Source organism: Gorilla gorilla, chromosome 3, assembly GCF_029281585.2.
Source record: "Gorilla gorilla gorilla isolate KB3781 chromosome 3, NHGRI_mGorGor1-v2.1_pri, whole genome shotgun sequence".
Taxonomy (NCBI): Eukaryota; Metazoa; Chordata; class Mammalia; order Primates; family Hominidae; genus Gorilla; species Gorilla gorilla.
In genome coordinates this window covers 90,419,462-90,491,550 of record NC_073227.2, presented here as the reverse complement: position 1 = coordinate 90,491,550, position 72,089 = coordinate 90,419,462, and the positions used below count along the sequence as shown (strand labels likewise).

Sequence of the window (72,089 nt, the reverse complement as noted above, 5' to 3'; positions counted from 1 at the left end):
CTCTAGCATTTTTTATTCCCTGCCTTTTGGATAAAAGCCATTTTAACTCGCGTGAAATGATATCTCACTGTAGTTTTGATTTGCATTTCTCTGATGATCCATGATGTTGATCCACTTTTCATATGCCTGTTTGCCATTTGTATCTCTTCTTTTGAGAAATGTCAATTAAAATCTTTTGCCCATTCTTTAATTGGATTATTAGATTTTTTCCTGTAGAGTTGTTTGAGCTCCTTAATATCCTGACTATTAATCTGTTGTCAGATGGATAACTTGCAAGTATTTTCTCCCAATCTATGGGTTGTCTCTTCACTTTATTGGTTGTTTCCATTGCTGTGCAGAAGTTTTTTAACTTAATGTGATCCCATTTGCCCAGTTTTGCTTTGGTTGCCTGTGCTTGTGGAGTATTGCTCAAGAAATTATTGCCCTGACCAATGTCCTGGAGATCTTCCCCAATGCTTTCTTGTAGTATTTTTGTGGTTTGAGGTCTTAGATTTAAGTTTTTAATCCATTTTGATTTGATTTTTGTATATGGTGAGCGATAGGGGTCTACTTTCTTTCTTTTTTTTTTTTTTTTGATACGCAGTATAGCTGTGTCACCAGGCTGGAGTGCAGTGGCACAATCTTGGCTCACTGCAACCTCCGCCTCTCAGGTTCAAGTGATTCTTCTGCCTCAGCCTCCCGAGTAGCTGGGACTACAGGTGCACACCACCACGCCCAGCTAATTTTTGTATTTTTTTTTTTTAACAGAGACAGGGTTTCACCATGTTGGCCAGATGGTCTCAATCCCTTGACCTAGCGATCCGCCCTCCCTGGCCTCACAGAGTGCTGGCATTACAGGCATGAGCCACCGCACCCAGCCAGGGGTCTACTTTCTTTCTTCTGCATATGAATATCCAGTTTTCCCAGCACCATTTATTGAAGAGACTGTCTTTTCCATGGTATGTGTTCTTGGCACCTTTGTCAAAAATGAGTTCACTGTAGGTGTGTGGATTTGTTTCTGCATTCTTTGTTCTATTCCATTGGTTTATGTGACTGTTTTTATGCCAGTATCATGCTGTTTTGGTTATTATAAATCTGTACTATAATTTGAAGTCAGGTAATGTGATTTCTCCAGTTTTGTTCTTTTGCTTAGGATAGTTTTGGCCATTCTACATTTTTTGTGGTTACATATAAATTTTAGGGCTTTTTTCTATTTCTGTGAAGAATATCATTGGTATTTTGATAGGGATTGCATTGAATCTGTAGATTGTTTTGGATAGGATGGGCATTTTCACAATATAGATTCTTCTAATCCATGAACATGAAATATCTTTACATTTTTTGGTGTCCTCTTCAAATTCTTTCAATAGTGTTTTATAGTTTTCATTATAAAGATCACTTCTTTGGTTAATTTCTAGGTATTTAACATTATGTGTGGTTATTGTAAATGGGATTAGCTTTAAATTTCTTTTTCCCACTTGTTCAATGTTGGCATATAGAAATGCTACTGATTTTATATGTTGATTTTGTATCATGCAAATTTACTGAATTTGTTTATCAGTTCTAATAATATTTTGGTAAAGTCGTTAGGTTTTCCAGAATATAAGATGGTATCATCTGCAAACAAAGATAATTTGACTTCTTCCATTCCAATTTGGATGCCCTTTTTATCCTTCTCCTGTCTGGTTGTTCTAGCTAGGACTACCAGTAGTATTTTGAGTAATACTTGTGAAAGTGGGCATCCTCGTTCTGTTCCAGATATTAGAAGAAAGGCTTTCAGTTTATCCCCATTCAGTATGATACTAGTTATGGGTCTGCCATATATGGCTTTTATTATGTTGACGTATGTTACTTCTATCTCCAGGTTTTTGATGGTTTTTATCATGAAGAAATGTTAAATTTTATCAAATGCTTTTCAGCATCAATTGAAATGATCATATGATCTTTATCTTTCATTCTCTTGATATGATGTATCACACCGATTTGTTGCTATTAAGAGACTTTGGTGTATTCTTCAGTATGTCAGTTGCATTTTTCAACTCTAGAATTTCTGCTAGAATCTTTTTAATTATTTCAATTTTTAAAAAAATTGATAGAATTCTGAATACCTTCTCTGTGTTATCTTGAATTTATTTGAGTTTCCTCAAAATGCCTATTTTGAATTATCCCTCTGAAATATAACATATCCCTTTCACCAGGATTTGTCCCTGGTGCCTTATTTAGTTCATTTGATGAGGCCATGTTTTCCTGAATGGTCTTGATGTTTGTAGATGTTTATCTGTTTCTGGCCATTGACGACTTAGGTATTTATTGTAATCTTTGCAATCTGGGCTTGTTTGTACCTGTCTTTCTTAGGAAAGCTTTCCAGGTTTTTGAAGGGACTTGGGCCCCACACCCAATTATGCTGTTGTTTTTGCAGATTCATAGAGGTACCACCTTGATGGTCTTGCATAAGATCCAGAAGAATTCTCTGGGTTACCAGACAGAGACTCTTGTTCTTTTCTCTTACTTTGTCCCAAAGAGACAGTCTCTCTCTTTGCTTTGAGCCCTCTGGAACTGGGGTGTGTTGATGCAAGCTCCCCTGTGGCCACTACTACTGGGACTTTGCTGGGTCAGACCTGAAGCCAGCATGGCACTTGTTCTTGCTGAAGGCCCACTGAAACTGCTACTTCACTACTACCTATGTTCACTCAAGGCCCTAGGGCTCTATGATCAGCAAGTGGAGAAGCCAGCCAGGTTTATGTTCTTCCTCCCTTTAGGGTGGCAAGTTATCCCAGATCTCAGGTGGGTCCAGAGATGCCATCCAGGAGCCAAGGACTGGAGTCAAAAACCTTGGAAATCTGTCTGGTACTCTATTCTATTTCAGTTAAGCTGGCACTCAAACCATGAGAAAAATCTTTGGTACTCTCCCTTCCTCTTTCCATAGGCACAGGAGCCTCTCACCTGTGGCTACCATCACCACAGGCCCACAAAGAATACTGCCAGGCCTTTACCAATGTTTACTTAAGACTCAAGGGCTCTTCAGTCTGCTTGTGCTGAATGCTGCCAGGCCTGGGACTCACCCTTTAGGACAGTGGGCTCCTCTCTGGCCTATGGCAGGTCCAGAAATGCTAAGAGCCTAGGCTTGGAACTAGGGACTTCAGGAGCCTGCTTGTTGTTCTACTCCTCTGTAGCCAAGCTGGTACCTAAGGTGCAAGACAAAGTTCCTTTTACTTTTACCTCTGCTTTTCTCAAACAGAAAGAGTCTCTCCCCATAGCCACCACAGCTAGAATCCAGCTAGGATCACACCTGAATCCAGCTAGGATCACACCTGAATCCAGCAAATCTCAGAGTGGGTACCCTTTTGGCTTAAGGCATGTCTAGAAATGCTGTCCACAAGCTAGGGCCTGAAATGGGGGTCTCCTTACTCTGCTCATTGCCTTGTCCTACTGTAGTTCAGCTGGTATCCAATTGCAAGACAAAGTTCTCTTTACTATTTTCTCCTCTTTCCTTAAGCAGAAGAAAGAAGCCACTTTCCTTGCTTTGAGCTGTACTGCCTGGGGTTGGGGGGAGGGGTGGGCACAAGCGCTTTCTAGTTGTCCCAACTGGCATCTCCCTAGGTCACATGCCTCCCTAGTCTGCTGGCTCTAAGCCCAGGCCAGCACTAGGAGTTGCCTAGGAATTGCAGTCCTTATGTCCTAGACTGTCTTTCAAGTTTATCTAGGACCCCAGAGCATAAAGTGACCTTATTGATTATTACTGTGGATATTTTCATCTTGGGAGTAATAAGACTTAATAAATTAATCAGAAATAAAACACAAATAATTATTAAAGAAATGATACTGACTTGTGGAAATAAGCTGATGGGTTGTAAAAAGAATGTGGGTCAATCTTATAGAATTTACTAAATAATTCTGGAAAATATTAAAATCTAATTTAGAGAAGTCAATTTTAATTGGTTGGTAAATTCAATTTTAATTGGTGACATTTTACCACTGTGACTATGGAATTTTGTAATTAATTTTTGGCTTTGCGTTGTGAATTGAATGTAAGATATTTATATATGATAGACTAAAGAGAGTAGTAAAAAGGTTATTATAAGAAGGCACCTAAGTCTATGAAACTCAGAGATAATGTTGTGGCTAAACTCTAATGTAATCAGAAGTAAATTGTTTAGAAGTCAATTCAAGATACTCAATTTTAACAAACTACAGAAAATATGTCTTACAATTTTATTGGGAGTCAAAGTCTCATGTAAGCCCTAGAATGTTGTGGTAATAATTCTCTATGAAATGAAGGAAGAAGAATGGAATGAAATTTGAAAAAACTGAGAGCGTCTGAATGAATTTGTGCAGATTGTCGAAAAGCAATTGAAACTGTAGAACATTATGAAAATGATGCTGTTTTACAAAAAAATTATATGATGCTTGTAAATCATGTATAATTAATCTGGAAGAGCATAAGAAAATTATTTAATGAGTCTTTCAAGAGATATTTAGGAAACCCACAACATAGTGTCTAAAATTAAGGGGCCCAGTCTTAGCAAAGCTAGTAACAATCTGGTTATATAATATGAGTTTCTGAATAGTCCAGTCTATGAATTAACTGTATATTTGATGTTTGAGTGGAAAAACTGCTTATTGCTCTTTCTTTTTAAGACAGAATCATAGGCTCAATTAGCTGAAAGGAAACAAGTTTGAGACGTGAATCCCTCCTTATGTAGACTTCAGAGGACACCACCCACACATGCATTCGAGATGGGAGGATGTGGGGATGGTAAGGCAGCACAGGCTTTGTTAATAGCATCCACAAGTTTAATTGCAGTCCTCCCAACCTGCTTAGAAAGTGTCTCAAATCCTCTCCATGGTTTTGGTCCTGATTTTCCTTTGAACTCTCTTTTTGTCCTTGATTCTTGCTTTCAATACTTTTTATTTTTCTCTTCTAATCTGAGGAGATTATAGATAGACATATTCTTATGATTAAGAAAGATTTTTCTTTACTTCCACCTGGCTCTGTCCAGTTTGTAAAACCCCAGTGCCATATTCTCGCTCTAAAGTCTATATTTGTGTATGTATTTCTCAATATTGGGGAGTGATAGGCTTCCATTTAATGAAGTCTTCAGTGGGAAACAAGGGCATAATTTACTTCCTTGTTATTTGAGTAGAATTGAAATAATCAGTGTATGAAAATATTTAAGGAGAAAGCTGAAACCAAGATTATTCTAATTGCTTAAGATATATTAAAATATTTTTAAAAATAGCTTTATTTGGAAAAAATGTAGCTACATCTTTCTTGTCCAGTTTGAAATTAACTATCAGAATTATTTTATTTGCACCATTTTAGAGCTTTCTTTTCTTTCTTTTTTTTTTTTTTTTTTTTGAGGTGGAGTTTTGCTCTTGTTTCCCCGGCTGGAGTGCGATGGCACGACCTCGACTCATTGCAACCTCCACCTCCTGGGTTCAAGCAATTCTCCTGCCTCAGCCTCCCGAGTAGCTGGGATTGCAGGCATGTGCCACCACACCTGGCTAATTTTGTATTTTTAGTAGAGACAGGATTTCACCATGTTGGTCAGGCTGGTCTCGAGCTCCTGGCCTCAGGTGATCTGCCCACCTCGGCCTCCCGAAGTGCTGGGATTACAAGTGTGAGCCACCACACTTGGCCCATTTTAGAGCTTTCTGAGTGTATTCTGAGTTATGTGAAGCTTACTTTGCCTGGTTGTTATTTTATCATTTACTATTTTTAATATGTAAATCTATAATATATATATATATAATCACCAGTCAGGACATATGGTAAACATTCTGTGATCTGAAGAAATGTAAGTGTGAGAATTCATCAGTATATTTGAAAATTCATTGCAGTGATTATGGTAAGGTTTTTCTTACGTGATAAATTTAGTTGTCCTTAAAATTAGAACTATGTTTGAGTCCTAGCTGTCATTTAGTAGCTATCTGACTTTAGAGAGATTATTTAACCTCATCTTTATAAAATGGATAATATCTTCCCAATTCACAATACAAGATGTTGTCAAATTTATATGAGAACATTAGTAATGCATGAAATATATGGTAAATTCACTGGTAAGTCTGGTTAATAAGTTAAAATCTAACTCGTTTATATATTCAATTGAATGAACAACTGTTTACCTTAACTGATTTGTATATAAAAATATTGATTATAACTTAAATCTCACATTGAAAACATTTATTTTAATAAATCCCACGTACTAATTCACTCAAAAATATTAAATAAGTACTATTTGTGGGGCTCTGTATTCAGTGCTGAGGATGCATCAGTTAATAGTAATAATGGTGCTAATGAAAGGTCAAATGAAAAAGAATGGCCTTTTTTTTCCATGGGCATCTTTTGGTAGATCAAACACATCTCAACTGAACAATTCGTCTACTACAACATTTCTTTGCATCCACCTTTGATTCCAAGAGGCTCTTGAGTTGGATGCCTGCTGGATAATCAACAATGTGGTAAATGTGCCAGTAACAGAACAGTATATAATGCTGTCTTTTCATGAGATTTGAGGTCATCAGTTTCAAACCAGAAAGGCCACGTACATTTAGGACTGTTCCACTGATTTGACTCATAATGCAATTTGCTTTCTTTCGCATGTAAGTTTTCCATTTGCTTCAGAACAATAACTAGTACATACCCCTTCATGCAGTTTACAATTATTGTTCTATTGGCTAGATATTGGGACATAGCCAAGAGGGTTTTTTTGGGTGAGGGGATTCTTGTCCTGAGATACCAGCAACTATTAAGTTGCTGACTCACATCTCATTATTTATCCAATATTAGCTACTATTTTAATTATACAATATCTTTATTCTGAAAGCATTCTTTGAGCTCTATTAATAAAACCTGAGAAATGAACTAATTATTTGCATTGTTTCCCCAGTAAGATATTTCCTGATAAAATTGCACTAAATTTTAAATAAACCTTATTTACTGATTATGTCCTTATAAAAATGGAAAGATTATTGAAAACATAAGCTGATACTAAGATACGAATGTTTGTAGTTGGACACTGATATTGAGCTGCAATGCAGGGCAGTGGTCAGATACAAAGGCTACAGAGCCAGACATATATGAGTTTGATCATTAGTTTCTCTGCTTACTAGCAGTGTGACCTTGGACAAACGACTTACTTTCTTCATGCCTCAGTTTCCTCTGTAAAATGAGGATAATTATTCTTTTTATTTCATAGGGATGTTATAAGGATTCAATGAATTAGTACAAGTGAAATATTTACAAAAGCATCTAACCCATAGTAAGCACTACAGAGGTGTTATTATTGTTGTTGTTAGTAGTAACAGTAGCAGAAGCAGCAGCAGCAGTATATTCATATATTCTAGTATTAGGAATTTGGGATACAACAGAACCTTGAAATAATGGCCAAAAATGTACAAAAGTTTATTGGCAAATGAAGTTGAAGATTAATGTGGATTTTGTCAACTACTGTAAATTAGTATACACCTGAACTTCTTTTTCTTTTTCTTTTTTTTTTTTTTTTGAGACAGAGTCTTGCACTGTCACCAGGGCTGGAGTGCAATGGCGCAGTCTTGGCTCACTGCAACCCCCACATCCTTGGTTCAAGTGATTCTCCTGCCTCAGCCTTCCAAGTAGCTGGGATTACAAGCACCCACCACCATACTTGGCCAACTTTTTGTATTTTTAGTAGAGACGGAGTTTCATTTTGTTGGCCAGGCTGGTCTTGAACTCGTGACCTTGTGATCCGCCCCCCCCCCCCTCAGTCTCCCAAAGTGCCAGGATTACAGGTGTGAGTCGCTGTGCCCGGCTGCCACCTGAAGTTCTTTATAGTATCTCTTCATGTGATTCATCTATAAAGTGTCATCTTTAGTTTTGAAAGTATTACAGTGTATGGCAATAGAAAATCACAGTAAATTATTTTGTGTGACAGTAATCAATAGAGAATTTAAAATGACAGTTTATTTCCTAATTAATTGCTACAGTGCTACACACTTATTTCTCTAGCTTTGTCCTTAACACATTCTCTTGCATGCTTTTTTTCAAATTGTGATTGGAGAACTATCTACTGCATAGATTATATTCACACATAAGCATCTTTGGGATTGACATCATTTGGAGAAATAGCAATTGTTCCTTTTTCAAAGGTGGTGCCAGCTTTAAGGTCAGTGTCAAAATCCACATGATTGTCATCAACCTTAGTGCTGACTTACAAAGTTTTGGGGTAGTCCTGAATTTGCTAAGGCTCGCGTTAGTCAAAGAAGTTCCAGATGCAAATTTTTGTCCAGTCCCCAATTTACCTCTAGATGAGTTGTTGCTAAACTTAGCCTACATTTTGTTGGTTAATGCTGATGTTGTTATAGGCACCCATGTTTCTGAATAAGGAGATGTAGTGAGCACGTTTGGGAGCATGTTGATGACCATTCTTGCTAATGTGGTCCTTGTGGAAGTAGTAGGTTTGGGGGCTGTCTGGGGAGTGGTAAGAGCGTGGACCCTGAGGAAGTGGTGATATGTGGTAGATTATTGGAAAAAGCAGTGACAATAAGATTGTGCCTAGAGAAATGAAGGAAGTTAGCAGGGTGTGAGTAACAGAAGGTCAGGTACTGGTTATACCTGCAGAAAAGAGTTCATTTAAAAGTCTATGTAATTTGAACCCTCCCTCTCCTTTTTTAAATCTTATTTTCTCCTCCACTACCCTCTTCATAAACCATTTGCTCTGGATTATCTAAACCACATCCTATTTTCCTTAAAGGTCTGTTGCTTTTCTGATGCTCTTCACTCTTTCTGGAATGCTCCTAGACTTTTAAACTAGGGGTCTCAATGACCTTCATGTTCTTTCAGGCCCAAATAAAATATTCTCACTCTTGGGAGTCTTCTTATGTGCCCAACTCGAGTTATTTTTTTCCCGTCATCTGAAACCCAATGATTCTTTATATGTTTTTAATGAGATTTGCCACTTTTATTTTGGCATAAAACTTATGTGGCTAATATTCAAGAATGAATTCCTAAGTTCCTTGCAGTTGAGGTCCATATCTGCTTTATTTTCTTTTAGTATCATTTTAGTAGAAGTCAGGTGTTACATGTAATTTCCAATATACTTTTATTGAAATGAATTCATGAGAAATTTTATAGTAATGTACCTTATATTAGTGACACTAAGAATAAGAATATGGAAAGAATTTATTCTATTCTTTAACCTAAAGAAATATACAAATTATTTATTCCAAATTCCTTTTATTGGGTATTGATAAACATATATACAATTTTAATGTAGAAAGGCATATTTAGAAACATTGCAGTAGTTAAGCATGGAGCATTTGAAGAAAGAATGCCTGGATTTCACACCTACCTGTGTTTTATCTTTTCTTGCTTCATTTTCTTCATGATTGTAGAGTTGTTTAAGTATTACATGAATAAATCAATGTGAAGTGCTTACATTCACACTGCCTGGAACATAGGAAAGTACTAAATAAATGCTGTTTAATGATGATAATTAGATTAGGGCTTTTATTATAATGGATTGAGGAATATATTAAAGGTCTATTCAGAGTAACAACAATTAGATGATATTCAAGAGAAGCATTGCCATGCTGTGAAGCATTATCCTAATAGGATGATGATTTCCTAATCTAGTGTGTAAGACTTTCAGATGGCACTTTATGTAGAAAAAGTACCATAATTTAATCAGGTATCAGAATTCTAATGTTAGAGTCTTGAATGCATGCAATATATTTATGTAAAGTCATGTATTATTTCAAAAATCATACACTGGCACTATTTAAACATAGTGGCTTATTTCTCTCTTGAATGGCTACACAAAGCAGGTATTGTGAATGTGATATTTCTTACTACTTCTCATTACTATATCCTAGTCCCATGAAATTTCCTGCAAGCCTTTACAAAATTTGTAAACTTTGATTTTATATTTCTTTAACTAGAGTTTTAATTTTGTGATGGGAGACAGCATGCTTTATAATTTTCAATCCTGTTCTCTCAAAACATACACACACACACATACACACACTCACAATTCAATATAGCCACGTAGCCCCAGGCATAAGCTATAATTATACCTGTGTATTGAATAGGAATTGCAGCATTCTTGCTGGTATTAGAGAGAGCATCAATTATAGTAGTTTCTGTGGTGGTGTGGTAGTAGGATAGGTTTGAGTGGTTGTGAAGACAATAGCAATATGTTACTTAGTATTGGTATAAGGAGTTGGATTTTGGATAGACATGGTAACAATAGGGGTTAACAGAGAAGAAGTTGTTGATATTGCTTTAAGAATATGTTGTGAGTAAGGATTCCAATATGGTAGATTTGTAAGATACGTAGTGGGTGGAAACCAGTCATTCTAATATTTAGCTGTATCGGTAGATGTGCTGGGGCTATTCTTGATTGAAATTGAGTTTGCTGGTTTTCCTTAAATGGAGTTGAGCAATGATGAGCTTTGCCTAGTGGATTTGAAGAGTTTAGAGTTTGTGATGGGTGTGGTGGAGTTTGAATTGATGTAAACAGAGAAGGAAATAAAGTGTTTTCTGTAGTTTGAAAAGGTAATCATAGATCTTGTTAAATGATTGTGGTACAAATGAGTAGATGCCTGTGGATGAGATGAAGGCCAGTAGGGTACAACCCATGTAGGTCCAATCCATAATGAGGAGCTCAATTTGGTTGATCAGATATTTCTTGATACTTGGCAAATTAAAGGAAAAAAATTATTAAATTCGCTTGAAGTTCATTAAAATCAAACAAAGGTAATAAGCTTACCTTAGTGCTAACAGCAAATCAACCTTTACAGAGATTTTCCTATTCACTACTATAACTAAAATATATCAAAATAAACAAAAACATAAAAAGTAAAAAATAACTAAAAATTTAAGTTAAGATAAATAAGGAATTGTGCTGCTATTATAAAAAGAAAGCAACATATAAAAATAATCTGGTGCTTCATTCAGATTACCTATATGCAAAAGGAGATTATAATGGTATTCTCTTCATAAGGTCATTTTGATGATTAAAAATATATGTAAAGCATTTATAACATTGCAAGGTATATAATAAACTCAGTTTCATTTATTACTATCATTAGTGTTATTAATAAGAGTACAGCAAGAAAAATTATCCTATGTTACATGACAGAGGCAAGTTGACATAGTAGAAAGTGTGTGGGCTTTGGAATCAGAGAGATCTGAGTTCAAATCCAGATCAAGCACCTCTCAGCCTTGCGACCTCGAAAAGTTTCTTTGTATCTTTGCATTTTTCCATTTCTGTAACGGTAAAAATAATGAGTTATTGTAATGATCAGAAAAATACAATTTTTTAAAAAATTCTAAAATGTCAAACATTGTATGAGGAACCATTGACTAAATAACAGATTATGAGTATAAAGAAACAACCACTAATATAAAATAAATCTTCATTAATTATAGAACATTTAAGTTTCAGAAGTATTGAAATATAAAAATCTATCCGACTTAGAATTTAAAATTTTATAATATGTATAAAACGTTTAGACTCATATACAGAATGTGGGAGTTTTCACAAGGGATAGGCTACTTTACATTCATATTAAGAATGAATAATTAAGATCTAAATAAATAATTGAAACAAAATTGCAAAGTAAACTCAATTATTTTACCTTTTGTAAGAAAAGGGTTTTCAAGAACTATGAAAGCATTCACATATGTGGAATAATTTTCTGTAGCATCTCCTTTACATTATCAGCTATTTGCACTCTTAAAGTTATCTTTTTAAATCATTTGAAATTAGGCTCTGTGTGGTCAATGAATAGTCCATGACTGACAGTGGCTTTTCCAATAACTCTGAAAATGTCATGGGACTCATTCTGAACATAAGAAATATTCTCGTAGTTTATTTTTCTTCACTCATTGTCTCAACTTCAAGAATGAAAAGGAGTGTGATAGACTGTCTTTTCCAACTCTAGTTGACAATAATTGTATCGGGGTTATGAAAATAAATGAGATCAAATTTGTGAGCCTTTCCTTAAAACCTTCCCAATGTGAATTCTTTGTGGAGTTACCTATTTAGATGCTGTGATGTATATTTTTGAAAATAGTGATTTTGAACTTCTAATAACTAACCACAATAAGATTCCCGGAATGATTTTAAATGATTAATTTTTTTTCTAGAAAATCAGTTTGGTAGATCATATCTCATTGGGCAGTATTTTCTTTTTCACAGAACCTGGAGCTTCAAATTTATCTTAACGTTTCCCTTTTAAATTCTAATGAAGCTAAACAAATTATTAATTACATAATTTTTAATGTTTATAATGAATAATTTTGTATCAAATATTGATTCAATAATGTTATATTTTATGTGCTTTATAAATGTCTATGCCACAACTGGGATCTTTGCATAATCAATGTGTTTAGCAATCTTATTTTGATTTCTAAAAATTTTTGTTAAAAGTTATAGTCTCGAGATATTCTTATAAATGGTAAGGTACAGACCTCTGTAAGTAACCTGGACGTGTAGACAGAAAGATGCTGGAAGATTTTACATAATACAATTGTCATGTTTAACTTCATAGTCAACTTCTCATGGTTTTTGGATAACCCACAAATAATTACAATTTAGTTATTTTTCATAATTTTTGCCAGCCTGCTCAAGTGGAGCCTATCCAGACTGATCCCTTTGCTAGTTGCTGTTTTACCCCCAAAATGTAAAACATGGTTTATTGTTTCCAGGTTACTTCCATTTTTTTCTTTTCTCTCTTCCTCATCACAAATCTCATGTTTTCCCTTTTCTCATTGACAACATTTGCCTTCATTTGCATGCAAATAACTGCACGTCTCAAAGTTATCCTTTGACAATCTTTGTGTAACTTTTTGAGCTATATATTTATTGTTTTTTTTTTTGTTATATAAATTCACTGGTGCTGAGTTGCTTGTTGAAAGTATTAACTCACATGATTTTTCCTTTATAATGTAATCACCAGCTTCATAACATGGTTGCAAGATATGCTGTGGCTTACAGTTAAAAATAATTTATAAGCTCAACATGGTTTAAATGGTTTTTTTAGTTTACCAGATTTATAAAATAATTTCTTACTCATTAGAACAAGACCTTCTAAGCAACTCCCAGTTAATGTATTTATTGTAATTGGCAAAACATAATTAAAAAAATACAGGTGTTTTAAGTGTCAATTTTTACACATTTGAAAACCTACTTCTAGTTATTTTAAATTAATAATTTAATTAGTTAATAAATTTCAAGAAATATTAAATATCTTAAAGATTGATTCTCTGGTTTTCAAAGTAAACTCAAAGTAAAACTGGTAGAATTGGAAAACGCAAAAAACTGTAATAAAAATAAAAATAATTACTTATAATCTCATTACCTTGATAATTTTCTTAAAAAAATTGTAGTTTAGCTAATTATATTTGACTTTTAATAGTTGTGATTATGTAAAAATTATGTATTATATTTTTATTATGTATTATTTTAATATGTATTAAATTATGTATTATAGATTATATATACTATGTTTTTTATACCCCAAATATTATATAAGCATAGAATTCTATTGTAAACTTTCTATAAATATAAATTTAATGACTTACGGTCATCCCATGTGGATATTCCACAGGACAGATTCTAATCCATTCTTTAATTGATAGGTTGTTTTCAGTTTATCATTACTACAAATAATTTGCGATGAATATATTATTCATAAAGCTTTCTCTTATTTTCCTTACTTCCTTTATCTTTAAGTGCTAAATAAGTATATTTTTTATTTACTTATACGTAATTTTATTGCTATTCTTATTTATGATTATATTAGCTTATAATGTTACTATATTTTTTCTATTGTTTTTGTTTCTTTGCTGACTAAATTGTGCTGAAGTAACTGCATAAGCATAAGGTGAATTTCCACCACCCCAAAATTTAAAACCTTTGAGGTAATCTGAGAGCTTCAGAAACAAGCAGCCATCTTGTTTACGTTTATAATCACCTAAAGAGGGAGCTCTTGGTTTGATGATTTTTCTCATGTCTAGTGAAAGAGAAGCAAAGTATATTTAATATTTTAAAATGAGGATTTGAAATCTAACTTTTCTTACCTATTGCACTGAGGATATATGATTTCTGAGAGGACAGGAAAGAGCAAATGATGAGCCCACCTGTTAAATTTGAAGACAAGGATCACTAAGTTGGATAAAATCGTGCTCTAAACGTTTCTTATTATTCGTCCCTGCTGATAAAAAAATAAATTTATATATAAATTATGCACATGTATTATATAAGATATATTATATATACCTAAAATATAGCGAACGGAGGAGTTTAAAGTGTCGGATAAAAAGATATTTAAGGTTTAACGCTTTCTTTCTGTTCTGCATTTGTCCTCTTAAAGACAACTAAACAAGGCTATGTATAAGCTAGTGATATTACACTATCAGATCATATCTATTTCAAATGTTCACAATTGGTCCACAAAGAATTAGAAGATATTTTTCCTGTGAATCAGCAAAAATTCCTAGAACAACTCTAGGTTATATTTATATGCAAAACAATTTATACCACATATCTCCAGAGGAAAAATCTAGAACCCTAAAGGATAAACCTAACAAACATATAATGGAAAAAGAAGCATCAGAAGCCAAAAGCAAAACAAAAGTGATATAAGCACCTTTGCCCGTAGAATTAGGCATTTCAGGAAATGGTGGCAAAGCATTCAGCCGTCTTAAATTCTATAAAAACTATTGACTTTTTATAATAATTCAAGTGAAAGAGATTTTATGGAATGACTTGTTTGTTTTTATATATCAAGCGTGCCCATAAATGTTTGCATATATATGTGTGTATTTCCTTGTGTGTGAAAATACATATACATATACATATTTAGATATTCCAATAGCCACTCCTGATTCTACTCTGAGAGCATTTCTACAGAATCATGATTTGATATACAAACAATAAGGGGAAATATACTAAACTTACTAATACACACATAGTTGAGAACATAACTTACGTTGAGAAATTTTAAATAAACCTCAAGATAATCCTGAGTGCCCCCTCAGTTAAATTCTTGTTTTTTTAGAAGCAAATAGTATTTAATTTTAAATAACTATTCTGATGATAATCAAAGCTTAATTTTCATCAAGACAAGTTTTATACGATTTTTTTATACGATTTTGCCGATAAAAGTACAATTTCATTGAAGGTGCTGATTCAAAGGGGGGAAAATATCTTTAATTAAAGAGAATGCTTAATTTAAGAGATCATGATTATTTTATTCTTGAACCAAATTGAATATTATTTCTTAACTTTTCTTCACATACCTAGTTTATGCAATCAAAATGACTGGCTTTGTATCAAATACATATCACGATATTTTAATGCATGCCTGAAAGAGAAAAAAATCACGAACCTACTAAAATAAGACATTTCCAAAGACTCTGGCATTACCTACACAGATTAAGTGTCTGAGATCTTCAGATTCCTAGGAATGAATCAATGGTTTTTGATTTTACTGAGAATTACATACATTTATTTATTTATTTATTTATTTATTTATTTATTTATTTAGAGACGGGGTGGATTGCAGTGGCGCAATCATAGCTCACTGCAGCCTCGAACCCCCAGGCTTAAGGGATCCTCCCATCTCAGCCTCCCAAGTAGCTGAGACTCCTGGCATGCCACCAGGCCTGGCTAATTTTGTTTTGTTTTGTTTTGTTTTGTTTTTTGAGACGTAGTTTCGCTCTGTCGCCCAGGCTGGAGTGCGGTGGCATGATCTCGGCTCACTGCAAGCTCTGCCTCCTGAGTTCACCCCATTCTCCTGCCTCAGCATCCGGAGTAGCTGGGACTACAGGCGCCCGCTACCACGCCCAGCTAATTTTTTGTATTTTTAGTAGAGACGGGGGTTTCACCACGTTGGCCAGGATGGTCTCGATCTCTTGACCTCGTGATCCACCTGCCTGGGCTTCCCAAAGTGCTGGGATTACAGGTGTGAGCCACCGCGCTTGGCCAGGCCTGGCTAATTTTTGTATTTTGTAGAGATGGGGTTTCACTATGTTACCCAGGCTGGGCTCAAATTCCTGAGCTCAAGCTATCTGCCAGCCTCAGTCATCCAATTGCTGGGATTACAGGTGCGAGCCACTACGAGAATTTTTAGCTGAATCTTAATGAGACAATCAAGAACACGTTCTATTCTTCCTACTTTTATTTTCTTAGGAAAGAGGGGAAAAATGAACAATTATGTGATTACTTGTGTTTTAATTGTTAATATTTCTTGAAGGAAAAATAAAGTGACAGTTCTTTGATAAGCATTGGTTCTTCATATGTGAGTCTCTTAATGCCATTTTAACTTTAAAATTCCTTTTATTCTGTTAGAAATTTGATTTCTCTTGTTTCAATCATCCAGCTCTCTTAGAAGTTCATTAACTTGTCTAGAATAAACTTTGAAATTTGGTGTAAATAATTGAGGTGTATTTTAAGTCTATATAAAGGATTTTAAATAAAGTTTATTTCAAAGATATTTTCTACATTTTTTTGTGTTTTTTAGAAGCGGAAATCTTTAGTCTCTATATAGACTGTATATATGAGCTCTGGTTTTCAAAATCTGTATTCAAAATGCATGCTGACTATTGCCCAGTGTTCATATACAAGCATGATGTGCCTTTTCAGAATAATCCTATTGCATAAAAGAGATAAGTGGAGATCAATGAAAAATTATGATGTCATATATTTGTATGTTATTATTGTGACATTCAATCTTATTTTTTAGGTATATTTTTATAACCACAAAGATTTTTTCAAGGTATCTATTAATTATTAATGATAGTTTAATCCCTTTCCTTAAGTGTAACTCTGTACGTGTTTTACCTGTATGAATCTGAGATTTCCTAAGAAGCAGTAATATATTGTTTCAAAGGTAAAGTTGAGAGTACTGCAAAAATTCTTCTTTCTCAATTATAAATTGTAATTATAGGAATTCTCCTTTTCTTCACATTATTAGGGAAAAATACCTGTTGTATTTAAATTAATATATTTGTCTACTTCCCCTACTATTTTGGGAATCCATTTTATTAATTTCTGAGATGCATAAATAGAAGTATAACTTTTTGATATAGGAAGTATAACTTTTTGATATATCTACTCTAATGTCCCTATGATACTATAAATTAATACAGCACTTTACCTCTTCCTATGACTTTGACTGGGCCCCATGAGTTTGCATACGTAATCTTATTTTTAAAATCTCTTATTATTGCCTATTTTACTACAGTTTTGTTCCTTTGAAAAAGTAAACTTTTTACTATTTCATAGTTTTTAGATTTGTTGCAGTCTACCAGGAGAGGTCTCTGGTAATATAATTTCTCAGTTTTTCACATTTAGGGAGGTTATCTTTGTGACCTAATCTGTGATCCAGTTTTGTAATGTACCATGGGTATTTAAAATAATGATATGCTCTCAGTTTTTAACACAGAGGTTGGAATAGATGCAGCCCATCTCAAAGTAAATTCTTCCTTTTGCCTACAGACTGACTTATAAATCTTGTTTTGTATATCTTTTGTAAAAAAATTTTGTGAGTACATAGAAGATATATATATATATTTATCAGGTGCGTGAGATGTTTTGACACAGGCAAGCAATGTGAAATAAGTACATTATAGAGAATGGGCTATCCATTCCCTAAAGTATTTATCCTTTGAGTTACAAACAATCCAATTACCCTCTTTAAGTTATTTTAAAGTGTATAATTAATTATTATTGACTACAGTCACCCTAATGTGTTATCTAACAGTAGGTCTTATTCTACCTTTTTGTACCCCTTAACCATCCCCACATCCCCTCCCATCCACCCACTACCCTTCCCAGTCTCTGGTAACCATCTTTCTACTCTCTATGTTTGTGAGTTCAGTTGCTTTGATTTTTAGATCCCACAAATAAGTGAGAACATGTGATGTGTCTTTCTGTGCCTGGCTTATTTCAATTAACATAATGATCTCCACTTCCATCCATGTTGTTGCAAATGGCTGGATCTCATTCTTTTTTATGGCTGAACAGTACTCCTTTGTGTATATGTACTACATTTTCTTTATCCATTCATCTGTTCATGGACACTTAATTTGCTTCCAAATCTTAGGTATTGTGAAAAGTGCTGCAACAAACATAGGAGTGCAGCTATCTTTTTGATATACTGATTTCCTTTCTTTTGGGTGTATACCCAGAAGTAGGATGGCTGGATCATATGGTACTCAATTTTTCGTTTTTTTGAGGAACCTCCAAACTATTTTCCATAGTGGTTGTAGTAATTTACTTTCCCATGAACAGTGTACAAGGGTTCCTTTTTTCCACATCCTCACCAGCATCTGTTATTGCCTTTTGGATATAAGTCATTTTAACTGGGCTGAGGTGATATCTCATTGTAGTTTTGATTTGCATTTGAGCATCTTTTCATATACTTGTCTGCCATTCTGCCATTTGTATGTCTTCTCTTGAGAAATATCTATTCAAATCTTTTGCCTTTTTTTTTTTTTTTTTTTTGGAGACAGGGTCTCGCTTCATCACCCAGGCTGTAGAGCACGATCTTGGCTCATTGAAACTTTTGCCTCCCACTCCCAGGTGATTCTCCCACCTCAGCATCCTGAGTAGCTGGGACCAAAGGCGTATACCATACCTTGCATTTTACCCATTTTAAAACCCAGAACATTGATTTTTTCTATAGAGTTATATGAGCTCCTTATATATTTTAGTTATTAATCCCTTGTCAGATGGCTAGTTTGCAGATATTTTCTTCCATTCTAGGTGTCTCTTCAGTTTGTTGATTCTATCCTTTGCTGTGCAGAAGCTTTTTAACTTGATATGTTCCTATCTGTCCATTTTTTGGTTTGGCTGATGGTGCTTCTGGGTATTGCTCAAGAAATTATTGCCAATGTCCTAGAGACTTTTCCAGTGTTTTCTTGTAGTGGTTTCAGAGTTTGGGGTCTTCAATTTAAGTCTTTAATCCATTTTGGTTTGCTTTTTGTATATGCTGAGAGAAAGGAGCCTAGTTTCATTCGTCTGCATATGGATATCCAGTTTTCCCAGCACCATTTATTGAAGAGACTGTCTTTTCTGCAGTGTATGTTTCTGGCACCTTTGTTAAAAATGAATTCACTGCAGATGTGTGGATTTGTTTCTGGGTTCTCTATTTTGTTCCATTGGTTTGTTTGTCTGTTTTTATGCCAGTACCATGCTGTTTTGGTTATATAGCTCTGTAGTATAATTAGAAGTCAGGTAATGTGATTCCTCCAGTTTTGCTCTTTTTGCTCAGGATGGCTTTGGCTCTTACGGGTCTTCTGTGGTTCCATGTAAATTTTAGATTTTTTTTCTATTTCTGTGAAGAATGTCATTGGTATTTTGATAGGGATTGCATTGAATTGTAGATTGCTTTGGGTTGTATGGACATTTTAACAATACTGATTCTTCCAATCCATGAATATGGAATATTTTTCCATTTTTGGTATCTCTTCAATTTCTTTTATAAGTCTTTAATAGTTTTCATTATAGAGATATTTCACTTCTTCAGTTAATTCCCAGGTATTTAATTTTATGTGTGGCTATAGTAAATAGAATTACTTTTTTTTCCTTTTCAGATTGTTCACTGTTGGCATATAGAAATGCTACTTAGTTTTGTATATTGATTTTGTATCCTGCAACTTTGCTGAATTTGCTTATCAGTTCTAATAGTTTTCTTGTGGAGATATTATCTTGTAACCAGTTATCCAATTCAGAAAATAGCTTCTTCTTTAACACCATCTTATCCAATATACAAATTCTCAATTTTTACTGATATTTATTCCCTAATATATCTCAAAATTGTCCCCTCAATTTCACCATTAGGCCTTTACTAACTCTCACCTTCATCTTACATTAGCTAAAAGAATTTACCTTCTTTTACACAAGTCTTAAGTTATTTCATTGTTTATAGCAAGGATTACAAGCTTAAATGCCTAAATTTATGAGAAGCTACTCAGCAGTGAATGGGTGGAAACAGGTGAAATGAGGAGAGCATGCCTCAGTTATAAGAGCAGGGAGTAGCCGCTACTTAGTTCTAGTTCAGGTATACTCAAATTATTGGTCATGAATGAGATAAGGAGCTTGCACCAGAACACATTGCCTTTGTCAACAAGAAAGTCTTGCTACTGAATAAGTGAATGAGTAAATGAATGAATCAATAGTTAAAAAGAAGCTGAAATAAATAGTGTGTGTACGTAATGACAAAAAGTGATTTATGTCCTTCACTCATAACTGACCAGTAAACAGTTTATGGTCCAGCAGCCAGCTTGCAGCACACATCCACTCAAGTGCCATCTTTTCCATAACACTTTTTCTCTAAGAGACAGAATCTCACTTTGGAGTGCAGTGGCACAATCATAGCTTACTGCATCCTTGAATTCCTGGGCTGAAGCAATCCTGCCACTCAAATATCCCAAGTAGCTAGGACTGCAAGTGCACACCATCATAACACTTTTTTTTTCCTGATCACTGCCATGATCTCTCAGTCTGTAAGACACCTCCTTTTCTATTTTGAATTGTACCATCATTAGTTATATACATATGGTATGATTCCTCTTTTACTGTGAAGTCCATTAGTCCACAATAATTGTCTGGGCCTTTTTGTACTGTCTCATAGCACTTAGCAGAGGGACTTGCTATTAGGAGATGTTCAAAATATATTTTTAAGTGAACATGTTAAATGAATATACCCAATTACCTGAAATTACTTTTTTTAACAAAATAAGAGCCTTGGTCAATATTTTAGGTGTACAAATGTTTAAATGTATAAGAAAAATCAGAGCAGTTAGCAGAAAATTGTTAGACATTAACATGTGTGACACTACAGAGCAGATGAAAATTTATGCCTGTGCTTAGCAGATTCTTATCATATTCCTCATCTGCAGTTAAAGTATCTTCAATGGCTATACAAAGAAGAGAAACTTTGTCTACTAATTTGGTTTAGGCTTATAATATGAATCTAGATTATGAAAATATAATATGTACTCATGATACATACCAATTATTTATCATGGGTACATTGATTTTAAAATCTGTGGAATAGTCTTGATAATGAGTATTTTAAGATAAAAACTGATAAATCTAAAACTTGTGGCCTGAAAGGAAAAATATTTGTTTTTAATTCTTCTTTTAAAATACTAGATTATGATATATGCATCCTGTTGACTCCACATTGCAAAAGAGCAGAAGAAATTTGTGATGGGAAAAGTAAATTTATGGGTATGGCCCTTTTGGTGAGCTATAGAATGATAGCTCTCTCTCTCTCTCTCACCAACACCCCCAACACAAACACACGCCCTATAAAATTAGATCAACATCCCATGCTTATTTCTCAGAGGATGTAGGTGATTGAAGGAATAGTGATAGCTTGGAGAAAAGGACCAGGTGCAGGATTTCTCAGTCCAATTACCCTTGGGACCCGATGTATGCATTGGGACCTGATCTATGAGTATGTGATTACAGTGGTAGGGAGAAGTCCCAAAGCTGCCACTGACATCATTCATTCGAGACAGTCTTGTTGGATCTGAGAAGCTCATGTCTTGTTCTTTCAGTGCTTTATAACTCAGGAATGATTGAAAGAGGCTTTCTATACAAGGAGATATGTATAGATTTCTAGGACTCTTCTGGGCCAAATTTTCTTTCAGGCCAAGAAGAAATTTAGATTATCTGAATAAATCTCTGTCTCCTCTTTTATAGCATCCTAGAAATGTCATAGCCTACAATAAGTAATTCCTATTTTTCTATAGGTAACAACTTTAAGTGTTTGTTTCCTTTCATAAGAATGAAATTCACCAAGCCAATAAATTATCCCTTTAAACTTGAGACAAATTTTTGTTGAATAATTTAATCAAGGTCAGTGAATGAGGGATTTTAGTACTCAAGAGAGGGGAATTAAGAGGATTTAAGGATTGTTGCTCTCAGGACATCAAAGACACTTTAGAGTGAAATGAGAATACAAGACAAATTCCAATCATGTCAAGTGTTGAGAACTGCGAACTTTTTGAATCATCATTTAAAAATGCAATGACAATTCTCCTTGCGTTGCTTCAAATATATGATATGATATATTGGCATATAAGAAAAAAGACTTAAAAACCACATTATAGTATGCTTACAGCATTGCTATGTTTTCACTGCTAAACATTTTCAGTATTTTCTCAAAGACTTTTGATCGTTGGTTGGGGTATCCAGTCAACATTCAAGGGCTATATGGAGTAACTGTCACCTGTAGATTCTGAGCAGTGTTATCAGTTGTAGTTTCTCAGGCATTTTGTATAGGCACAGTGGCCCCTGGAGATGAAGGAATAACAGCACTTGTGGCATTAGATTCTGTAATTATGGTGGAACTTTCAGCAAGCTCTGGGTCATACTCATAGAAGCTGGATTATAATCTTCAATATCGTAGGTATACTCTTCAGGGACAGTGACATTTCTTTCAGGCTCAGTGTCAACAGTAGTATTGGTGGCACTGGTAGCATCATCCAGGGCAGTGGTGGAATTAGGGGCAGCAGTGGAAGTGTTATTGGTCCCAGGCAGAGTCGTGTCGAGGGTAGAAGTGGTCACTCTTAGAGTAGCTGTCATGGTTTCTAGAGCCTCCATAGTGATTTCAGTGTCAGTTGCACTGTTAAGTTCTATCTATAGTGGTTGTTGGTCATAGAAGCAGTTACAGCAGTCTCTTTAATAGTTGTGTCAGTTTTAGCATTAGTGGCTTCAACTTCAAACATGGTTTTACCTACTGCGGCAGTAGTAGTGTTAGTTACCACAACAGTGATGCTTTCAAACGCAGTGGTACCTTGCCTGGTGGTAGTGTAATCTGCAGAGTGGGTGATGATTGAGATACAGAGATAGTTGTAGTAGGTAAGAGGGTAGTAGAAAAGTCCTTTGAGGTAGGTGTAATTTGAGACATGCTAGTAGTGATATCATTATTATCTCCAATGGCTGCCGTGGTGATATCTGCAAGGATAGGAGCTGCCGCTCTGTGTGATGAAGTAGCTGCTTCTCCAGAATTCTGAGATGGATACTTTTTAGGTCGATGTGGACAAGGTATGGGCTTATGAGGTTTAGATTTGTGAGTTTGAAATTGGGATGGATGCATTTATATTGAACATGAGGATGGTGGATGAGGTTTGTGCACATGGTGCTTAGGGATATTTAGTAAAGTCAAGTAAGTTGGAGACGAGGACTTAAAGGGCCCATCTTCTCTGGTTTGTTTTTGGAAGCTGGACACTGGCTTCCAGCAGAATTGCATCTTTGAGACTTTTTGGCTGTGAACTTTGCAACTGTTTTTGAAGTAGAGCCATAGCCTGGGAAATTGTTTTGGTGGACCCCTCTTAGAAGAAACTCTTCTTGTTTTACCTGTGGAAACTTTAGATGTAGGAACTAGAGGCTCCTCACTGCACCCTGGAAAAATGATGTTTGCCAAAGTGCAGCTTTCGCAGCTGTGGCCTTTCTTTTTGCTCTCTTTATGAGTGATTTCTGTGTAGCATTGGCAACTGATGACCTTTTGTTTGTTCTGTGAGAAGATGATGTCCTCTTGGGTATAGATTTGGTAACTTTTGACTGTTTCTGTTTAGGCTTAGCAGCTGTCTTCCTTTTCATAGCAGTTTTGGTGAGAGATACCTGATTGGGCATAGACTTGTCAGGTAAAGTCACTTTGTGTGTAAACTTGTAGATTAATTTCTGTTGTTTTTTGAAGTTGTTCTGGTTGAGGCTGATTTTTTACAGTCTTTTTAGCTAGAAATTGCTTTTTGGTAGAGTTAGACTCCTTTGCTGGATTTTAAGATAATGAATGTTTGGATGTAGACTTGGATGTTGAAGATTTAAAAGAATTGGTTGTTAGAGGTTGGTTTGGTAAAACTGACACAGGTGATTTTGGTTGAGTCAAGTAAGTGACTTGAAATCATCAAGCCAGTAAGTGAAGCCTGGCTTGATGATTTCTTTGATGTCTGGATGTAGGCTTGTCTTAGTGCAGCCTGGATATGTGAGGTCTTTGTTTTTCTGGTTTTGAAAGATGAATTTAACCTTGATGACATTTGTCTCGACAGATCATGAGTTTTAAGACTCTCGCTTGTCTAAATTAAAAATACATGTTTAAGTAAATATGTGTGGCATCAAGCTACATTGGGTGTATTTTAAAAATTAATTGATAAAAATAGGAAATAGCCATTTTGATGTTATTCATATTTTGATTTTCATTTCTTTCTTTTTCTTAAAAACTTTTCAAAAGCAGTTTTAGGTTCACAGAAAAACTGAGTGTGAAGTACAGAGAGTTCCCATATACCCCTTATTTCAGCCCCCTATCCCAGCCTCCTTTATTATCAATATCCTGTACTAGAGTGGCACATTCATTACAGTGGATTAACTTACATCGACACATCATCATCACCCAAAGTTTATAGTTTATATTAAGGTTCATTTGTGGTATTTTACATTCTATGGGTTTTTACAAATGTATAATGACGTATATCCATCATAGCATCTTACAGAATAGTTTTCATTGCTGTAAAATCTTCTGTGTTCCACCTATTTATTCCTCCCTCTCATCAAATCCATGGCAATGACTGATCCTTTTACTGTCTCCATCGTTTTGCCTTGATTGGAATGTCATATAGTGGAATTACACAGTATGTAGCTGTTTTAGATTGGCTTCTTTCACTTGGTAATATTGACTTAGGGATCTTCCATGTCGTTTCATGGATGGATAGCTCATCTCTTTTTAATGATGAGTAATATTCCATTGTATGGATGTACCACAGTTTATTTATCCATTTACCTATTGTAGGACAGCTTGGTTGCTTCCACATTTTGGCAATTATGAATTAGAGTTGCTATAAACATCTGTGTGGTTTTAGTGTGGACATAAATTTCTGATTTTTTTTGTTGGCTACAAATATCATTGTATGAAAATATATACAAAGATATAATAAAGTTCAAGGTAAAAATTTTTAATACAACAAAGCATATATTATTTGGGTTGCAAACACAATGATGATTTAGTATAAGATGTTTTTGTGGCATATGATTGATGTGGGCACCTTTACCTTTTTCTAAATGACAACAAAATTACCCATTTAAGACAATTAAAAATTTACCAAGAAGAATATAATAATGTTCAAGATGATCATAGTCAAGATGAAGGCCTTCATTTTTTCTTCATGGAACTTAGCAAGACTTAAAAAAAAAGAATAAAGATAATCCATACTTAATAGTGTAGTGATGAATATGTTATTCAAATCCACCTTCATTTTAATCTGTTATGGAATTAAGACTTCTCAGGCAGCAATGCTATCACAAAATAATTTGCTGGTTACTAGAGAGCTTTCTGTGAACTTTATAAAGGTCTGATAATAGAAGAGTAATTTAGAGTAATTAGGGTTAGGAGCTAAGTGCTTCTTTAAATATAAGAATAAGCCCATTATTTAAATAAAATTTTATTTTACAGAAGTTTTTAGCTTTAAAAAGTAGCAACTCATGCTTTTAGGATCTCAGGACAATACTATAGTCAATGCTTCCACAGAGGTCTCAAAGTGTTGAGGCAGGTATTGAATTTAGTATCTACTTTAATACCAGGAAACGTCTTAGGCAGAGGTGAAGCATTTCTGGTATAGAATTTTTTCTGAACAAAGACAGGTTTGCTTTATGAGTTTTTAACTTAAATCCCATTTTACCAATGGTTGCTATACAGCAATAAAACTTGAATAATTCATAAGAATAAGCTTTAGCTGTAGAATTAGTGAAAGTGAGTGGGAATCTATCTTTTAGTGAGTATGTATTACCAGTTCCCACCAGTAATTAATAAAAGAGTGTTAAAAACAAGTTTAATTTGCCTAAATCAGCAGATTTAAATTCCAGTTATTGATTTATTTAGCTATTACTGTTTTGTCAAAATGGCGGAAATCCCAGATCCTAAAAGAAAACTCTATGTCCCAAATTCTTCCCTGAATAGATACCTTAGACAGGGGGTTTCTCCTCTATGTTCTGGTCAGATGTCTTCTTCTCTTAACCAAACTGGTTCTTCTACGATTGTCATTGTCTCCAAATGGAATGAGTTAGCACCATTTTAATAAAGGAACCCTTCATTCTTGATGTCCCTCCTACTTATTTCCTATTGGGGAGAGACTGAGAAAATTTTAATATGATTACTATTGGCAAGGGTTAATAATGATTAAAAGAAAGTCAAATTGGTTTACAAAATCAGTTGCTTGTGAAAATTTGTTTGTAAAAACAGTATGTTTCACTATTACATCTTAGGAAAAAGAAACAATAATTTTATTGCTTATAACATTTTTATTATTTGTATGATTACTTCAAATGTTAAATTTCAAATTTATTGCTTCCATAGCATGAAGTATGTCAAGATTTTATTATTTAAGGTCCTTGTCTTAGCCATCCCAACAATACTTGTAGATATTTTGTAATGAATGATTCAAAAGAATTATTTTTAATATGGAAAATAACTGTATTAATACAAAACATTTATTTTATGGGGAACATTTAAGAGTTTAATCTTACCTTCCAAAGTTTCTGGGATTTTTCAGTATATGCCAATAAAATACAGACATAAACATAATACACTTGATCTTTTAAATATAATTTTGCTCATTAGCCTTGACTATTAGCTTTATAATCTTTATCCCAATATCCTGGACATATGGCAACTACGACAGCACATTACACTAGGAAGATTAGGAAGAGGAGATTCTATCATCTTCTTCCAAATATTGAGCCAGAGTTAAGATAATATATAATATTGATACGGCAATTTGGTTATCATTCTGTTGACATTCAATTTTCTTTCCTTGCAAACTGAGATTAAATTATAAAAACATTCTCTCTTTACACTTTCAGATTTCTGTGATTGATAATATCATTTGAGTAATTTTCTTTTGTATTTAAAGTTGGCCTAACAATGCCTTTGATAGCTTTGATTCATCATCACTAGTAAACTGTTAAGGTCAACACTGTTTTTTCTTTCTGGATTTTGGTAAGAAAAGCCTAGGCTATTTAATCCAATTAAATCGGTATTTCTACTTTAGTCACCAACAATTCATTTTTCCTTTCCTTGTTTATTTGCTTAACAAATATTTATTTATCTCCTACACTGTGTTAGGCCTCACCTTGGAGAGACAGTGGTGAGCAGAATACAGTTTCTAGGGTTTATAGCCCCAGTGGGAGAGGTGGATAGGCCGGTTTCATCGAGTTTAAGGAGCATTAAGGGACAGAGGAGCTGGGAGGGCCAGCATACTGGGTGGTACGTTAATGGATCACTTGATTTTGGAAGTTCAGGAACTATTTCCTCAAGGACATAGGTCAGGGATTCATATTTTGATTAGATGCTATGAATTATCATGGTGATCTGAGCAGCTTCAGAAAAGTCCTGGAGGATGGTGATGGTATAGCTATAAAGCAGTGTCAGAAGTCTTTGAGTCACTGGGGTGAATGGTATGATGATCTAATGAAGAGAAATGAAGTGGGAAGGTAAATAATAGGACTATGAAAATTGACTTTATCTTAAGGACAGTGGATGTCCTTGGCAATGTCACTTAGGGAGTTAAGGGATAAATGAATGAACACTTATTGAATGACCAACTAATATAAGGTACTCTAATACCTTAAATACTCTAATCAGATTAAAGGTTATATGTTCTAGTGATATGGCAATGAGGGCTGGCGGATTGAATTGCTAGAGTTCAAAGCTAAGTTCTACTACTCAATATTTTCTTATCTTAGCCAAATTACTTAATCCCTCTGAGCCTGTTTCCTCATATCTGCATAAGTATAATAATAGTACCTCCCTAAGAGTGTGCAATATAAAATAAATACCTATAAAACCCTTGTTATAGAGCCTGACAGATATATCAATAAATCAATATATAGTACTTTCCATTATATTTATTGCCCAAAGTTACACAGCTAAGTAATATTGAGCTGAAACTTTGATCAAATTCTATGTAAATATGAACCCTATACATTTTCACACCATATGTTTGACCATTTTGGAGTTGTTTCCACATATGTAAAATGAGGATCAATAACAAATTACTTCAAGAGTTTATTGGTGAAGGTTAAAAGGTTGGCATGTGTAAAAGTGCTTTATACATTTTAAAGTGCTATATAAACAATTGTTACATAATGTAACACTGGATTCCGAGTACCTGGGAACTTTCAAATATGGCTGTTTTGCAGGATTGAGAAATAAAATGTTTTTCTAAATCTCATTAGACTATGACGTCCTAGAGGTGGGAGGGAAACATGCTGTATTTACAGTGGGCAATAGACTAGTAATCGACAGAAGTAAATGACTATGGGTGACCACCTCCAGATCAGATCTCTTCTATGCCAACAACCCAATTTCTCATGTGTAACAAACCACTTCTATCTGGATGAATCCTTGCATCTGAAGTAATTTATTCAAGTCAAAGATAAGCAACTCAACAATGTATTTTGTGAATATGTAAAAATAGTAGCTGAGGGATTAGGTACATACAATATTCCAGTTAGTTAATCCAATTGATACAAATATGGAGTAACATTATATCTGGGAGGTAAGTGTTTAACTTAAATCTTACTTTTGGCAACTTATTATTAATGTTATTTAATTAGACATAATCATGTTAATATGAGCCAATATTAAGAATGTTTTCCTTGTTGCAAAGTATTTTGCTTCACGTTTTATTTCACCTGCTGTATTGAAAACGATTTTATAGTAGTTTTTACATGATTAAGATAATAGAGTTTTATTTTTTATTTTATGTATTTAAGGTATACAACATAATTTTTTATATACATAGTGATATGGTTACTACAATCAAGGAAATTAACACTTTCATCATTTCACAATGTTACCATTTCTGTGTGTGTCAAGAGCATCAAAAATCTCTCTTAACAAAAACCTCAAATAAATACAATATTATTAACTGTAGTTCTCATGTTGTACATTAGATCTCTAGACTTATTCATCCTACATGCAACTCTGTATCCTTTGACCTACATCTTTCCAGTGTGGCCCACCCCCAGTAACTACCATTTTGTTCTCTGTTTTTGTGAATTTGACTGATTTTTTTTTTTTTTTTTTTTTTTTTAGATTCTACATGTAAGTGAAATTATTCAGTATTCTTTTTGTCTATATCTGGCTTGTTTCACTTAGCTTTCTGTCCTACAAGTTCAAAGTTTTTCCATGTTGTGGCAAGTAGCAGAATCTCTTTCTTTTAAGGCTGAATAATATCCCTGTGTGTGTGTGTGTGTGTGTGTGTGTGTGTGTGTATTTCAATGTATTTTATCCATATCCCTTGATATATACTTTAGTTGTTTCCACACTGGCTATTATGACTAATGCTGCAATGAACAAGAGAGTGCAGATATCGTTACAAAGGGTGATTTCATTTCCTTTGAGTAGATACCCAGAAAAGGGCCTTTTGGTTCATACAGTAATTCTATTTTTAATTCCTATAGGCACCTCCGTACTGTTTTTCACAGTGGCTGCACCTATCTACATTCCCACCAACAATGCACAAAGACTGCCTTTTGTCCACATCCTTGTCAACACTTATTATCCCTTGTCTTTTTGAAATAGTCATCCTAACAGGTGTGGTGTGATATCTTATTGTGGTTTTCATTTGTACTTTCTTGATAGTGATGCTGATCATCCTTTCATATACTTGTTCACCATTTTTTTGTTTTCTTTGGAGAAATGTCTATTTATGTCTTTTTCTTTTCTTTTTTTCTTTCTTTTTTTTTTTTTTGAGACGGAGTCTCGCTCTTTCGCCCAGGCTGGAGTGCAATGGCGCGATCTCGACTCACTGCAACCTCTGCCTCCCGGGTTCAAGCGATTCTCCTGCCTCACCTTCCCGAGTAGCTGAGACTACATGCACATGCCACCACGCCTGGCTAATTTTTGTATTTTTAGTAGAGACAGGGTTTCACCATGTTAGCCAGGATGGTCTCTATCTCCTCACCTGTGATCCGCCCGCCTTGGCCTCCCAAAGTGCTGGGATTACAGGCGTGAGCCACCGCACCAGGCCTGTCTTTTGCTCATTTTAAAAATCAGATTATTTGTTTTTCTGCTATTGAGTTTTGTGAGTTCTTTATATATTTTGGATATTAACCCCTTATTAGATAAATGGTTTGCAAATATTTTCTCCCAATTTATAGGCTGTCTTTTTATTTGGTTGATTATTTTCTTTGCTGTGCAGAAGCTTTTTAGTTTGATGTAGTCCATTTACCTATTTTTTAAAGGTTTATGCCATGTTTTATTGCAGAGATTCATAAAGATGGCATTTTTTCTTATAGGACTTTTTTTTTTATTATACTTTAAGTTTTAGGGTACATGTGCACACCATGCAGATTAGTTACATATGTATACATGTGCCATTTTGGTGTGCTGAACCCAATAACTCATCATTTAACGTTACGTATATCTCCAAATGCTATCCCTCCCCCCTCCCCCCACCCCACAACAGGCCCCGGTGTGTGATGTTCCCCTTCCTGTGTCCGTGTGTTCTCATTGTTCAATTCTCACCTATGAGTGAGAACATTTACTTATTTTTGATTTCGTAGCCAGAGCTTTTAGTGTGATATCCGAAACAATTTTTGCCAAGGCCAATGTCAAGGAGCTTTCTCCCTAGGTATTCTTCTAGTAATTTTAAAGTTTCAGGTCTTACATTGAGCTTTTACCCATTTTGAGTGGATTTTTGTGTATGGTGTAAGATATGGGTCCAATATTATTCTTTTGCTGTGATATCCAGTTTTCCCAGTACCATTTGTTAAAAAGAGTATAATTTTGCTATTGTGTCTTCTTTGTACCCTTGCTGAAAATTAGTTGACTGAATACATTCAGTTTTATTTATGTGTTCTTTATGCTGTTCCATTGGTCCATGTGTCAGTTTTTAAAGAGCATGGACTTTAAAGCAAGACTCTGAGTTCAAATCTCAGCCTCACATGGGGAAAATTACTTCATTTCTCTTTCACTTATAATAACAACAAGAATAAATATATGTAGTTCATGACTACATATTAAATGAGTAAATACATATAAACAAATAGAAGATTGACTGGCAAATAGTATGTACTTTATAACTGCTCGTTGCTTATTGTTATCAGCCATTAATATTGTTTGTATTATCACAATAATTCTTATAATACCTTGTGTATAATAGGTGGTAAGATTTTAAATTAATGATATATATTTTGCCTTTTCCACATATTTACTTTGTTTTTTAAGAAATTAATAATATCATTAATGATCATAACAAATAAGGTCTAGCCATGCCATATTCCTTCCATGTCTCTGTTCAAGACTCTCTATTTGAGTGAGAGAGCAGGTAAAACACTGTAAATCAATCCTAATAACAGCACATCTGTTGGGAGTCACAGCAGAAGATTAGATAGGTGACCAGTAAACATTTTGTAAGGGCTGAGTGAGTTTTATTTTTTCTGGCATGATGTGTTAAATATGGACCAAGCACAAAGGTGACCTGATTTTCCTTGCAATATTTGTTTAAGAAAACAACTATGTCCTATCCTTGGACCTTGAATATTCACGAGTTTTTCCAAACTGGAATACCTGAATTCCAGAAGCTTTCTGGTGTGTGATGTGTGTGTGTGTGTGTGTGTGTGTGTGTGTGGGTGTGGGGGTGTGTGTGTGTTTGAACAGATGTGAGACTGTGGAGTCCAGTGTGGGGAAATCTGGTCATGCATGTTTAGAGTCTCTGTCAACATCCATAATTTTGCATCATATCTGTGATTTTAGTTATGGACATTTGTAGTTTGCCTGTGCCCAGAATTTGCTCTCAGGAATAATCTAGACTAACGTTAGCAATACATTTGGTCACTTAAATTTAATGCTAACTCTAGAGTTCCCATGGCTCTCAAGAGTCACTCTGTGGTCCCCTGGATTGGAACACTATGGCTTGGCTTTTCTCTGGTCCCAGTGTCATCCTAGAGGAGAAATTCTTAGTGTCAGACCATGAACCACTTTGAGAACCTGATGAAACTATGAGCACTGCCTTTAGGTAAATTTGTATACTCTAACTCACACTAAATTTGTCATAGCATTTCAAAGTTTCAGAGATCCCTGAGGTACCTTTGCAAACTCCTCTCAAAGAATCAGTTGCAATCAGTTGGCTTTATTGTGCAAGAATCAAAATATTGAATGTGGCATGAATGTAAAATGTAAGGAGAGAAGAGCTGAATCTGTGAAAATCACATTTTCTGTTGACTGAAGGCAGACAAATGGCTGAAGGAGAGTGTGAAGTAGTCATTTGGTTTCAGCAAGTCCTATAAAAAATAATGATAGTTTAGAAATTTATTCATAGTGTGTTAACAGTTCTCATGATATATATTTATTTAGCTTCCACAATTTTCCTTTTATGTCTGTATCCAATAAGTCAATCAGATTACATATTTAAACTTAAATATTTAAAATAGGCATATAGTAAACTGAAAATAATAGACATTATGTAATATTTACAGAAAAAAACTGTCTTTTACATGCTTCTTTATGTTTTGCATCAGTAAAATATGTAACTACTTATTAAATAACTTGCTTTCATGTTGTCTTTATTAATTTTCTTATTTTGTTCTCCAAAATATAATAAGCCAGCTGTTTAACCAGCTCTTGTTCTCTTTTTCTTAACGGATATCCTGTTGAACAGCAACTAAACAACACAATTTACCCATATGCTAGTCTAAGGAAATCACAGTGTATTTTCCCTGTTTTTCAGCAAGTTAGACAGCCCATATAAAAATCAATGACATAGTAATTAAGCCCCACTATCTGAAATTAAACAGGTTTGGTTTGCCTCCCATTTGCACTTTCTAGCTGTGATAATTTACTTAATGTCCTCAGTCCTACTGGTTTTTATCCCTAAATTTGAGATAGGAATAATATCTGTTTCATATGGTTACTATGGGAATCAACAGACATAATTATGTACGGTTTTTATCATTTAGTGGAGACTTAGGATACTGGTATGAATTTTACTTTATCTTTTCCAATACATGACATTTTACAGATTGATCAGCTTTTAAAATCCTTTCACATGTGCATTCTCTCTTGAGTCTCATAGCAACCAGAATTATGAGAAAATAAAAGTTCAGAGAAAGTAATGACCAGCCTATGGTCATTAGGCAAGCAGATGAAAGAAGCAACCTTTTCTGGGCTAATGGTAGTCCCATGATATCAGAGACCATTGTCTGGTATTTTAGATCATAAAACATGTAGACATCTGATGGACTGAAAATATTTGTTTTAAAGAAACTCCACATTTTGCAACTTTCTCCCCAAATTATTTTACACTCTGGATATTTTCCACTTTATTAATCATTCTCTTTGTTTACATTCTTCTCATAAGTTTCAAATTATTTTAGATTCTGCCATTATCCATTGGTCCAAGTAATAAAGAGTAACACTTTGCATCACATTGTGTTCTGAAAGTATCCTTTTAATATTTGTGTGTTTTTCAAGTTAAGCATTATAATTCTTCCATGGATTTATCTTAGAATAGGAGACATTTGAGAGGCTTAACTTCATGAATCATTTTGGAAATGATGTCTGAAATAAAGAAATGCATGGAAGCATATCATTTCCTTTTACTCTGTTCATACTACAATGAGAGTGCAAGAGAATTGTTACAGAATTAAAATTTACTCAAACTCATATTCTATATAACTTCTTCTAAAAATTATTTTTGAAATATCATGAAAATGTTACTTGCTGTTTTACTCTACTGTCATAGTTTGTGTGTGAATAAGGATGAAATAAAACTATTACATTCTAAGAGTGTCCCAATTGTCAGAAAAAAGTTTGATAATAAAGTTGCCAATTATTTTCATTTTGTCAAATAAAATTATTTTAAATTTCTAGTTGGAACAGAATCTGGTGTATCAATGCTATGGGTTTACCATGGTAAAACTGTAAGTACCCTGTTTTGTCTGCTTCTGTAACACACTTAGTTTATCTATTTGTACTATTTTAGAATTTATGGTTGTATTCATAAATCCATGCTTCTTGTCGGAATTACTCATTTTATATATTGTTAATTTACCTGTGTTGTGTTATTTGATATTTCCTTGGTGTTTTTATGCCGTAGGTGGAGTAACTGAGACTGTGGTTGTCTCAGGGGTGCTCGTGATGATGGACTCTGAAAAAGCTTCTGGAGTGACTACACTGTCCACCCTTGGTTCAGTGGCAGGAGTTGGTGTAGGTTCAACAGTAGCAATGGTATTGATGGTAGGGATGATTATTTTATCCTGAATTTTCTTTGGGGGGATGGCAATAAATGATGGATGCAGGTTTGGGCGACGTACCACAGTGGGTGGGTGGCTATTTGGCAGGTATTGCCGCTGAGGAATTTGGGCATGTGGCCTAACTACAGCTGGGTTTGCATAATATGTGCGAGGCACATATGGATTATTAATTGCTATAGCTGGTCTACGTTGGTACAAATTGGTTCCATAATAAGGATAGCTATTTGGCACATAATACATTGGGACATATGGAGCTGTTTTCTGATAGAATGGTCTTTCATCATTCTCATGGCACTGCAAAAAAAAAATAAATTATACAGAATATTATTATTATAGACCCAAATGTGGAAATACCTTAAATCTGCATTTTTTGAAATAATATAGTATTTACCATTGAGTAAGATATTAGAAGTATGGAACCCAGGAGCAATATTATTTTATAAGATGTTGATTTGTACATTGCCTTTCCACTTTATGATTTTCAATATTATAAATATTATTTTGATAATATTAATATAATATTTGTTTCAAGAAATTAGATGAGTTTATTCATAATGTAAACCATATTGCCCAGAGATTGGCATATATGGAAAGTGATCTTATATGTTAGCTATTATAGGTACAACACAGAGAAAAATCTCATTGAGAACTTTGACATGTTATACACAAGCACAACATGCAGACACACAAAATGGCGCACACACACATATGTATTCTCACCACATATTTGTAATTGGTCTCAAATTTTATTCATTTAAAAATTAGCCCAAGAGCACATTTATTTTTTCCTAAACTATAGCAGAATAGTAACATAATGTGATGTGGAGAGATTCCTGGATTTAGATTTTGGATTTTTTTTTGGTTTAATTTTCTTCACAAAACATTAGATAAAGAATTGTCTATATCTATGTGCCTCTGTTTAAAAATTTGTCAGTAGACCTTTCCATATGAATAGAAATAAATTGACAAAATTATACTACAAAGCAAACATTTCTCCTAAAACGAGACATATTTAAATGTGTTCAAACATATTTGGGAAACGAAAGGGGAAGTAAATATAGACGTATGAGAAGTATTCAAAGATGGGTCAGAAAAGGATCTTCCCTTGTCTTAAAAAGTGGAAAGGGGAAATATTAAGCTTTACTTATATTTTCATTTTTTTCCAATATGAAATGTTGAAAGAGTTTTCTCATATTGCTAAATATACATGAAAACCAAAGATACGTGACTTGGGTTATATAAGAAAATAAAACTTTCGGATGAACATCAATGTTGATTCATATCACCTGTTGCTGAAATTATTTTCTTGCAAATATTATTAGATTGTTTTATGGAAATGAAATATTTAGGTTTTAGACAGAAGGCATCTATAATACGATTGACCTTTGCAGAATATATTTTGTAGTTCATGCCTCTAACAGAAGTAATTAAAATAGACTTACTGCTGGTTGTTTCTGGTTTTGAACCTCCGCAGCCTGAGGAGTTCCAGAAGAAGAAATAATGAGAAATAAGTTAAAAAGGAAAAAAAAAGTACTTAAATCAGTTAAAAAAATGTTTTGTGTTAAAGACAAAATATGTTTTCTTTTTATTTTTTAAAACATTTTTCATGAGTGATCTATGAGGCCTGTGGACTACTTAAGAAGCAACAGTAGTAGTCTAACTGATTAGTAATAATAAACTTCATGTTTATATTGTCTTTAAATATCACCACCTAGAATGAAAAAGTCACTGTGGGAAAAATCTAGTCATCTGACCCCCATGCCAACAAATATGCTTAAATGAAAAATATGAATAATTTCTATTTAGTTTTTATTAAACATACATTGTTGCATTATTAAAAATTAGAGGAGCATTGAGCCTTTTTTCCTTTCTCTGCTCTCATACTAAGATGATTCATAAGGTTTACTTAGAAGATTTAAAATATTGCCTCTTGCATAACCTTAACATATAAATAATAGTGTTTTTAATACCATCTTTCATTTGTTTTTATAGTGCTTTTCTTAGTTTTGGATTGTGACATATTTAGAGAATCGGGAGTGAGAAAACAATTTTTATAGACATGTATTTATAAAACTAAAAACTCCAAAGCTTTTAGAAACTTTTGAAAGGAGGTATAATATTAAATATTTGTAAATTGACAGTTCTCTTTTAGGACATTACACATGTATTCCTTGGGTATAAAATGACTCTAGAAACCTTTTGGAAGGTGTGAGTATAGAAAATCAGAAATTTGAGAAGGTAATAAAGTTTCCTTGCTTTGAGACAAAGACTTGCTTTTCTTTAAATATATTAAATCATTAGTTTAAAATGTAAAGAAGTAATATGAGGCTGGGCACATGTCTCACCCTGTAATCCCAGCACTTTGGGAGGCAGAGGTGGGTGGATCATCTGAGGTCAGGGGTTCAAGACCAGCCTGGCCAACATGGTGAAACCCTGCCTCTACTAAAAATACAAAAATTAGCTGGGCATGGTGGCGGGCACTTGTAGTCCCAGCTACTTGGGAGGCTGAGGCAGGAAAATCGCTTAAACCTGGGAAGCAGAGGTTGCAGTAAGCCAAGATTGTGCCACTGCACTCCAACCAGGGCGACCAAGCAAGACTCTGTCTCAAAAAAAAAAAAAAAGAAGTAATATGAATATTGTAGAAAGTATACTTTAAAAAATTCTGACAATCTAGATACCTTAATGCGATATCAACCTATATTATGTATTCCTGGTATATGCTTGTCTAAAAAGTATCCTGCATTTTTATAGGAAATGTGGTATCTCTTTTTTTTATTTATATCATAGGTTTCATAGTTACATTTTTATAGTTGATAACTAAGTGATCAATGATTATGTCATGAAATGTTTATTTCTTATTGTTATCTATTAAGATAAAATTTTAATTATAAACAGAGAGATGATTAACATCTGTATACCAGTGGCCTTTTTAATAATTTTCATTAATACCTTAAAATGATTTTTCACAAATGAGATTTGATTCTTTGATAGAAATTATGAAATTGTGGTATAGAAAAGTTGTGTCAAATTATAATGTCACCAATAGGCTATGTGTTTATGCAGTTTAGTGCATAGGTGCTAGTAAAATATTATCTAACTATTTTTATTTTGGGGGAAGGGATAAAATAGTACATATAACATGGTATCACATTGATGTTTTAATTTGTATAAATTTGACTACTCATAAGATTGAATGGTAAAATCAATAAACTTTAATTTTTTTTCTGTATATTTGTTCATGTCCCTGAGGCCTGAAGCCTTTGTGAAAATGGGAAGGAATGTTTGGAAGACAAATCCGGCTCAGGTAGCTCAGGAAGAGGTTGCTATGCAGCAGGGATTTGTAGATCATTTCATGACTTAAACTTTAAGCCCTATTACTCAAAGAGACAACCTAAGTTCCAAATGTTCAGGTGACCACAAAGTATTGAGTTGTAGAACTCAAAGTTTTAAAAGGTAATTTTGACTCCAAGAATTGACCTAATAGAATTAATAGACATGTTATACACAAGCACAACATGCAGATAATAGAATTAATTAATAGATGTTAACTTAAAAGCAAGTCTAAACTTAATAATAAATAAATATTACAGAGATTCACAGAACAAGGACTAGTGCTCCCCAAAATTTTACAATCTAGGAGGAGGACATATACCATTATTTATGCTTGCCTCCTTTGTCAGTGCCTAGAATCCCCAGATCAACAAGAAAATAAAAAGAGGCAATAGCCAAAACAGCAATAAAAACAAGTCAAAAAATTAAAAGAAAGAAACAGAACTTTTTCTAGGTCCAGAAGCCTTAAAACATTGCATATAATTCAAGATAATGCCTGCAAGCCTTCAAGCTGTTTATGGCCGTTGATCCCTGGAAAGGGGTCAGTCAATTGACATAATGGGGAAGAATATAACAAAAGTTAATGATTCGAATATTAAAGGCAGAAGTATCAAGGTCTTTGAAACTTGTGAAAAAGCTTAACCAAAGTTGACCTTTGAAGGATTTTGTTTCCATAAAGAGACTGGAGTCTGGGTGAGATAGGAACTTAATTAAAATAATTTCTGATTCCCAGACTATGATTTCTGTATTTATTCTTTCTGAATTATCCTTAATGCATTTACAATTTTAAAATGTTTTCAGTATTGTTTTTCCCCCGAATGTATTTTCTCTATAGCATGAGAATTTTAAAAGTTTCCTGTACATGATTAAGTGTGATATCTTAATTCACAGAACTAAATGGATATCCAAAAGAACATGACTTTGATTTTATAATAGAAATAAATATTAAAAAAATTAACCTTAAAAATGTAACAACTATGTAGATATTTTGTTCTATGAAGTATAATTGTATTTAGAAGTTTGCATAGTTAAAGCCCTTAAATAAAATTTTCTTAAAGTCAGTACAATCTGGTTAGATGAAATTAACTTACCAAAAAAGGCAGGGTTAATGCTAGGGCATTGACAACTAGAAGAAAACTCTTCATTATTGCACCTAAAGATAAATTTTTAAAAAATTAATTTAAAAGAATTTGTTACTAGAAATTTAGGAGTGACTTGAATACAATGTTTCCTTGATTAAGAAAAAAAGCCAGATTTACAGGTAGATTTAGCCGATGTGAAAAATTTATTTTAACAAAAGAATGTAAAAACTCAAACTTGGAGTAAAAATTTCTGAATTTAATTTTTGACAATATTAACGGAATTATCAAATTATCATTACTATGTCAAATGTTGAGATTATTAATGTAAATATGATACAGGCCTTGCCAATGAGTAGCATCAATTTTAGGAAGAGTGTTGAAACATATACTGAAAAACAACTGTAAGAGGGAAAAAAGTAGAAAATGCCACAAAAGTGGTTTTCTATTAATAAAAGTTTCAGTTAAGAGAAGCAGCAGTCTTTGTGTGGAAAAAATGACATACAGGTGAGGCTTGCCTATGCAGTATTTAATAGGGAGAGAAATATTTCAAGTAGAGGAGAAAGTCTTGAGAATCGCCATGAACATTTGATTGGAATCTTGTATGAGAAGGGAAATATAAGATTGGAAGGAAAGTTTAGAGCAGAAAAAGTAGACACCTTTAAGATAATGATGGGTTAAAAAGCTAGGCATGGCTTTATAAACAACAGAAAACAATTGAGTGTTTTTGGACTAGAAAGTGTATGACTATACATTTTTTGGAGGACTGAATTCTAGACCAGGCCTTATCTCTACCTCTGTAACTTTGATCAAGTGATTTCCCTTTCCTGGGCTTTACATTTTCTTACCTATAAAACCAGGGTTTGAACTTAGAGATTTCTAAAATTCTATAATTCCATGATCAATCCAACAGAAGTATGTAGGATGGAATGGGAAGTGGAGGGTTATGAGACTGTTTTCTTTATAACATACTTCTCCAGTAATCATAACTGATATGATTAACTTGATTGTTTTAATAAGAAGTATAGAGATGACAATTACAGTGGCTTTGACTAAAATATTTAAAGAAATAAATTAGCCTTATTTTTCTAAAAGAGTATATACAGTGTCATACTTGCTTATTTGATTTTAATAAATCATCTTTTTAGACTAATAATATATGATACCCCAAACTATTTATATTTAAGTATATATTATGTTTAGGAAGTAATTACTAACTTCATCTTGTTGCAGCTATTGTTATTGACATACTCATATAAACTTGAATCACTACAAAGTTGAACTTTACAAAAAAGATTCACAGAATTAAAGCCTCAGATAGGGGATGGAAAGCCAACTGGACTCCATTAGCGTCTGATTCTCAGGCAATAATGATTAGGAAGGCTGTCTACTAAAGTGACTTCAAAACTGCCCATACGATGTCATCAAATTTCCATTCGATGGAACTCATTTGGAATCAATTTGAGCAATCTAAGCAAACTCGTATTTCTTTAAGTGGGATGAAGCTCCTTATTAATGCTTCACTTGCTAGTGATCTTTTAGGATTATAGACTGAAAATGTTTTTATGATGAATCACAGACCCCTTATCAATTCACACAGTAAAATGATATGTAAACAAAAGAAAATATTCTATAAAATGATAGTAATTTCCTTTTGGCACAAACAAAAATCACAGAGATAAGACCATACTTTGCAAATCAGCTACATTTGCATTTGCCCTCATCACTTGGTAAGAAGAAATAATCCGTGAAATGGTAGAATTATCCAGCTTTCATGAATATTTGAAAAACATGTTTAAAAAAATAATTATTCCATAACAAGTAAAATTATGACTTTTATAGAAATAAAATTTGAAAGTAATTAAGGGGTTAATTGCGATTATTATCATGAGCCCAACTTCCTGTGGAGTTAACTCTCAACATTTGTCTGTAGGAATACGTTAAATGCCTTCTTGTTCGGAATTCACAATGGCTGCTATGATTTAGTTGGTATCAGAATTTGACTGGAACCCAAAGTAAAGTTAAAAATAAATTTGAACATAACACCATCCGGAACTTAGGTTTAGGTTAGAAATTAATTTTAAAGTGATGCTAGGTCATATTCAAACTTAACAATAACTAAAAGGAAGAAAATGTGATTCTGAAATAACTATGGTGATGTCCCAACTAACTACTGTGAAAAGGATCACTTTCTCCAAGTGTTTCAGCAGCATTACCTTTCCTCGTGCCAGTCAGGTCTTGGTTGGCAGTAGGTTGAGTTGGCCTGTCAGCTGTAGAGAAGACCCAAGAAAAATAACTGAAGACCAATTAAAGGGTATTAGTACCTTGAGTCGCGCTATTCTATCTCCCTCCTACTTTTTACCCAATAAGATGATGATAGCAGGGTCACCTTTGGGTCAGTCTTTTTAAATGAAATGCAGAGAAGGATGTAGAGTCATCCCTCATAAAGCTTGAAAAAAGTATTCATATCTTTTTAAATAATCTTTTCTTGTTTATAAAGAAATATAGAAGAATTTTAAAAAATATTAATTGTATTCTTATTCAACTTATCCTATCTATTTAAACTTAAAACTGCTGTTGAAATGAAAAATAGCCACAGTACTTTCACATTTTAATTGTTTCTTTTAGTTTAAGAACCTGGATTTCAAGTGATACTACATCTGGTATTGACTGTGGTTGGTCTTCTTCCTTCCAGAATTACAATTATTGATTTTTAAAAATTAAATAATTGGCCATCTCACACATACCCAAGAGCACCTCCTTATAAAAGTCAAACCCATATATGAAACATTTTAATCAGTATAAAGTGGGGAATCATTTGCGTTTGGGCTGCAGCACATTTTCTCCCATATGCATTGACTACATACTTAGTGATTTATTATCCTCTTATGAATAAACTTTTTTAAAGATTTTAAATTTCAATAATATAGGTGAACCATTTTGAAAAAAAATTATTAAATTATTGAATTGGAGATAATTGTTCTGTTTTAAGGAAAGTCATTTTGACTTAGAGCATAAATCACAAACCCACTGACATTGTGAATATTTTGGCAAAAAATAGCTAAACAAAATTTGCTTAGATAATTCAGGAAAGAATATTTTCTTTTACTTGCTTTTCTAAAGAAATAATGTTAATTGTGACTTTATTTTGGCTGTGAAGACCTGACCAGATTGAGGAACTTACAGGAATTAATGTAGGACTTCCAGAACACAAACAAGAAATAATATCAGCATTGTAGTTATGTCTATATTCCTGTCTGTTTCTTAGAAGTATTGCATGTCTTAGAAAGTTAGGAACAATATTCTAAACCCTAGAATACTTATTTGGATTAAACAGAGTAAAATAGTAATATGAAATTTTCTGTTTCTCAGAATAGTTGGTTTTTGTGGTTCAAAAAGAGATGACAGAATTTAAAATGGCTAAACCAAGTTGCTAAAGTAATAACACCAGCCATTCTATCTGAACTATTTAGTCACAGTGTTTTCCTTTGATTGTCAGAGTCCGTGGTTGAAAGATCATGATCCGGTCATTCCTCAAATTTTGAAGGTGTTCTATTTCACATAGTAATTTCTCAGCCATTTATTTAGAGTAATAAGAGTGATAATGATTTTCAGTTGAGTATTGAATTATTTAATTTACAAGTAGCAGAGACTCAGAACACTTCTGAAGACATTGTTTTCACAGGAAAATATATTTTAAGAACATCTGAGAGTGCTAGTAATCTTTTCTCCCACCAAGATAAAAACATGTTTACCATGGTGTCACCCATTCACTTCAAATATTAATGTAGCTTTTGTGGGGATTTGCAAAACTGGACATTATTATTTGAGCACATACAATATTTCAGGTACTGGACATTATTCTTTGAGTACATACCTTATTTCAGGTACTGTTTCAGGTAGTAGGGATAAATTAGTAACCAAAGCAGGTAAACATCTCTATTCTTGTGGAGCTCATAGTCTAAAATTTACTTGAGTACTGGTAACATTGGATATTTCCCATATCTACTGATCTAAGGCAACCTTAGTGAAAGTGTTTTGAGTGACTGGAGTAGACGAACTAGATGGATTTTATAATGGAGCTATGCAATGCTCTTGTGTTTTCCAAAGAAAAGCAAAAGGAGGATCAGAACTCACAGGCTCTGAAATCTCCAAGGAAGCTGCGATGGTGCTGAACAAGGCCTCCAAACTGAGAATGTTTATAATCTGGAACGAATCCACCAGTCTTTATCTACTTATGCATCCATCAACAGGGGCATGGCCTGATTCTGGAATGTCCCTGGATTGTGCGAAGAGAACCAGCAGGGCTTTTCAGTCCAGCTGCAACTTCCCTTTGTTTAGGTCCTGATAATCAGTGTATATTCATACCACCATTCACACACTGGGACTGGGTAAGAGGCTATTGTGGGTACATAAGTTCACATTTTAAGCATTGTAAACAAAAACATTTTGCAATAAGTGACATAATGATTATTGACTCATATACACTCTTTTTTAGTAACAACTTCTTGTTATTCTGTTAATGTTTCTTACTTTTGAAATGTACTTCATGTCTCTTTTATCTTCCCTTGATGGTATTTACATGCATGTAGTTTTATTTTTTCTGTCTCATTTTATTTCTCAGCCACTTCATTAGTACCAGGCTGACCTCAACACTCTATTTTGTTCTTGAAGTACAATAATGTTTGTAACAGTAGTTGCAATGTAAATGATGAACACAACTTTCCATAGGATTAGTAAGGCATTAGAAAATTGGTATTTTCTAAAAGCATACAAAAAAGAAATGTGTGTATGCTTCAAAAGTCTTTGCTATATGTAAAAACCATGGAAAAAATAGCATAAAATGCTCTTTAAAATGGTCAACAAACTAGAGCAAAGTGGAATATCAAAATTTTACTCTCCTGTAGCCACTTCTGTTAAACAAGCAATACACATACAAACTGTTTGTATTAGAAACAAAGTACTTTTGGGAGTATAGTAGACAGCCACAATCTCTGTTTGTAGAGATTATCTAAGGAGATAGTGCTTTCTCCTGAACACTTACAGAAAGACTATTTTCAGATTGTGAGGAGACATTTGATGTCATCTGGAGCCTAGAGTGAGTGTCATTGTGACTTTAGCATTAGCACACACATTAATTTATTCCTCAGTAAGTTTTAGGGTCCAAAGATTTCTGAAGTCATTAAAATATACAGATTTAAACATACAAGGAATAATCAATTTATGTAAAGTGTTATTTCTCCAACATGACCCCAAGACCCCATATAATCCTGTCCTATGTTTACTTCATTCTTGTCATTCTTGTTACCATTCAAAATAAACAGCCAGATCAACGATGATCTCTGTGTAGCCAAATCCAGTGGTAGCTGTTAGATATTCTTCCCACTCAATATTGTAGCAGCTCTTGGCATGGTGATTCATTTTTCTGACTGGTAAAACTTTTTGACTTTTCCTTCTTTTTTTTTTCCCCTCGAGTCACTTAAAGCTGCTCTTAATTTCCATTTTGGTTCCTCTTATTTTCCTCAAACTCTAAATTTAGGAGAACTTTTAAAAATTCTTTTTTTAAAAGCATCCACCACCACTCTATCTTTTCTCCCTCTATCTTTAATGTCTTTCTAGTTAATGTACTCAATTCCTATAACCTTAAGTATCATCAGTAGGCTATTGCCTTCACTGAACTGTAGATTCAAGTATCCAATAGCTGTTTTAAAATCTCTATTTGCATGTAAAATAGACATCTCCAAATTATCATGAACAAAACAGAATCTTCTATTTCCAAACATACCCTGTTTCACAACTAGTTCTCCACTAGTCTCTTTTTTCCTTTAGGAAACAGTACCATGATACTACTAGTGGCTCAGGGGACATCTGGTGACTCCTATAGGTCATCTTTTCTCTCCTCCCTGCAACAACCTGTTAGAAGAATTATTAATTCTATCTTAACAATATACCCCAAATCTGACACCACTTTCTAATCTGACCTTTGTTGCTTTAGTCCCAGCCACTGGCATGTTACACTTGAACCATCCTAATATTTCCATTTTTGGTCTCTTTACTTTCACTCTTATCGCCCTATACTCATTTCTTACACAGTTATAAAAATGTTATTTTTAACATATATCTAATATGATTATTCTTCTCTTAAATTCTCAATGGATTCCTATGCACTTACAATACATTCAAACTTTTTACCAGGGACTGTTTCTAAATAATTTGGTCTCTCTTTATCCATCTTACCTTAACTTCTACCACTTTTTCTCTCACTGTGTGCTGGTTTCAATGACATTTCTGTTCCCAGAATGTGCCAAACTCTCTCCTAAATCAGGAACTTCCACTTATATTCATGGCCCCTGGAATGTTCTTACCTCAATTCTCAGTAATGTTGCCTGTATTATTTGGGATTCGGCTCAAATGTCTTCATTTCAGAGAGGCTTTCCTTGGCACTTTGTCTAAATACTTCTTCAAACACTTTATTATTTTACCTTTTATTTTCCTCATAACATATTACAATATAAAATGTTTTTTTAACTTATATATGTTCATTTACTATTTCCTGTCCTTTTCCATTAGAAAATAATAGTCCCAGTCTCTAAACCTGTGCTTGGCATGTATTAGACAAATGCTTTTTGAGCAAATGATTAATTATCTGTATTACTTGTTCAAGTTGCAAATTCCTGCCTAACCCCAAAATACGGAGTCAAAATTTTCAGAGCAGGAATGTTCCTAGAAATCTGAAGAACAAATAAGAAACTAAATAATTTTTTATGCAGATCAATGTTTTGGAATTACTACTTTCCTCTGCATGAGGCCAGAACCTAGTCAAGAAGAACTTCTAAAGTGGGCAGTCATATTATCTGTTTTCCCCTTGAATTCTAACTTACTTCATAGAGGAGTTAGAACATGTGGATGAGGGATGGATTTTTCTGGGCTCTGTTCTCCTGTGAGTGTATTAGAACTGATCTTCTCCTGACTGTTGGGGAGACTGGTCTCTGGCTGGGCTCTCATTTAGAGTGACCGCAATTAGAATTCAGTGTGTCTCTCTGCTGTTATTTCATTCCCGTGCTAAAGTCTTGGATACTTGAGGGTAAGTAGAAGCTTCCTTAAGCGATTGTGGGGAGCATCCAATAGGTGGTCCATGCCTTGCTGTTCACCTTGCTGTATTGCTGTTAGTGTCCTTCAGCTACCTTGGTTTGATGCCCATGGCTTTGGCCAGAGTTTCAACTCTGCCTGGGCATTATTGAATTGACATAGAATTCTAAATAAATACTGTCTCCTAGATATATTAGCTACTTTCATAAGGAAATAACTCATCAGGTTATATTTACTCTGTATCTGCATGAAAAATTGATAGAAATGTTATTTAGTGAACAAGAATATTATTAAGATGTTTATCTTTTGTTTCTCAGGTTAGAGGTTGTTCCTAAGATTAATAGAACTTTATATATTTATTAGAAATATGTTTTAAAGTATTTCACTCCCATCTTTTGCTCTTTTGTCTTTGTCCAATGAAAATAAACATCGTTAAAAGTATCCGCTTTCAATAAAAAAAAAAAAAGAAAATAAAAGCAACAAGCAAAAATACCAATTTGAGTGTAGAGCTTATCTAGTAAATGTCTATTGAGCATCTAATTTGTGCCTGTTTCCCTGTCAGTAACCTATGTATCCATTAAAGTTCAACTCAGGGTCACCTGTGGGACCTTTCCTAATTTGTGTAGGCAGAGCCAGTTTCTCCTCTGCTTTAAAACAAAAAGCTCTGTAATTTTTTGGAGCATTTATTACATTTCTTGAAATTTTGTATATGTTTATCTCCCCTATCTAACCTGTAAGATCATTAAAGAGAATCTTTTTTCTTAATCACTAGTATTTAGCACAACAATATTTTCCCCAAATCGCCAGTATTTAGCACAACAATTGACAAAAAATAAGTATAGTCATGCGCTGTATAACAATGTTTTGGTCAATGCCTAACTATCTATGATGGTGATCTCATAAGATTATAATGGAGCTGAAAAACTCTTGTTGCTAGGGATGTCTTGATATTCCTGGCCCTGGGTAGGCCTAGACTAATATGTATGTTTGTGTCTTGGTTTTAAACAAAAAAGTTTAAAAGTAAAAAAAGTATTTATATTTAACAGTAGAGAAAACTCATAGAATGAGGATATAAAGAATAAAGATGTTTTTGTATCTTTTTTTGTATCTTTATATTCTAAAGATATTTTTGTACTTTAATTCATTATTGAAGAAATAAAAATGTTTTGATAAATTTAGTGTAGCCTAAGTTTGCAGTATTTGTAAGGTTCACAGTAGTGTACAGTAATGTCCTGGGCCTTCACATTTAATCACCACTCACTTACTGACTCACCCAGAGCAAATTCCAGGCCTGGAGGCCTATATAGGGTATAAGTACCCTATATAGTGGTACCATTTTAAAAAATCTTTTATACCACATTTTACTGTATTTTTCTGTATGTAAATATACAGATACTCCCTGTTGTTTTCTAATTACAGTATTGAAGAATAATGCCCAAATTCACTGGGTGGGGGAAATAGTTGGTTAATTTTAATAGAAACAAATCTAGTAGTTAAAAGTAAATGCCAGAGTTGTTTTTTCTTCAGAAAGTTATTGTGACATAAAATGAGGCAGATAAAATAAAAGCTCTAATCTGAGAGTTAAGGAGAGATGTCAAAGACTTTTAATGAAACAAAAAAGTGGGATAGATTAGATTAGATAGTAGATTAGTGGCACAGTAGATTACTTGCAGAGCTGACTCTTCCACATTTCAGAGCAACCATTTGTCTTTGGCCCCTCTTCAGGGCTCTGATTGCCTTTGTTCTCTCTGCCCCTCTATCTTATTTTCCCATGACTGCCTCTCCCGGGTCATGTAGTTGTCTCCAATCTATCAGCCGTAAGGTTAGGAAACAATGCCTATAAAATTAATTTACCAAATTATATTGATGACTGTTTGGCTTTATTGCTGTCTTTCCCATATTTTAATTGGGATCACTGACTTTAATACCAATAAATATTTAAATGTTTGAGGTACCTGTAATCCCTGAAAGTGACCAAGGGAGTCAGCCATTTCCCTACTCAAGTGCCAAGTGGCTCATTAGGCTGACTTTGATTTGTAGCCAGTTATGGATGAATGGTGGCAGAATTTCCATTATTGATGCTAAGGGTCTCAGCTATGAACAATTTAAACTTAAGGTGAAGAAACATAATCTTTATTCAAAGAGAATTTTTCTAATTTCCTGATAATCAACTTATGGAGACAAAGGCAGTCATTCTGACCCACTGAAAGGCTTATTGTGCAAGTAGAATCTTGTTGGATGACTTTTGTCACATGCTGTAGGACAGTTTATTTTTATCACCACCTGCCACCTCTTCCTTCTTCAGGGGATTGCTGAAGATTGAAAACAAATTGAGTACTAATCATGGAATTTGTGGAAATTAAGAAACCAAAATCTTTGCTTTCATGTTTATTAAAGAAGATCACTAAAGATACTGACTAGAGAATGCTGTGTGCTATTTCAATTACATTTGTTTTTCTTTTATTAACAGGAATTTTGATTCTTCAAGGAAGTGGCTCACATTTAATTTTAGGTGACCTGAAATAAATAACAGACATATGGTTATTAATTGCAATGGGTCATTTTCTTGGAAACATATACATTTTCTGCATTTTAATGACAACTATTGGCTTAAAAATATATCTAGTTCAAGGACTGGGAAACCATCTGCTCAAGATGTAGAAAGAAAGCAAAGGTCTTTAGTGGTAAGTATTAGCTGAAATATTTTTTTTCCTAGAACAGTCCTCTGGGTTCTAATTTAATCTTAGATAAGATGAAATTATATATATTAAATTATAAATTATTATAGTAGATTGGATCTATAGTCTATAGTATAGAATATATTTCCTCAATTTATCTAGTAATTGACACACCATCCACTTTGTTTTTGATGTGATGAAATGACAGGGGCCACTGTTATAGGTGAAGCATGAAGCCTTTAAAATTTTACTATAATGTGACACTTGGAAGCTAGATTTGGAGTTTTAGTATTAGAAAAATTACATGTTTCTCTAAGGGCTAAGCTGGTCTACTCTAAACTCTAGGCCCATAACTTCATCTACTATGATCTCCACCTTGGTTACTCTAATTCAGTCCAAAATGCAGTTATTGACAATAGTATAAAGAGTTACAAATACGTTGTAAACAATATTTTAATAACATAGAAATTGTTTCTGTTACATCACAACCAAGGAGGGATTTAAAGTGCTGTGCTGGTTAGATCATGGAAGGGCATATGTGTATTTCTGAGTGGACACACGTGACAGTATCTACCAGAGAAAAACATTAAAACAAACAGAAACTTAAAGGGGCCAACTAGGGACATAGTTAACATTTTTTTTCCTTGAAATTATGGATTCCAATCTGCAAACTTAAAATAAACTATGATTGTAACTATGTGTACTTACCAGGTATTTCATCTTCAATTTTATCGTGACTTTTCCTTCTTGTTTACTTTTCGCTAGGAAGGGGAGTTGTAGGGGCAGATTCAGGTATTGGAATAGGAAAATTACGTCTAAACCATGGAAATCTTGGAAATTGAAATGGTGGAAATGGGCGAAATGGATATGGGTAAGGGAACACAAAAAACCCTGAAGCTAATTCATCGCTGTCACTGATCTGTTGAAAGAAAGAAGTTAAAGGGTTTATTTTACTTTTCACAAAGAAGAGAAATAAAACAGCTTTGCTTTTTAAATAATGGGCCTTTATTTTTAGGAAGAGGCTTTAGAAGCTCTAAAATCCTTTATCCTTTCTGTGTGTACTATGGACAGGGAGTTTATTAATTTGCATCATTTAAAAATTATTTAGAGATACTCATGTTCCTATACCTTTCCAGTTAAAGGCAAATTTTTCTGGCAATCACTTCTTCACCTACAAGGCCAAGATGAATGTGGTGTTGCGGTACCATAAAATTTCTCCCTCTGCCTTCATGCAAGGTCTTTACCCAAACCACATGTAGGAAACAACTTCTCTCTTTCAGTGTCTCAGTTCCTTCTTCCTGCTTTTGCTCTCAATTATCTGTCTGTATCTCTATTAATTTTTGTATTCTTAACTCTCTGTTTGTAGTTTTTGCGATAAAATCATGCTTTCCAGATAACAGGATTTCCATAAATAAAAACAAATCTTTAAACAAGGCTTTCCCTCTTCAAATTTTATTTTCTTTTTATTAAACAATTTTAGTTAACTGTTTAGACCCAAATAATCCATGAGTGAATTTACCACTGGGAGGATCATCAAAGCTGGCACACATCTCTTAACGCTCAGGTTTCATTTTTTACTTTTTTTGAAATGAGTTTCATAGAGCTATGGCAGAGTGAAGGTCTGAGTTATTAGGCTAGATAAATCTAGTAAAAAATATTGCAACCCAAATCATCACAGAGTGATTCCGATTTCAATCCAATTTTTACCGTGACATGAGATACGGAGATAATTTCCTCTCTACGAGCAGAGCTCAAATCCCTGAAGTCTAAACCTCTGTTGAGTGCTAATACCAAAAGCTCTTTATGAATCTCTCCACAGTTTGGGAGGTTTAGATAAATCAATATCTTTAACAATAGTTATGAATATTTCACATGTAAAACTTACATGTAAAAAAGAGAAAAGGTAACTTACACTTCTTTTTTCTCGTTCCTGGTCTTGAGAGACCTAAAGATCAAATAGTGAAATTAATTAAACTCATGCTCATGAAAACACACAAATAAATATATACATATTCATGACAATCTGTTACCTAATATTGTTTCATAATAACCATTTTTTAAAATACCCATAATTTGTCTAGAAATGTAGAAATGATTTTCCCAAAAAGTCTTAATATGTATTCTTAAATGGCTCAAATTCACCACTACACCAAAGATATGTGGAACTGAATTATGCACTGAACAGTATATGGTTTATAATATTTTCTGGACTGTAATGTTAAAAGGGCAGGTGTCAGGTATTCTTACAGAATACAGCGTGTGAAGGAGAAAAAAACCCTTAAGATTCATGAATCAAGACAAAATATAGAGTCATGCATTGCCTAACAGCAGAGATAAGTTATGAGAAATGGGTAGTTCAGCGATTTCATCATATGAACATCATAGAGTGTCCTTACACAAACCTAGATGGTATAGCCTACTACATACCTAGGCTAGACAGTATAGTCTCTTACTCCTAGACTATAAAACTGTATGGCATATTACTATCCTGAATACTGTAAGCAGTTGTAACACAGTGGTAAGTATTTGTATATCTAAACATATCTAAGACATATCTAAACACAGAAAAGGTACAGTAAAAAATACAGTATAAAAGATGGAAAATGGTACCCTTTATACCTATACACTTGTATAGGTTACGTACCATAAATAAAGCTTTCAGGACTGGAAGTTGCTCTGTGTGAGTTAGTAAGTGAGTTATTGCATATGAAGGCCTAGGACATTACTGTTTACTCCTGCGGACTTTGTAAACACTGTACACTTACACCACACTAACCTTATAAAAACATCTTTTTCTTCCCTTGATAATAAATTAACCTTAGCTTACTATAACTATTTTACTTTAACTCTTTTGTAATAACATTAGCTTAAAACAAACACATTTTACAGCTGTACAAAAATACTTTCACTCTTTATATCCTTATTCTATATGCTTTTTCTTTTTTACTTTTAAACTATTTTGTTTAAGACTGAGACATAAACATATACATTAGCCTAGGCTTCCAGAGGGTCAGGGTCATCAATGTCACTGCTTTCCACCTCCCCATCTTTTCCTACTGGAAGATCTTCAGAGGCAGTTAGACATGTGGAACTATCATCTCCTATTACAATAATGGTTTCTTATGGAATACCTCCTGAAGGACCTGTCTGAGGCTGTTTTACAGTTAATGTTTAAAAAATAGTAGAAGGAGTTAACTCTAAAATAATGATAAAAGCATAGTATAATTAATACACAAACCAGTAACATAGTTGTTTATTATTATGAACTGTGCATAATTTTTTGTGCTCTCTTCTTATATGACTGGCAGAGGGTAGGTTTGTTTACACCAGCATCATCTCAAACACATGAACACATGACTAATGCATTGCCCTATGACACAATGATGGCCACAATGTCATTAGGTTCATTATAATTTTTTTTTTTTTTATAGAGAGGGGATTGCTATGTTGCCCAGGCTGGTCTTGAACTTGTAGGCTCAAGTGATTCTCCTGCCTTGACCTCCCAAATTACAGGGAATACAGGCGTAAGCCACTGCACTTGGTAGCTCTGTTATAATCTTTTGGGACCACCCTTGTGTGTGTGGTTCCTGGTTGACATAAATATGCCATACATGGCCATACATAAATATTTTGGAATGTATACGTGGATACTTACTGGGAAACCAACAGCCACTGCCAAGATGGCTGTGATCAGAAGGAGAACTTTCTTCATCTGCAAAATGGAGTAAATAAAAAATAAGAAGAACTTTCATTTTATTCATAAATATCCTAGAAGTCAGCTAAAAGACCATGAATTCAAAAGATCCAGTTAAAGTACGAATTATTTGACAAATAGCTCTTTGAGTTTGAGCAAGTCACTTACAATCTTAGGGAATCAATCTATTTGTTAATAAAGAACTTTTTAAAGGTCACAGCAAAGGAGCTTTGTAATTTCATAACTGTATTACACCAATTGCTTTAAAAATAAACATTAACATATTATTTAAGAATACTAATTCCTATGTAACAAACCTACACATGTATCCCTGAACTTAAAATAAAAAATAAAAGAATAACACTTCTACATACTTGATAATCACAGAAAAGTTTCTGGAAGAAATAATGCATTGGTTTATACAGAGAATGTTAGTTTGGAAGTAAGCAGTTATCTAGTGATCTCAGAGAGTTCGACATTCCATATACTAATGTCCATGAAAGTAATGTAGGTGACAGATTTATTTGCACTGGTTCCAGGCAACCCCAAAAAATCCACGATGTGAAGAAGGATCTCTTTTCTTGCCTGCTAACACAAAATCCATCCTGCAGTCCATGGATCATAGGGAAATTTTGACTTTCAAGTTTTATTATTTAATAAATGATAAAGGACTTTTCCAAAGCATTTTATTATATTTTAATTTTCACTGTAGATTCCTTATCATATTACACACACTGTTAAAATGTATCAGTTACAATATTGTTAATATTATATTTGAGAAAACTGAGCTAAATTAAAGATTTATTCAATAATTTTATAATGGAGTACACAGTGAAACAGAACATTTGCATTTATAAATATTTGTCATTAATACAATAAACATGTGCATATTACTTGATTTCAAATAATAATGGGAAATCTTCCATATTGGATGGTATCATTAGTCATTAATCCTCTTCTTTGTCATGGTGTGAATGCAGTATGTGCTAAAGAACATGTGGGGGGTTCTGGGAAAGGCAATCAAGTTGAAAATGGAGATTGGCTAGGGGACTTTACTTGAAATTTGCCTCATATTGGTTAATTTATTAGTTTATAAAGGTTTTCTTGATAACTGACTAAGTATGAGATGTTATTCTAGGTGTTGTGTATATACAGGCACACCTCATTTTATTGCACTTCATACATATCTTGTTTTTTACTAACTGAGTGGCAATTTGTGGCAATCCAGCATCGAGCAAGTCTATCAGCACCATTTTTCCAACAGCACATGCTCACTGCGTGTCTCTGTGTCATATTTTGGTAATCCTAGCAATATTTTAAAGTTTTCAGTATTATAAGATATTTTGATATCTATAAGACATTATAAAGATGTAATAAGATTTTATTATATCTTTTATGGTGATCTGTGATCATTGGTCTTTGGTGGTGTTACTTTGATCTAATTATTTGGGGGTGTTATGGGAAAAATAAGTGGCAAACTTATTTGATAAATCTTGTGAATGTTTCGATTGCTCCACTCACTGGCCATGCCCCCAGTTATCTCTTCCTCTCCTCAGGCTTTTCTATTTCCTGAGACATGAGAATATTAAATCTGGGCCAGTTAATAACCCTACAATGCCGTTTAAGTGTTCTAGTGAAAAGAAGAGTCGCATGTCTCCTACTTTACATCAAAAGGTAAAAACGATTTAGTGAAGAAGGAATGTCAAAAGCCAAGATAAGCTGAAAGCTAGGATCTTGCAACAACTAGTTAGCCAAGTTGTGAATGCGAAGGAAAAGTTTTGAAGGAAATTAAAAGTGCTACTACAATGAACACAGGAATGACAAGAAAGCGAAAGAGTCTTATTCCCAATATGGAGAAAGTTTTTAGTTGGCTTTTAGCTGGCTGGATAGATCAAACCAGCCAGCACATTTTATTAAGCAGAAGCCTAATCTAGAAGAAGGCCCCTATGCTCTTTAATTATACAAAGATTGAGAGATGTGAAGAAACTGCAGATGAAAAGTTGGAAGCTAGCAGAGATTGGCTATAACATAAAAGTGCAAGATAAACAGCAAGTGTTGATATAGAGGCTGCAGCGTTATCCAGAAAATCTAAGAACACTACAATAAATAATAGATTTTTATTGTGGATGAAACAGTCTTATTTTGGAGAAAGATGCCATCTAGAACTTTCATAGCTAAAGAGAAGAAAACAATGCCCGGCTTCAAAGCTTCAAAGGACAGGCTAACTCTTTTAAAGGGATAGAGCTGGTTTCCTAAATTGAAGCCAATGCTCATTTATCATTTCGAAAATCGTAGTGCCCTTAAGAATTATACTAAATCTACTCTTCCTGTGCTCTGTGGATAGAACAACAAAGCCTGGATGGCAGTACATCTAACACAGCATGGTTTACTAATATTTTCAGCTCACTTCTTAGGAAAAAATGTTTTTTTCATAATATTGCCATTCATTGAAAATGTACCGGAGCCCCCAAGAACTCTGAAGCAGATGTACAAAGAGATGAATGTTGTTTTCATGCCTGCTAACACAACATCCATTCTGCAGCCTATGGATCAAAGAGTAAATTTGACTTTCAGGTTTCATTATTAAATAAATACATTTTGTAAGGCTATAGCTGGCCCAGATAGTGATTTATTTGATGGATCTGGGCAAAGTAAATTAAAAACCTTCTGTAAAATATTCACCACTCCAGATGCCATTAAGACCATTTGTGATTCATAGGAGGAGGCCAAAATATCAACATTACAGGAGTTTGGGAGAAGTTAATTCCAACTCTTGTGGATGACTTTGAGGGATTCAAGACTTCAGTGGAGGAAGTAACTTGCAGATGTGGTGGAAATAGCAAGAGAACTAGAATTAGAAGTGAAGCTTGAACATGTGACTTAATTGCTTCAATCTAATGGTAAAACTTGAATGAATGAAAAATGGCTTCTTATGGATGAGCAAAGAAAGTGGTTTCTTGAGATGGAATCTACTCCTGGTGAAGATGCTGTGAATATTTTTCAAATGACAGTAAATGATTTAAAATGCTACATAAACTTAATTGATAAAGCAGTGGCAGGGTTTGCAAGGGTTGAGTCCCATTTTGAAAGAAATACTGTGGGCAAAATGCTTCACATGCTCCAAAATGCTACAACATCACATGCTACAGAGAAATCTTTTGTGAAAGGAAGAGTCAATCCGTGTGTCCAACTTCATTGTTGACTTATTTTAAGAAATTGCCACAGCCAGCTTAGCCTTCAGGAACCATCACCCTGATCATTCAGCAGCCATCAACATCAAGGCAAGACCCTCCACCAGCAAAAAGATTATGACTCAGTGAAGACTGAGATAATTGTTAGCATTTTTGAGCAATAAAGTATGTTTTAATTAAGATATGTATGTTGTTTTTCTAGACATACTGCTATTACACTTAACATACAATGCTATAGTGTGATCATAACTTTTATGTACACTGGGAATCCAAGAAATTCATTTGACCTGCCTAACTTTGATACTCATTCTATGGTGGTGGTCAAGAACTGAACCTGCAGTATCTCTGAAGTTTGCCTGTAATATCAGTTTGGAAAGTCCCTGATTTATGGATCTTTTAAGCTCACTGTTACATTGTTATAAGTAAATACATTACAAAGCTTTTTAAAGACTATTTAATTTAATATTTTACATTGAGGAAAATGTCAATTTTTAATATCATTATCATTTTGAAGTACCTTTGAGATAGTGGAGATTCTAGGGAAATTTTATCACCTTTTGATGTTTCCTATATATCTATGAGACAAAAGAACACAGTGTAAAAAATGTAGCAAAGTTTTGATCTCTGCCTTTATTTTCTGATACTAATCAAAATTTGAATTCAAATTCAAAAAAGTAGCAGATAATCTAATAATTCTGAGAAGACAGGAATGTAAAATTCCGGTCAAGTTCAGACTTCTACAGGCAGATTGTTAATGTAGGAAATCAAGAGTAAAAATTATACAAACACACACATGCATACACTCACACATACTCCTCACAGACGCACACATAAATACACATAGTCCACTTTCTATGTGCAAAGCAACAATGCTGGGTGCTTTCAGGGATACAATGATAAAGCATAATTTCTTCCATTTGAGACTTCCACATGGAAGATGGATACAGATATTTCTGTAATGTAAAAAAAAAGCGTGATATATACCATATGTAGAAATTGCAAAATATTGTGAGTATTTAGAAGAAGAAAGAGGCAGATTGAGAAAATAGTTTTGGAGAGAATAGAATTCAAGCAGGGCCTTTACAATATAATTTCTTTCAACTGGTTTCAAGAATTATTCAAAACTACATTAAGCAAATAAGTAAATAATCCACATTACAGACTCTTCCAGATCATATCTTAGAGTCAGGACGTAGCATAATTACCAGCTATCTCCTTTTATTTTTATACTTATCAAGTCCTGATACCCATAGCAGTTTATTGCTGTGTGCTGTAGAATAAATGATTCTCCAGATAAATCAGATGCATCTTCCTAGATAATTAATTTTATTCAAGAGTTTATGGGAAAGACAAATGACTTTTATATTAAAATCAACATAAAATGTTATGGAATGGAATGTAAGTACTGCATATATTTTAAAGATGAAAGACGAGGCCAAAGAAATTGGCACTTGCTCAGACTTTAGAGAATCTCTGGCGGTGCGTGTTCCCTCTGTTTGCTGACCTGATGGCCACAAATTTAAAAATAAACCTGAGGCTCTGTTGTTTCACTCTGTCCGCACTCTCCCCTACCAGTGCTCCACTCCTAGAAAGATTCATTTATGGTCACTCTAAAATAAATATTTACTACAGCAGGGTGGTGATTTTAAAAAAAGTTTTGCAAACAGAATACTAAAAATGATTTTCTAATTACTAAGTCTACAAATTCAAGCAACCATTACAATTTAGTCTCAATAATTAAAGCTTTTATGATTTAAAGAAAAATATATGGAGAGATGCTATATATCTATATTTACAAAATAGATATACAATCTTAGTTTACAATGATATTTAAGACCTTTCTTACCTCAAACGTTTCAGTCAGTTCTTTCTCTCTGACGCTGTTATGAGAAATGGCAAGTGACTGGCCCTGGAATATTGTAGCTGTTTTATATACTCAAAGGTATAATGGAATGGAGAAATCTGTGGCTTAAAGGCCTCTCCCCTAGGATCAGTTATTACTCATCAACTATCACAATATGTTGAAATTGGGGAATAACCAATGTTTAGTTTCCTAGAAACTACCAAATACCAAAATCTTTTGTGGTTTTTTTCTCCAAATTTTGTGTCTTGTATATTTGAAGTTTATCACTTTACATGTTGTTGCTCCATTGTCTACTCTCACAATTTTTTCCTTTACTTCCCACAATTTAAAATACCTCTAAGCATTTTACTGGTATTGATTATAACCTATTGCAAAGCATATTTGATAGTGCTGGAATCTTAAGAAAATAAAAAATCTAAAAATTGTTAAAGATGGGATTAAAATCTTTTGCATGATTCTTCTTTCAACTTCTTCATTTTATTATCAGGATTAGAGCTTCATAGATGAGTGAATTGTATTTTTGGAGCACCACAGCATCTTGTTTACCTTATGGAACACTATACTCTATTTCTCAACTAAAAATTCACTTACAGCAAAAAGGGTATCATCATTAAGTGCGGGACCAGAAACTAGGGCCCACAAAACATTCAAGAATTACCTTAAATACGCATGCATATTGTATATGCCTTTTTCAAGAGTCATAAAATTTGAGCTTTAACTCATTCGAGAGCTTTTAAGAATATTCTGTTATTGAGTTCAATTTCTACTTCAAAAGAGGTTATATAGTCCAGATTGTAGTAGTAGTGCATCAAAGTCCCTTCTTTTTATTTTTTCTAGAAATCAGTTCTCAAGGCAACTCAGAAAAATAATAGCAGGTAAGTTTTTTTGAGGACTTTAAGTGCTGAAGCACAAATTTAAATGCTTTATATATATAATATAATTAAATCTCCCAAACAACCACCTTAAGAGGAAAGTACTATGATCAACACCATCCCATTATGAGACTGAGAAGCAGAGAATATTAGTAATCAGTCTGGGTATTACAGCTAGTCTCTGGCAGATATTGAATTGAGCACCAGCAATTTGGTTCTAAAACCCACATTTATAACTGGTGCCTTATACTGTCACTGTTAACAGAAGGTTAGAAAAATCAGCACAAAGCCAGAGAAACATTAAACTACTTCCTTCACCTATAACTCAACGTTTAATCTTATCTCAATGATTTAAAGAAAACTGCCTGAATCAGAAACTTAATATATTAAACCTGTTATGTTATTGTACATTGGTTTCTATTTTGACCAATTTGGGGCTCATAGTACATTTCCCCAGGGATGGGGATGACAGGTGTGTGTGTGTGTGTGTGTGTGTGTGTGTGTGTGTATTATCCATTTCCTTACCTAAAACCTGTCGTTCAATTTATTCTACTTCAATTTCTTTTATCTGAAATAGCTCTAATTGCGGTTGGCAATTGCCACTGAATTGTGAAAACCATAAATGATTTTCTGTCCTTGTGTTACTTCAATTCTTTTGACATTGAACTGTGACTATGCCCATCTAGAAATCTATTTTTCTCTTCCTTGGCTTCTGTAAGCCAATTTTTCATGTTCTTTTTCTTTTAATAGAAACCGTTAAGTCTTATTTTCTGATTCTTTTTCTCTGATTTATTATACTTGACAATTTATCTTCTTAGTCTTCACTTAGTCATACTTCTGACTCCTTAAGCTATGCTTTCAGCTAAAACTCTTCTCTAATTACCCAGAATCTTGTATCCAACTGAATAAGCATCAAACCCAACCTATTCAAAACCTAGCTTACTATTTTTCCCTCTTAGTATGCTCCTCACTTTTATTTAATCTTTCAGCAGATGATCATCAATCACTCAGTTATCCAAGCAATCAATCTAAGACTCACCCTATTTTTTTCTTGTGCTTTCTCTTCCACATCAAATGGTCATTAACTTTTTCCTTCTTATAATGCTCTGGAATAAATATCTTCCATCTTTTTTGTCTTTTCCTTAGTTTAGTTTCTCATTCTCTACTAGAGTGTTACAGTAGCCTCTTATATAGAGTCCCTGTCTCCAGTATTTTTGTCTTCAAGCTATCTTCCACAGTAACGCTATAATGATCCTTAATGTGGCTTTCAAACTTTTTTTTATATATATATATATTTTTTATATTTTTTATTTTTTATTATACTTTAAGTTTTAGGGTACATGTGCACATTGTGCAGGTTAGTTACATATGTATACATGTGCCATGCTGGTGCGCTGCACCCACTAACTCATCATCTAGCATTAGGTATATCTCCCAATGCTATCCCTCCCCCCTCCCCCCACCCCACAACTGTCCCCAGAGTGTGATATCCCCCTTCCTGTGTCCATGTGATCTCATTGTTCAATTCCCACCTTTGAGTGAGAATATGCGGTGTTTGGTTTTTTGTTCTTGCGATAGTTTACTGAGAATGATGATTTCCAATTTCATCCATGTCCCTACAAAGGACATGAACTCATCATTTTCTATGGCTGCATAGTATTCCATGGTGTATATGTGCCACATTTTCTTAATCCAGTCTATCATTGTCGGACATTTGGGTTGGTTCCAAGTCTTTGCTATTGTGAATAATGCTGCAATAAACATAGGTGTGCATGTGTCTTTATAGTAGCATGATTTATAGTCATTTGGGTATATACCCAGTAATGGGATGGCTGGGTCAAATGGTATTTCTAGTTCTAGATCCCTGAGGAATCGCCACACTGCCTTCCACAATAGTTGAACTAGTTTACAGTCCCACCAACAGTTTAAAAGTGTTCCTGTTTCTCCACATCCTCTCCAGCACCTGTTGTTTCCTGACTTTTTAATGATTGCCATTCTAACTGGTGTGAGATGGTATCTCATAGTGGTTTTGATTTGCATTTCTCTGATGGCTAGTGATGATGAGCATTTTTTCATGTGTTTTTTGGCTGCATAAATGTCTTCTTTTGAGAAGTGTCTGTTCATGTCCTTTGCCCACTTTTTGATGGGGTTGTTTGTTTTTTTCTTGTAAATTTGTTTGAGTTCATTCTAGATTCTGGATATTAGCCCTTTGTCAGATGAGTAGGTTGCGAAAATTTTCTCCCATTTTGTAGGTTGCCTGTTCACTCTGATGGTAGTTTCTTTTGCTGTGCAGAAGCTCTTTAGTTTAATGAGATCCCATTTGTCAATTTTTTCTTTCGTTGCCATTGCTTTTGGTGTTTTGGACATGATGCCCTTGCCCACGCCTATGTCCTGAATGGTAATGCCTAGGTTTTCTTCTAGGGTTTTTATGGTTTTAGGTCTAACGTTTAAATCTTTAATCCACCTTGAATTGATTTTTGTATAAGGTGTAAGGAAGGGATCCAGTTTCAGCTTTCTGCATATGGCTAGCCAGTTTTCCCAGCACCATTTATTAAAGAGGGAATCCTTTCCCCATTGCTTGTTTTTCTCAGGTTTGTCAAAGATCAGATAGTTGTAGGTATGCGGCATTATTTCTGCGGGCTCTGTTCTGTTCCATTGATCTATATCTCTGTTTTGGTACCAGTACCATGCTGTTTTGGTTACTGTAGCCTTGTAGTATAGTTTGAAGTCAGGTAGTGTGATGCCTCCTGCTTTGTTCTTTTGGCTTAGGATTGACTTGGCGATGCGGGCTCTTTTTTGGTTCCATATGAACTTTAAAGTAGTTTTTTCCAATTCTGTGAAGAAAGGCATTGGTAGCTCGATGGGGATGGCATTGAATCTGTAAATTACCTTGGGCAGTATGGCCATTTTCACGATATTGATTCTTACTACCCATGAGCATGGAATATTCTTCCATTTGTTTGTATCCTCTTTTATTTCCTTGAGCAGTGGTTTGTAGTTCTCCTTGAAGAGGTCCTTCACATCCCTTGTAAGCTGGATTCCTAGGTATTTTATTCTCTTTGAAGCAATTGTGAATGGGAGTTCACTCATGATTTTGCTCTCTGTTTGTCTGTTGTTGGTGTATAAGAATGCTTGTGATTTTTGTGCATTGATTTTGTATCCTGAGACTTTGCTGAAGTTGCTTATCAGCTTAAGGAGATTTTGGGCTGAGACAATGGGGTTTTCTAGATATACAATCATGTCGTCTGCAAACAGGGACAATTTGACTTCCTCTTTTCCTAATTGAATACCCTTTATTTCCTTCTCCTGCCTGATTGCCCTGGCCAGAACTTCCAACACTAAATTGAATAGGAGTGGTGAGAGAGGGCATCCCTGTCTTGTGCCAGTTTTCAAAGGGAATGCTTCCAGTTTTTGCCCATTCAGTATGATATTGGCTGTGGGTTTGTCATAGATAGCTCTTATTATTTTGAAATACGTCCCATCAATACCTAATTTATTGAGAGTTTTTAGCATGAAGGGTTGTTGAATTTTGTCAAAGGCTTTTTCTGCATCTATTGAGATAATCATGTGGTTTTTATCTTTGGTTCTGTTTATATGCTGGATTACATTTATTGATTTGTGTATATTGAACCAGCCTTGCATCCCAGGGATGAAGCCCACTTGATCATGGTGGATAAGCTTCTTGATGTGCTGCTGGATTTGGTTTGCCAGTATTTTATTCAGGATTTTTGCATCAATGTTCATCAAGGATATTGGTCTAAAATTCTCTTTTTTGGTTGTGTCTCTGCCCGGCTTTGGTATCAGAATGATGCTGGCCTCATAAAATGAGTTAGGGAGGATTCCCTGTTTTTCTATTGATTGGAATAGTTTCAGAAGGAATGGTACCAGTTCCTCCTTGTACCTTTGGTAGAATTCGGCTGTGAATCCATCTGGTCCTGGACTCCTTTTGGTTGGTAAACTATTGATTATCGCCACAATTTCAGCTCCTGTTATTGGTCTATTCAGAGATTCAACTTCTTCCTGGTTTAGTCTTGGGAGAGTGTATGTGTCAAGGAATGTATCCATTTCTTCTAGATTTTCTAGTTTATTTGTGTAGAGGTGCTTGTAGTATTCTCTGATGGTAGTTTGTATTTCTGTGGGATCGGTGGTGATATCCCCTTTATCATTTTTTACTGTGTCTATTTGATTCTTCTCTCTTTTTTTCTTTATTAGTCTTGCTAGTGGTCTATCAATTTTGTTGATCCTTTCAAAAAACCAGCTCCTGGATTCATTGATTTTTTGAAGGGTTTTTTGTGTCTCTATTTCCTTCAGTTCTGCTCTGATTTTAGTTATTTCTTGCTTTCTGCTAGCTTTTGAATGTGTTTGCTCTTGCTTTTCTAGTTCTTTTAATTGTGATGTTAGGGTGTCAATTCTGGATCTTTCCTGCTTTCTCTTGTGGGCATTTAGTGCTATAAATTTCCCTCTACACACTGCTTTGAATGTGTCCCAGAGATTCTGGTATGTTGTGTCTTTGTTCTCGTTGGTTTCAAAGAACATCTTGATTTCTGCCTTCATTTCGTTATGTACCCAGTAGTCATTCAGGAGCAGGTTGTTCAGTTTCCATGTAGTTGAGCGGCTTTGAGTGAGATTCTTAATCCTGAGTTCTAGTTTGATTGCACTGTGGTCTGAGAGATAGTTTGTTATAATTTCTGTTCTTTTACATTTGCTGAGGAGAGCTTTACTTCCAACTATGTGGTCAATTTTGGAATAGGTGTGGTGTGGTGCTGAAAAAAATGTATATTCTGTTGATTTGGGGTGGAGACTTCTGTAGATGTCTATTAGGTCCACTTGGTGCAGAGCTGAGTTCAATTCCTGGGTATCCTTGTTGACTTTCTGTCTCGTTGATCTGTCTAATGTTGACAGTGGGGTGTTAAAGTCTCCCATTATTAATGTGTGGGAGTCTAAGTCTCTTTGTAAGTCACTCAGGACTTGCTTTATGAATCTGGGTGCTCCTGTATTGGGTGCATATATATTTAGGATAGTTAGCTCCTCTTGTTGAATTGATCCCTTTACCATGAAGTAATGGCCTTCTTTGTCTCTTTTGATCTTTGTTGGTTTAAAGTCTGTTTTATCAGAGACTAGGATTGCAACCCCTGCCTTTTTTTGTTTTCCATTTGCTTGGTAGATCTTCTTCCATCCTTTTATTTTGAGCCTATGTGTGTCTCTGCACGTGAGATGGGTTTCCTGAATACAGCACACTGATGGGTCTTGACTCTTTATCCAACTTGCCAGTCTGTGTCTTTTAATTAGAGAATTTAGTCCATTTACATTTAAAGTTAATATTGTTATGTGTGAATTTGATCCTGTCATTATGATGTTAGCTGGTGATTTTGCTCATTAGTTGATGCAGTTTCTTCCTAGTCTCGATGGTCTTTACATTTTGGCATGATTTTGCAGCGGCTGGTACCGGTTGTTCCTTTCCATGTTTAGCGCTTCCTTCAGGAGCTCTTTTAGGGCAGGCCTGGTGGTGACAAAATCTCTCAGCATTTGCTTGTCTGTAAAGTATTTTATTCCTCCTTCACTTATGAAGCTTAGTTTGGCTGGATATGAAATTCTGGGTTGAAAATTCTTTTCTTTAAGAATGTTGAATATTGGCCCCCACTCTCTTCTGGCTTGTAGGGTTTCTGCCGAGAAATCCGCTGTTAATCTGATGGGCTTCCCTTTGAGGGTAACCCGACCTTTCTCTCTGGCTGCCCTTAACATTTTTTCCTTCATTTCAACTTTGGTGAATGTGACAATTATGTGTCTTGGAGTTGCTCTTCTTGAGGAGTATCTTTGTGGCATTCTCTGTATTTCCTGAATCTGAACTTTGGCCTACCTTGCTAGATTGGGGAAGTTCTCCTGGATAATATCCTGCAGAGTGTTTTCCAACTTGGTTCCATTCTCCCCATCACTTTCAGGTACACCAATCAGACGTAGATTTGATCTTTTCACATAGTCTCATATTTCTTGGAGGCTTTGCTCATTTCTTTTTATTCTTTTTTCTCTAAACTTCCCTTCTCGCTTCATTTCATTCATTTCATCTTCCATTGCTGATACCCTTTCTTCCAGTTGATCGCATCGGCTCCTGAGGCTTCTGCATTCTTCACGTAGTTCTCAAGCCTTGGTTTTCAGCTCCATCAGCTCCTTTAAGCACTTCTCTGTATTGGTTATTCTAGTTATACATTCTTCTAAATTTTTTTCAAAGTTTTCAACTTCTTTGCCTTTGGTTTGAATGTCCTCCCGCAGCTCAGAGTAATTTGATCGTCTGAAGCCTTCTTCTCTCAGCTCGTCAAAGTCATTCTCCATCCAGCTTTGTTCCGTTGCTGGTGAGGAACTGCGTTCCTTTGGAGGAGGAGAGGCGCTCTGCGTTTTAGAGTTTCCAGTTTTTCTGTTCTGTTTTTTCCCCATCTTCGTGGTTTTATCTACTTTTGGACTTTGATGATGGTGATGTACAGATGGGTTTTCGGTGTGGATGTCCTTTCTGTTTGTTAGTTTTCCTTCTAACAGAGAGGACCCTCAGCTGCAGGTCCGTTGGAATACCCTGCGGTGTGAGGTGTCAGTGTGCCCCTGCTGGGGGGTGCCTCCCAGTTAGGCTGCTTGGGGGTCAGGGGTCAGGGGCCCACTTGAGGAGGCAGTCTGCCGGTTCTCAGATCTCCAGCTGCGTGCTGGGAGAACCATTGCTCTCTTCAAAGCTGTCAGACAGGGACATTTAAGTCTGCAGAGGTTACTGCTGTCTTTTTGTTTGTCTGTGCCCTGCCCCCAGAGGTGGAGCCTACAGAGGCAGGCAGGCCTCCTTGAGCTGTGGTGGGCTCCACCCAGTTCGAGCTTCCCGGCTGCTTTGTTTACCTAAGCAAGCCTGGGCAATGGCAGGCGCCCCTCCCCCAGCCTCGCTGCCGCCTTGCAGTTTGATCTCAGACTGCTGTGCTAGCTATCAGTGAGATTCCGTGGGCGTAGGACCCTCCGAGCCAGGTGTGGGATATAGTCTCGTGGTGCGCCGTTTTTTAAGCCGGTCTGAAAAGCGCAATATTCAGGTGGGAGTGACCCGATTTTCCAGGTGCATCCGTCACCCCTCTCTTTGACTCGGAAAGGGAACTCCCTGACCCCTTGCGCTTCCCAGGTGAGGCAATGCCTCGCCCTGCTTCGGCTCGCGCACGGTGTGCGCACCCACTGGCCTGCGCCTACTGTCTGGCACACCCTAGTGAGATGAACCCGGTACCTCAGATGGAAATGCAGAAATCACCTGTCTTCTGCTTCGCTCACGCTGGGAGCTGTAGACCGGAGCTGTTCCTATTCGGCCATCTTGGCTCCACCCCAAAAATTTTAAAATAAGAGCCACAGTAAAAAAATGCATTATATATCATAACTCAGTCTGCACACACACACACACACACAACTGAGACAAGGATTTAATAAAATATTTTTTACATTGTTTACATGAGGAACATACTGAAATTTTCAATTTTTTTCATTTATGTTCTAATCTAGTTTTTTACGTGTCTTTTATTCTCTTCTAATTTATATCTCTTAAATTCTAGTGACCCACAAAATTCATTTCTCAATGGAAAGAGAAGGATTTAAATAGTGGCAGAATACTAACAATCTAGAAAATGAAACGAAGTGCTCAGTGTATTATTCTTACTCATTTGAAGGTTTACATTTTTTAAAATAAAATATTGGGGAAAATTATTTTACTGAAACATTTTCTTCCTCATTGCTTCTAAGATCCATTAGGGCAAGGATGGTGCATTTTAAATTCTTAGGTGTTAGATACCTAGCATAATGATTGCCCTATAATAGGTAATAGGTAATTAATAAATATTTGTTGTTCAAAGAATATGCATTTGACTAGTTCCTAATATACTTGGAAAAACAAGAAGTAATTGTGTTTTGAGAGGAATAAGAAGATCAGAGAACTCCAATCTAGAAAAAGAAAGGCTAATTTGTATGAAAAATTGAAAGTTGTTATAATGGCGTTCACTGGACAACTGCTAATACTTTCTGTTGCTATTGTTCATAATATAATTTTGCAGCAATGGAGAAAAATGTGACTTAGTATGAAAATATTTATCCCAGAATTTTGTATGAAAGACATTCTTTTTCAGTTACATAAAAAAATAGTTACAATTTTCAGAAATTAAGCCTGATCCTTATCCATGTGCAAACATGTAGGCAAATCATGAGACTCAGTTTTCATGCCTTGGTGTATAACTAAAGGTATTTTAAATATTTAGTTTAATATGTTGAATCAATAATATTAAATGTTGTGTCGCGCACATTGCAGATAGTAAATAACTGTTAGCTGAATTGAAGGAATATTCCTCTCTTAGCCATGTTTTTATCTTCTTAAGAAAATAAAAATTTCTAGTTTTTTAGGACAATCTCCCCTTACAGATTATTTTAAAAGTGAATTTGAGTAATTTAGGAAGAGAATAAACAGTTTTCATTGAACATTCTCTAGTTATTAGTTACACTTGAAATGACCTTTGTGGTTCATTTTCAAGGTGAAGCTGTCAACTCTGGATTTGTGGAAGGTTTGTATTATTTTCTTCAGAAAAGTACTTTGATAGAAAAATCCAACAAAAAGAAGCTATACATTTCTTATGTTGGTACGTCTTTCCTGTATAGAACTGGATTCTAGTGAGCACTTTTTGCTTTCTTGATCTTTGGCTCCCATTTGTGTTGGCTCATAGGTAGTTCTGATGAATCCAGGAGGTTGTTGCCTAAATCTGAGACTATCCTGTTACTAAAGTTCTAGCCACCACGAGGCAGTAGGAATAATGAAGTCAAGGATGATAGCTCCAAGCTAACTGAGTTAGGAAGAACTGTAGATTTCACTGATGAGACTGTGTTTAGATATTTAAATCTTCCTCTTTATTAGTTGTAAGTGGACAAATCAGGCTTTCTGAGTTTCAATTTTCATCTGTAAAGGGAATTGTCTCTGGAATTGAGAATAAAATGAAATGAAATGTATAAAAGCACTAATCGTGTGTCTAACATCATTAATGGTGGTTTCAGCAGCATCAGAGGCATTGGTTCAGGATATCCTTTAAGTGTAGCTTTGAGTAGATCAGACTTCTTGCTGCCACCCATTTTCAAGGGTCCTCAGATACTTAGGTTCCCTGGCTAATCTAAAGGTATACGAAAGCCAGTTAAGTAGTAATTGGAATAAGATAGGGGATTAATATGTTAATTAAATCTGAATGTAAGTAGGAGAATTCTGAAACCAAGCAGTGTCTGGGAGGGGTAATTATTCTTTCTAGTTGGCCATATGGTTATATGACCTCCACACAACCTCCAAGTATTGTCTAACAAGCTGTAATCTTGGCTTAATTTATGCAGTAGAAGCTGGGGTTGCTTTCTTGTGTGAATCTTAATTCAATTGGCAAGAATTGCAAAATATAGAAAAGACTAACAACGTAAAAGTTACAGCTACAAAAATCCCCTCTGCAAATTCTTCAGCACATGATTGTCCTTAAAAGCAAGGGCAATTGAAGGAACAGCAACCAGGATGTTTTACTGGAAAGAAAATTTGTGAGTGGCTTCATAGGAAAGAGGTCAGACATGCCATATGAAAAAGTCATGGGTTTATTTGGGGTATTCAGAGAGAAGAAGTAAAAACTAATTTATCAAGGTATTAAATTACTCTATAAGAAAAACTTTTTAAAGAGTGAAAACATCCATCTATGCAGATATTCAAGGAGTGGATAGATGACCAGAGGCTGAATTATAGCAGAGGCGATTTTTGTGTAGTCATTGGAATTTATTAAATGAACTCTCTGTAATTCCCCTTTCAACCATAATATTCTCAGACTGGGTGTTACAGGGATGAGAATTATCTACTGGAAGAGGTTAAGCAACTTACTAAATACAAAGGCGCCATTATCATTAAAGGATTAGACATTAGTATTAGGGAAATGCCCACTATGGGAAGCCTTAGCAGTGGACTTCCTCACCATTACATCAATAAGAGAGCAGAAATATTTTATTTCACGTCTTTTGGCCTATACAGTTTGCAAAAATTCAACACATGCATACCTTTTAGGCACTCCTCCTTCTCTGCTGTGAATTGGAAATCCTGATAAATGATCTGAACTTTATCAGGTTTGCATATATCTCAACACTAAGGAGCAATTTTTAATTTTAAGAAGTTTATGAGAGACTTTCTAAGAGAATAAATACAAATTAATCCATGAATTCTCATTAAAGCCTCTCCTAACATTATGTGTTCAACTAAAAGTCAACTTAGTGTCTGTGAATTCCTGCAAAATAATTAGAACCCTGTGTGTCAATGTTGTAGAATCTGAAGAGGTGTCAATTCCCAAATCTCCAGGGCATACTTGGCCCTAGCTATAAAAAGGGAAGTAGTTGCAGAGTTCTCATGCCCAGATTTCATGCTAACAACTGCCAGAGCCACAGCCAGACAGCCCTATATCCACCGTACTGCTCACTGAAATGGGCTCGGCTTACATCGGCACCAACTATGTGCTTCATAAATATTGAGTGAAGGATTTAAGCTCCTCAGTACCTGCCTTGGACATTTCTTGGTGCTTTTTTATCATTTATACCATAGCTTGAAGCCTGAAGGGCAACAGTTGAGAAGCCCTGCTTATTAACTGTCCCCCACACTCATAACATTGGATTTTACCAGTATAATTTGAATGTGTATCAAGTTTTATTAATAATTTTATATACCTCATATGGCTTAAGTGATAGAAAGGGCTATATTTTGCATATATTACAAATAGCCTATGTAACCTTTTCCTAAACTTCCCTTTCTCTTTGCAAAATATATAATTTCTCCATTTGAAACTAATATTGCTTTAAATATAAATCCACCAAAAATTAAAGACCCCCTTTATACACTATCATATATATTTTCTATAATGTTTGACTAGAACATAAGTATTTTGATATAAAACATGGTTTATTGTACTGGTGCCATGTCTGTATTACACGGAGCTCTGTCGACAGTCTTCCTGTGACTCCGCTGAGTAGACGTTTTTCCCAGTTGCAAGCTCCTTTTGCAGAGTTTAAGAAAGAGGCCTGTGGAGTCATGCATATGGGTCTGAATCATTCCCATCTACTCGCTAGTTGATTTAACTAGAACAAATCTCTTAACCTTTTGCAATCATTTATTTTATTTTATTTTTTTAGAAGGAGTCTCCTCGCTCTTCGCCCAGGCTGGAGTGCAGTGGCACGATCTCGGCTCACTGCAACCTCTGCCTACTGGTATTAAGCCATTCTGTGTCTCAGCTTCCCGAGCAGCTGGTGTTACAGGTGCCCACCACCATGACCAGCTAATTTTTGTATTTTTAGTAGAGATGGGGTTTCACCATCTTGGCCAGGCTGGTCTTGAACTCTTGATGTTGTGATCCACCTGCGTTGGCCTCCCAAAGTGCTGGGATTACAGGTGTGAGCCACCGTGCCCGGCCATTTAGTTTTTTCCACATTGAAATAACAGTAACATGTTTTCCTATTTGCCACATAGCTCTAACAATTTAAACAAAAATGATGCTTTCTATATGGCAGTGTGTTGATACCAAAAGTACAAACTTGAACTGCTAGTCTCCTTTGGATATATATCTGATCTTCACCACATTAATTGTCCAAACTTTTACTTTTTTGTCCCGTTATTTTTATCTTTGAATTATCAAAGTATAAGAAGTTTTTTTGCGTTTAACAAAGATTCTAATTATACTAAATCCTAAGGTATGCATATAATTAAATAATGACCTGTCAGCTATACATTATTTAAGGTAACATTGTCAAAATGCTTATGAAACCGCCAAGCACTTTTTTATATACACACACCCCCCCATACACACAAACAAGTGTATGTGTATATGCACACACATTCACCGTAGACGTACATAGGATAAACTATAAAATTACCCCATTTTATAGGTGAAGAAAATTTGCTTAGAAAGTTAGGTACTTAAGATTACAAATCTATAAACTGTGTAACTGGAATTCAGAATGAGTCAGTTCCTAACCACAACACACAGAACATGAAATGAATTAGGGAAAAGTCCACTTAGTGAATCACAGTGGGATGGCAAAAATTTTAAATAATTCCATTAGCTGTTATTTTAAAAACAATTTTTATAATAAAAGAGAGGTTTCATTCAAATATGTTTAAACAAAAGACTAGTTTACAACGTGGTCTTTAAGTTTTATATGCTCTAAATAATAACCGTATATTTTAAAAGGTGGTACTTTTTGATAGAGACAAGTGAAGTTTTGAAACCAATCAAAATTTTTTTTTTTTTTTTTTTTGAGATGGAGTCTCGCTCTGTCACCAGGCTGGAGTGCAGTGATGCGATCTTGGCTCACTGCAGCCTCTGCCTCCCGGGTTCAAGTGATTCTCCTGCCTCAGCCTCTCGAGTAGCTGGGACTAGAGGTGTGTGCCACTACGCCCAGCTAATTTTTGTATTTTTAGTAGAGACAGGGTTTCACCATGTTGGCAAGGATGGTTTCAATCTCTTGACTGCGTGATCTGCTCGGCTCAGTTTCCCAACATAATTCTTAATAAAATTTGATATGATATATAAAGTGTTTTGGTAGAGTTTTCATGTCTTATAATTTGGGGAAAATTAGTACGTGACTGCCCAGCTGTTGACCCTTGCCATTTAAGTTTTGAAATTATGGATAGAATCAGGTTGTTTCCAAAGTAGTTTATATTTGTTAATTCATTAATCATTTATCGTGTTTTTAATTATATGCCAGGCAGTAGGCATAGGACTGTAATACAGTATTCAGGGAAGACATCGTCCATACCTTCCTAGAGCCATAAGAGGCTATAAAGCTTCTTAGACAAATTAAACAAAAATAACAATAGAATTTATATGTGAAATGACTCAGGAAGTTCAGCACTATAGAAATACACAAAAGTAAAGATGTAAAAGTCAATAAGACATCAGCCAAATTAAGAGGATCAAGAGCAATGTTCCAGACAGAGGGAACAGCGTATGAAATTTTGGAGATCACAGGTACAAGGCATATTTCATGGAGTATAAAGGAGTTTACTTTGGCTAGAGTGTAATAATCAACGAAGGTAAATGGCAGACCATTTATCACCAGGACCAAGTGATTATGGACCTTTTAAGCCAAATAAAAGAGTTTGAAATTTAAACGGAGACCAATTGGAAGGTATTGAATAGTTTTAATGAAGGGAGGAACATGATTAGGCTTCCATTTCTGAATGGATCATTCTTTGTTAGAAGAACGAATATGAAAGCATTGTATATCTCGATCCTCCTAAGCAATGAGGATGACCTTTAGGAGAGTAGTGACAATGAAGATAAAGAGAAAGCGATTGAAGAGATACTTATGAGAGAAAACCTTCAGAATGTAGACTTGCATCTTTTGGTAATGACAAAGCTTATGTTGACCTAAAACTTTCTGTTCCTAATAACGATAAACTCTGGACAAAATATGATAAACAATACTTTGAAGGCATTGAACATGAGGGAATATAGGCAGAAACTCAAGGAAATTGATTTTTGAGAGAAATGTCAGATAAACATTTATTTGTGTTTTCCTTTATAGGCATTTCCCAGCTTCAGAGTGTGAGGGTAGAAACTTCAAAAAGGAAGTCACAGTCTTTTTAGCCTGAGGCATCAAAAGAGAGAGTTTGGGAATGGCTGAGGGGAAAAGTCCCATAAAGATGAGAACTTCTGAATTAGGAGCCTTGAAATCTGTGTATGTATTTCTCCCAAATCCTTGGGTGACCCATAAAATATGCACATGCAGGACAAGATATTAAGGAGGATCCCAGGGCAAACCAATAGCTGGAAAACTAAAAAACTGAGCAGTCATTTCAGCAGTTTCTTTTGCAGTGGAGATGAGCAAGCAGTTAGAGTCCTACCTACTTGGAGGAAACTGATAAGCATCCCTGGCTTTTTATTGAACCTGATTAACATCACTGTTTTTTTTTGTTTTGTTTTGTTTTTTACCAGAAAAGCAACCTTGTAACTGCAAACACCATGTTGATAGAATTGAGTTTTGCCTTAGCACTAAGGGTAAAAGTTAAATAAGAA

General features: G+C 34.7%; 2 protein-coding genes across 3 annotated transcripts; both read right to left on the bottom strand.

Annotated features, from left to right (window-relative positions):
* Positions 1–32,090: 32,090 nt before the first annotated feature.
* Positions 32,091–44,953, bottom strand: CSN3 (casein kappa). 2 transcript variants are annotated; one of them, XM_063705126.1, is made up of 6 exons: positions 44,879–44,953; positions 40,858–40,911; positions 38,654–38,715; positions 35,675–35,707; positions 34,031–34,526; positions 32,091–32,261 (listed from the first exon to the last, which is right to left on the bottom strand). In XM_063705126.1, exons 3-5 carry the CDS (start codon positions 38,705–38,707, stop codon positions 34,065–34,067), a joined length of 549 nt encoding a protein of 182 aa, XP_063561196.1. In that variant the 5' UTR covers positions 38,708–38,715; positions 40,858–40,911; positions 44,879–44,953; the 3' UTR covers positions 32,091–32,261; positions 34,031–34,064. The 2 variants fall into 2 exon arrangements, with proteins under 2 accessions (XP_063561196.1, XP_004038822.2); XM_004038774.5 differs by lacking the exon at positions 44,879–44,953 and having other exon boundaries at positions 40,858–40,926.
* A 3,126-nt stretch (positions 44,954–48,079) lies between these two features.
* FDCSP (follicular dendritic cell secreted protein) lies at positions 48,080–57,198 on the bottom strand. The gene is made up of 5 exons (XM_019025119.3): positions 57,140–57,198; positions 52,064–52,120; positions 50,321–50,353; positions 49,117–49,327; positions 48,080–48,247 (listed from the first exon to the last, which is right to left on the bottom strand). The coding sequence occupies exons 2-4, from the start codon at positions 52,118–52,120 to the stop codon at positions 49,160–49,162; spliced, it is 258 nt and encodes an 85-aa protein (XP_018880664.1). The 5' UTR covers positions 57,140–57,198; the 3' UTR covers positions 48,080–48,247; positions 49,117–49,159.
* Positions 57,199–72,089: the final 14,891 nt, after the last annotated feature.

Coding starts and splice junctions, on each gene's coding strand:
- CSN3 (XM_063705126.1), bottom strand. CDS start 38,707: ATGAAGAGTTTTCTTCTAGTTGTCAATGCCCTAGCATTAACCCTGCCT. Junction 35,708..38,653: donor CATTAACCCTGCCTTTTTTG/GTAAGTTAATTT, acceptor GGAACTCCTCAG/GCTGCGGAGGTTCAAAACCA. Junction 34,527..35,674: donor AAAACCAGAAACAACCAGCA/GTAAGTCTATTT, acceptor TTTTTTTTGCAG/TGCCATGAGAATGATGAAAG.
- FDCSP (XM_019025119.3), bottom strand. CDS start 52,120: ATGAAGAAAGTTCTCCTTCTGATCACAGCCATCTTGGCAGTGGCTGTT. Junction 50,354..52,063: donor CAGTGGCTGTTGGTTTCCCA/GTAAGTATCCAC, acceptor TTTGATCTTTAG/GTCTCTCAAGACCAGGAACG. Junction 49,328..50,320: donor AGGAACGAGAAAAAAGAAGT/GTAAGTTACCTT, acceptor TTCTTTCAACAG/ATCAGTGACAGCGATGAATT.